The sequence below is a fragment of the Camellia sinensis genome, chromosome 8, assembly GCF_055761805.1.
Source record: "Camellia sinensis isolate YWXY chromosome 8, ASM5576180v1, whole genome shotgun sequence".
NCBI classification, from domain to species: domain Eukaryota; kingdom Viridiplantae; phylum Streptophyta; class Magnoliopsida; order Ericales; family Theaceae; genus Camellia; species Camellia sinensis.
In genome coordinates, this window is record NC_138968.1 from 85,138,740 (window position 1) to 85,210,828 (window position 72,089).

Genomic DNA, 72,089 nt, shown 5'->3' on the forward strand with positions numbered 1-72,089 from the left:
CTACACGTCTTGATGCTTTTGATGGCCGCCTTGATGAGCAGAGTGCCGTGCTTGCTCAGATTCTTTCTCTTCTTCAGTTGCAGCAGCCACCATCGTCTCCTTCTTAGCTTTTGGCATATGCTTCTATTGGATAGTTTTTGTTCTTACTCTGGATAGTTTTTTATGCTATATCTACCTGTTGTTGTTTTTGGGTCACTCCCGGACAAAAAGGGGGAGTAGTTATGATTTCTTTTTGCAGATGAGCATTTGGACGTTTATATGATGTGGCTATTATTGCTATGGATATTGGGGGCTATATGTTTTATCTATATGTTTTTGTGTTATATCTTGATGGTTTGTTTTGATATGTTACTTTTCAGGTTTGATGGAGTTAGCTTTGATTACAGGTTTTCCTCAAGTTTGGTTTATTGGTTCAAGATGTTAGTTCCAGTTTGTTTTGAGATTGGTTGCATAGTTGGTTTGCCTTGAGTTGTAATAGTTTTAGCTAGTTCGTTTGCTTTAAGTTGTAATCGTTTTAGCTAGTTTGTCTGTTTAGGAAATTGTGTTAGGAAGTTTTGTCCAGGTATTGACAAAGGGGGAGATTTTATTGTTAGGTCCCTAAGTCTTGTCAATTCCACGAACAAACTTGTGTAATAGAGTTGTAATTTCTGTGCTGTTTTGTGTTGCTTGCTCGAGCGAAGAAGGCCTCGCTCGAGCGAAGGACTGCGTCTGGCTGCAAACCTGAAAGAGGTCATTGTGCGCTCGAGCGAAGCATTGGAGGCTCGAGCGAAGAACTGCTTCTGCGTACAAACCTGAAAGAGTTTATTCCTCGCTCGAGCGAAGACTTTGTGGCTCGAGCGAAGGTACTTATGGAAATCACGCGAGATAAGCTTCTCGCTCGAGCGAGATAAGCTTCGCTCGAGCGAGCTTCCGAATCCGGAATTTTATAAGTAGTTGGTTTCTCCAAACTTTAGGATTACTTTTGAGATCTACTTTGAGATTTTCTGAGGTCTTCTTGTAGAGAGATTTTGGTGAGTTTTCCTTGTTGTCTTGAGAAGAGTTCTTCACTCATGATCTAAAATACATACATCAAGGAGTTGGTTTCTTTAAATTCAAGAGAGAGTTCTCTTCGGTGGATTCCGAAGATTCTAGCGTATAGTTTCAAAAGGTGTTTGATTCTATATGTGAGTGAGGTTGTGGAATCAACTTCAAGATTGATCAGTTCCGAGACGAAGTCGTGAAAAAGAGTTACAGAAGATTCGAAGAAAGATTGACTAAGTTGGGTAATCTTTGTATGATATCTTTGTAATCTTTTTACTTCAGTAGTGGATTGATTTGTGGCGTTTCGCCCGTGATTTTTTAATCATAGTTGGAGGTGTCCAATTGTGGTTTTTTCCACGTTAAAATCGTTTGTGTCGATTTTTTTATTTAATCTGAAAAACAAACAATCTAAATCACTTTCGTAAGTGCTTGTTGATTTAGATTGTGTGTTTTGGATGTTTGGGATTTGGAATATTTTAATCTTGATCTAATCACGAATCACTTAGATTTTCATAACTAATGTGGTATTTTGTCATGCAACTGAGGAAATACTGGAAACAACATAGGTTATGGTGTTTCAAAGGCACATCAATGCTTTATAAGCAAGTGCCCAATAATGTGAAGTCTTGAAAATATCAGTTAGTCAGTGTCTGGCTTGATCCTAGTTTGTCCGGGAACTTTACGAAATTTTGAAAAATATTTGTTAAAGTGATATATGTATCAATGGTTCGTTATAGAGTTGGATCTTTTATTTTTTTGTACTCAGAGTTGGTATTCTCTTGTATTGAATCAAAGTGTATTTTATATGATAAAAAGTTAGTGAAGTTTGGGATTTTTTGTATTCAAAATTTGTGGTCTCTTCGAGAATCTAATTGACTCTTTGAATATCATAGTGGATGTGTTAAATGTGTTTGTTAATGTATGTTAAAATATATATATATATATATATATATAATAAAATTTGGATCCAATTTTTGTCGAAGTGTTTCTTAAATTAGTGGGTGTATGAGTGTTCCAATGTTGATGTTAAAACTATGATTAATTACTAGGTGTATGTAATTGTGTCAATGCTCGACAATTATAATTTGGTTGTTGGCTTCTTTTTTGTTTTTTTGTGTGTGGTTGCTTTCTCACCAAAGGTTGGGTGTTTTCTTAGGTGTTTGCATATGATTTTGCTTCTGGTTTAATGTGTCAATCTAATTAGGATATGTTGCTATTAGCAAAATTTTAGTTTGGGACAAATCAATAGAAAAGATTCGATAGAGAAACCAAGGTAGCGTTTGGTAGAATTTTCTAAATATGATTTAAGAATAGGAATAGAGTTGTATTTTGAGTTTGTGAGTTTTGGAATTATGATCTGAGTATGGAAAATTTGTTTAGTGAATGAGTTTTGAATTGAGTGGGAAATTTTTGATGTGACATATGATATTTGATACAAAAACTTACAACTCATAACCAAACACACATCTCAAAATTCTATTCAAAATTCATAAAAAAAAATTAAAAAATTATGAATTTTTTTAAATTTAAAGTATAAAAAATAACAAGTGCCAATAGTTTAAAAAAAAAATAACACTTTTCGGTCAACTGGCCGAACGTCTGGGAGGACGACTGGTTAACCCAAATTTTCCCCTCTTGGAAAGAGTTTTCAAAAGTGGGTGTGGAATTAATTTTGAAAACTCTAAACAAACAAGACACTCAAAATAAGGGGTGAAAATGTGTTTGGAGAGCTTCTCCAAACACAGCCAAAATTTTATAATAAAAAAAAAAAACAAACAAACAAACAAATCAAGTAATTGTGGTTGGTATCCTATGCCTTAACAGATTCAGGAACTTCTTTGGAGGTAATCGACAAAGAGAAACAAATTAAAAAGTGATATCGTATTGCTGAAATTGTTACTTGTTACAAAAATTTGAATAAAAACAAAAACAAAAATACAAAAGAAACATAACAAAATATTTGCTGATTACAAGAACTAAAAAATCACAAAATCACTAAATTTAAACTACTCCTACAGAATTATTCTAAACTTAAATAATAATAATAATAATAATAATAATAATAATAATAATAATAATAATAATAACAACAACAACATAAAATATAAATATTTATTGTCTTAATTTTATGTTAAAAATAATTTATGGTCTAAATCGACAAATCAAAATCGACTAGTTACAAAAAATGAAATTAGATTTGGCCATAGTTGATAAGCCACAATCAATTAAACAAGACGTGGCCATAATCAACAAGCCATAATAGACAGAAAATTATTTTTTTGGTGTCAACAATGCCCCATCATTTAAGGTAAAAATGAATTTTGCCTTAAATGAAATAAAGGATAAAAAATTCGAGCCGACTAAAATGACATTTTTTAACCATTGTTGTTTTTAAAACCATATTACAAAGATTAACTTTTGATGTAATCCACGCATCCACAGTAGATGTTGGATTCCAAATAACTCAAATAATTGAATGTCATGAAAAATTCATAAATTTTGACACACTTTGAACAATGTCAAAAAATTTACATTCAACAAACGTGGATTGTTCATAATTTTTAGTCACTTTTGGCCTAAAATCGTGATTTTCATCATCTTTTACCAAAAGGGACTGTTTTTGCTTTTTTAGTCATTAATGGCTTGTCACTCTTTGCTATGTTTGGCAAAGAATCATGCCCCAAGTGTATTTTCACAATCATTTTGTAATGAATTTTTAACATCTTTTGAGAGAATAGACTGTTTTTCTATTTTAGCCGCTATTGGCCTATGAAAATTCTCCAAAATCATGTTATCTTCATGACTTGGTGTAATAACCCTTCGAGCCACACACCTTGGCTTTTCATGAATAATTGGCTCTTTAGGAATATTAGCCTCTCAAGTCACATTATTTTCATACCTTAATTTTTCCTTGGCCATTAAGCCTTCTAAATTATGCTCCCAACATTGAATTTCTTCATTAATTAAGTAAATTTGGTCTTCAATTTGATGAATTTTTTTATCAAAATAATTTAAATCTCCTTGCATCAAATAATATGGAGAAGATGAAATTATTTGAAATATTTGCCGATAAAGAGAATTAATTTCTCTTCTTGTGGCCAAATTTTCACTCTCACGCCAATAAATTTTGTCCTTACAATGCCAAATCAAATCATTTATTATGCCATTATGTTGGCAATAGGTGTTAAAATCCTTGTCAAAATATTGGCAATCTTTAGACATAAAAAATGAGACATTCCATTGATAATTTATACCCATGGGAATACTGTCACCCCATTGGCGATTTGTATACATGGGTGTATAAGACGTAGACATGTCACTTGAAGGAATGATTCCATAAGCATTAGTTTGCTTCTCATTGCCATAACTCCAAATTAGACAAGTCCCACGGAGCGTGCCAAAATATGTTAGCCAAAAAAACCTAAATTTTACACACAAAAAGAAGAAGAAGATCAACCAATTGTGATTGGTGCCTTATACTTTGACAGATTCAAGAACTTTTTGGGAGATTATCGACAGAGAGAAACAAACTAAAAATTAATATTGTATTACTAAAATTGTTGCTTGTTACGAAGACTCGAACAAGAACAAAAACAAAAATACAAAAGAACCAGAACAAAATGTTTATTGATTACAAGAACTAAAAAATCACATAATCACTAAATTTCTGTTCATTTCATTTAGCTTGGTCTTTCAAGGCTTGCATAGAAGCCTCTGTTGAGGTCGAGGGCATAGGAGGAGTCATGTGGTCAAAGTTCAAAGATCTTCGTGCTGGGGCATTCTCTGGGCCAAATATTATTCCAAATGGGGTGTTGTCTCCGTCAGTCAATGAATCTTGAAACTGGTCTGCCATGAATAAATATAAGCATTCCCACAGACAACGCCAATTGTGGTGAAATGAGTTTGAAAATACTTCTTCAATCCAGTCAGACCTTCAAGATCCTAGAGATAACACCTGAAATAGAAAAGAACGCTCCGGTCGGTAGCGCCGGAATTAGCACTCTGACGGTCAAATTAGTATCAGTGTTTGTAGGTCCCTTTTTGCTATATTTTTGTTTTTTGTATTTGATTACACATACCATTTGAACTCTTTTCATCTTTACACAACATAAAACATTTTACAAGATTAAAACCATAATGACGTGACGATACACAACATGCATACGACCCTCCATAACTTCATATTAATAAAAGGAGAGGTTAGTTTTCATTATAGGTTTAGCAATGGAACTGTACACATAGGCATTTATTTTTGCACAATGTGAATTTTCATATGTATGGATTATTGTATGTGTTGTTGTTCGTATGGTTGTAACATGGCTGTTGACTGTTGTATTGTTGTGTTTTTACAGGAGATAGATACCTTTATGATGTTGGTATGCACATATACAGTCCAACTGTAATAAATATGGTTCATGCATTGTGTTATTTGCATTTGGGGGAGTGTTTGTGTGAAAAATGGGGTGAGTTGTTTGCTTATTCTGTTTATTGTTTTGTCGGCTACCTGGGATTAATAGGTGTGATTTGGACAATGATGAAAACTTTCAAAACATGTTATTACTTTGCAAATCAATGGCGGTACAACATTTAGAGATTGTCGTTGATTTGAAAAGTGATATTAGTCAGTCGATGAGCTCTGGGTCGCTATGTGTGGGGAGTGGGGAAGAAATTGATGCACTCTAGAGATTTTGCCACCATAACGAGAAGATGTTGCTATCAACCCCTTTAGGCAAATGGTATTATGAATGTGGGACAGTGATTTGTAAGAGGTGCACAAGTATTTCGTGATGTTTTATGCAAGTATGCAATCCAATGCGGGTTCCAGTTTTGAGTATGTCAAGAACGAGACAACGAGGGTTACTGTGGTGTGTGCGATGCGCGAGGAAAAAGGTTTCTTGTGGGCTATACATTGTAGAGCACAACAAGCAAATAGATTTTTCTACATCAAGAGTTTCAGTGATGTGCATAGTTGTGGTACGGATGTCCAAATGTCGAAGAATCCAAGAGTTAGTTCTGATTTGGTGTCAAGTAATATATATATATATGAAATTGTGAGGGACAAACCGCTGACTCGCACATGTGAGGTGGTGACTATTTTGAAGCGGGATTATGGGTTGGATGTAAGTTACCACGTTGTATGGTTAGGCTTAAAGAAAGCAAATGTTGTCATTCATAGAGATCACTCATTGTCGTTTGACCAACTGCGGTGGTATATTTGGATACTATGATGCGTTACAATCCGGAGAGTTATGTCAATATTGACTACGACTCAAGTAGTCAATAGTTTTGTCTTTTTTTGTATCATTCATTGCGTGTATTTCTGGATACAATTTTCGTCGGTCTTTGTTATTCCTTGATGGAATGTTCATCAAAAGAAAATACAAAGGTCAGCTACTTGTGGCGATGGCAAAAGATGGAAACAATGGTTAGTATTTTTTTGTATCTGTGTGCGTCCATATAAATATTCACATTGAGCGGCGTAGTGTAGATATATGCCATACCATTACATAGTGTGAATATTCACAACCCCTGCTGGCTTTCTAGTGTTTTTGTGAACTACTTGTGTTAATATTCACATTGGAATATTGTGATCAGTTGTTTAATGTTGTTATGTTGTATTTGCGACTGTTGATTTAGAGACCACGGCCAATTGGTTGTGGTTCTTGCACGAACTTGGGAAGGTTGTTGATAGTAAGCGTCAGATTACTTTTATTTCTGACCGTTATCTTGGTCTGTTAGAAGCAATGCCGAAGGAGTTCCCATCAGCTCACCACGGTTATTGCTTACAACACTTGCAGAACAATTTAAGAGACCGGATGAAGGAGATTGATAATGGATTTAGGGACCACCTAGTTAGTAGTTTAGGTGACTGTGTTTACGAGCTAACTGTGGTGGTGTTCCATAAAAAGCTTGAGATATTAAAAGATGAGGGTAAGTAACAAGCACATAGTTTTTTCAAGGAGTTGGCACCTGAACACTGGGCAAATTCATGCTTCAGGTAATAGTAATTTCCTAATGTATTCCATTTGTCAAGTTTACAATGGTAGCTTGTAGGAATTTCAGTCATGTTTTGTGGCGATGTGAAATTTCATATTCAGTTTCAAAGAAATTAACTTCGGTGTTGTACAATGTTGTGATATTGTGCAGGGGCATGCGTTGTAGGGAGATGACATCCAATGCGGCGGAGTCATTTAAAAATTGGATTAAAGAAGCACGTAATCTTCCTATCACTCAGTTGGTGGACACAATTCATACTCAGTTGATGCGACAACTGTCGACGCGACGTGACCAAGCAAACAAGTGGAAGGAAACAATTTGTCCTACATTCGAAACCATGCTTCTTGATTCGTTCAACGACAGTAAGTCTTGACAAGTTAGCAAAGCCAATGAAGATGTATTTGAGGTTCATTCAATACCATCTGTTACAGTTGATATTGCAAGGCGTACGTGTTCTTGTTTCCAATGGTAGATCAACGGATTCTCATGTGACCATGCTGTTATTGCTATTCAGAAAAGCCGGTATAATCTCATTGCTTTCATGTAGAGATGTATCATGCAGCCAATTCGGGTACTTTACTCCCCATACCATCGATGGAAAAGTCGCATTTCGATCCCACGAACTTTGCCATATACCCACCAACTGTGAAAAGTCCACACGGCAGGCCGAAGAAGAATAGAATCCCATCAAGGTGTGAGAAGCTAAAACAAATAACGTGCGGTAGATGTGATAAGTTGGGAAGTCACAAACGAAAATCATGCAAAGAGCCAATATATGGTGTACAATTTTTATTTCAACATAGTGTTTTACGTAGGACTCTTTTATTGATGTTTGAAATAAAATTGCGTTGTGTTGACAAACATTGTGTTAAAATAAGATTATGTTGTGTTGGCAAACATAATAATGCGTTGGCAAACATAGTATTTAATTTGTGTTGATATTTTGTTTTCTTGTATGTTTTTGGAATAAGGGTGTAAACAAAGGGGGACATCGTTTTTCTTTTTTTTTTAGTAGCAAGCAAATATTTGTTGGTGTAATGTGAACATTTACACATGTGCAGAAGATTCACATTATGTGAATACTAGCATCTGGGTTAAGCTTTTCACATTATTGCGGTGAATGTTGGCATATGAATATAATCTAGGATGTGAACTTTCACATGCATACAGTTTGACATTATGTGAGCATTCACAACTGTTGAGAATAAGAACGGATGTGAATACTCACATTTGGGTTAAACTTCACATTATTGTTATGAATGTTGACATGAATATAATCTGGGATGTGAACTTTCACATGCATACAGTTTGACATGATGTGAACATTCACAACTGCTGTAAATAATAACAGATGTGAATATTCACACATGTCTGTCCTTCGTAATGATGTCATGTTGGCAATGTGAACATTCCTGCACATAATATGTGCATTATAGAACAATGTGATTTAAACAATCGCATAAATTAACAGAACAACACCAAATATAGATCAAAATGCAGAAGTGGCATATCAGAACGTTAATATATGTCATATCACTGATTTACAATCAAATTTTGTTTGTCAAAATGTCAAATCAATTGATATTAACATTTACATCGAGCGTTGGTTTATAGGTAGACACCCCCCACCTATAAATTTTCATGGCACATTTTTCTGTTATTCAAAAAACTGTGTACTAATAAGTCTTATACGTCACACCATTCGAAACGAGTGAGGCTGCTAACAATTTCTTCATGGTATATGTGTGCCCACATGATGTAACATACTACGAGCCCGCAATCCATCTTGTAAATCAAGTACTTGACATTTATGTTTTGCATAATGGTTGTGGAGGATTTGTATAAAATGTTGTGCGGCTTACAAGGTGTCAACCTGCTGAGGACAAACATCAACTGGTATGATTGTTGTGACGGATCTCGGCCTGCACACTTAGTCCATAGTGGTGATGCCTCACCAATAACGCACACAACATTCGCGATGTAGTCCCTTTGTGTAAGAAATTTCACGTTAGGCACCAACGAACATATGTGTTCGTACATGCATGTTGGAACTTAACATATCACAACAATTCATATTTGTGTATAGTCACTTACAACTTGGTGTGCTTGGTCGACATGCGGGTCATGTATGTCAAGCCTTGGTCACAATGAGTTATAATGCAACCACAGATTATCTTTGGCGTCGTACACAACGATCATCCAGTGGAAATCATGGTGTAATGAGAATAGTAGGTATCTCTCCTTGGTAGTCTTTCATACGTGCATCAATATGTTTTCTTCTTTTGCGAGGAGGGTACTCTCGCATCACTTTTTGCACACATTGGACATTCAATCATGTAACGGTCACATTAATGGACTGTGAAAATTCACATTCACATTATAAAACATAAAAATAGAATGTTAGAGTAAACACATACTCGTGAAGATGAATGAGGCTTCCTTTAAAGTTGGGTTGACCACCTCTTGTCGTTCATGTAGTAATTCGGCATATGCATCTATCACATGCACAAACATAGAGTCGTATTATATTATTTGTGGTGAATGAACAGTGTGTGTGTGTGTGTGTGTGTGTGTGTGAACAGTGAATAATGTTGGTACTGGCATACGTTATTCCGTATCGATTCCTCCTTGATAAGCAAACTGTGCATTTTTTAGTAAATAAATGTGAATATTAACATTGCACATAAGTAAACTAAACCAAATCAATAAGTACAGTTGTGAATATTCACATTTATGAAAAGTGAATGTTCAAATTAGGTGTTCGTACAGTCACTCATCGCCTCTACTCTTCTGTAAAGTATGGACCTTTTTTTTGTCATGCTTGGACATCATGCTCCAGACCTTGAACTTGTTGATCAATGCCAATAATTTTTTTTGGATGCTTCGCCGGTGGATGTTTATCAACATCTTGAACTATGTGTACTGTATGGAGCAGGTTTGAACCTCGATTATGCTCTTTTTTTTGGCCAGATAGATCTGGGTACTGGAAGTCAAGCAAGCGATATTATTTTCGATATTTCTCCTTGATATGCTTCACCCTAGAAGATGGGCTGAGATTGCGTTGCATTGGGACGGGGGGTTGCTTGCTGAAGCTATCATTATGCTTTTGCGCCTCGGCCTGTGTGACAATGCGAACAGACTGATCATCGAAAAGGTCCTAAAGAACTATTTTCTCGCATTCTAAGTCGACAACCAGCTGCATTAAGCGCACAATTTCTGCATCCTTCTGCTCCATGCACTTTTTTATTTCAGTGTTCATGTTGAGTGGGCTTTGATTGGTTGAATAGTTTATCTTCAAGATCAGCTATCACTCTTGCCCTTAACTCCCATGAGAATTCAACGTATTTGTATTTTGCTTCCCACTGCCTTATGATGCCCCAAGCCTTTCAATTTTCTTTGACAAGCATATCGATGATGTCAGGTTGACAATGACAAGGACATCAACATTCCCTTTAGCATCATCGACATCATCGATATGCTTGTCAAAGAAAATCGAAAGGCTTGGGCATCATAAGGCAATGGGAAGCAAATTACAAGCACCTTGAATTTTCATAGGAGTTAAGGACAAAAGTGATTGTTGATCTTGAAGATAAATTGTTCAATCAATCAAACCCACCCAACACGAACATTGAAATAAAAGAAGTGCATGGAGCAGAAGGATGCAGAAATTGTGCGCTTAACACAGCTAGTCATCGACTTAGAATGCGAGAAAACAGTTCTTCAAGACCTTTTCGATGATCAATTTATCCACGTTGTCACACAGGCCAAGGTGCAGAAGCATCATGACAGCCTCAGCAAGCAACCCCCCGCCCCAATACAACACAATCTTAGCCCACCTTCTAAAGTGAAGCGTATCAAGGAGAAAGATCAAAATTAGCACCGCTTGCTGGACTTCCAATACCCAGACCTACCTGGCCAAAATAAAAAAAAAAAAAAAAAAGCATAATCGAGATCCAAACCAACCCCATACAGTCATATAGTTCAAGATATGGATAAATATCCACCGGCAAAGCACCCAAAAAAATTATTGACATTGACCAACAAGTTCAAGGTCTGGAGCATGATGTCCAAACACAACAAGGAAAAGGTCCAGACTTTACAAAAGAGTGGAGGCGATGAGTAAGTAAATGTACAAACACCTAATGTGAATATTCACCTTTTATAACTGTGAATATTCATAACTGTACTTATTGATTTGGTTTAGTTTACTTATGTCCAATGTTAATATTCACATTGGTTTACTAAAAAATGTGCAGGTTGCTTGTGTAGAAAGGAGACTCGAAGTCTAGATACGTGTATTTTGATGACATCGTGTAACTTATCAAGGAGGAATCGATACACAACAATGTATGCCAGTACCAACATTATTCACTGTTCACACACAGACAACCACACACACACACACACACACACTATTTGCCCACCACAAATAATATAATACGACTTTATGTTTGTGCAGGTGATAGATGCATATGCCGAACTACTACATGAACAACAAGAGGTGGTCAACCCAACTTCCGAGGAAGCCTTCATCTTCACGAGCATGTGTTTGGTAACATCTCTATCGTTCTATTTTTTTGTATTTTTTTTTAAATGTGAATGTGAATCTTCACAGTCCATTAATGTGATCGTTACATGATTCAATGTCCAATGTGTGCAAAAAGTGATACGAGAGTACCCTCTTCGCAAAACAAGTAAACATATTAATGCACATATGAAAGACTACCAAGGAGAGAGATACCTATTATTCCATTGCACCATAACTTCCACTAGACGATCGTTGTGTACAACGCTAAAGACAATCTGTGCATGCATTATAACTCATTGCGACCAAGGCCCAGCATACACGACCTGCATGTTGACCAAGCACACCAAGTTGTAAGTGACTCTTACTGTACACAAATATGAATTGTTGTGATGTGTTAAATTTCAACATGAATGTATGCACACATATGTTTGTTAGTGCCTAACGTGAAATTCCTTACACAGAGGGACTACATCGAGAACGTTGTGTACGTTATTGGCAAGGCATCACCACTATGGACTAAGTTCGCAGGCCAAGATTCGTCATAACAAATCATACCAGTTGATGTATGTTCTCAATAGGCCGACACCTCATAAGCCTCACTTCATTTTGTACAAATCCTCCACAACCGTTATGCAAACATAAATGTCATGTGCTAATCATAACCATTTTACATTTATAGGATGGATTGCGGGCCCGCAGTCTGTTACTTCATGCGGACACACAAATACCATGAAGAAATTGTTGGTAGCCTCACTCGTTCTGAATGGTGTGGCGTACAACACTTATTAGTACATAGTTTTTTGAATCACAGAAAAACAGAGCGCCATGAAAACATATAGGTGGGGGGTGTCCACCTACAAACTAACCAACGCTCGATGTGAATGTTAATATCAATTGATTTAACATTTTGACAAACAAAATTTGATTGTAAATCAACGATATGACATCTATTAACATTCCGATATGCCACTTGTGCATTTTGATCTACATTTGGTGTTGTTCTGTTAATTTATGCAATTGTTTGAACCACATTGTTCTATAATACACATATTATGTGCAGGAATGTTCACATTGTCTACACGACATCATTACGAATGACAGACACAAGTGTGAATATTCACATATGTTTTTATTCACAACAGTTGTGAATGTTCACATCATGTCAAACTGTATGCATGTGAAAGTTCACATTCCAGATTATATTCATGTCAACATTCACAGCAATAATGTAAAAAGTTCAACCCAAATGCGAGTATTCACATCTGTTCTTATTCACAACAGTTGTAAATGTTCACATCATGTCAAACTATATGCATGTGAAAGTTCACATCCCAAATTATATTCATGTCAATATTCACAGCAATAATGTGAGAAGTTCTACCTAAATGCAAGTATTCACATAATGTGAATCTTCTGCACAAGTGCGAATGTTCACATTATGTAGTAATCATTAAAACACCAGCAAATGTCAGTTTCCCACCCAAAAAAAAAAAAAAACAATGTCCCCTTTTGTTTACACCCTCATTCCGAAAACATACAAGAAAACAAAATATAGACAACACAAATCAAATACTATGTTTGCCAATGCATTATTAGGTTTGCCAACACAACGCAATCTTATTTCAAACGTCAATAAAAGAATCTCACGTAAAACGCAATGTTAAAACGAAAATTATACACCCTATATCGGCTCTTTGCATGATTTCCGATTGTGACTTCCCAACTTATCACATCTCCCGCACCTTATTTGTTTCAGCTTCTCACCCCTTGATAGTATTCTATTCTTCTTCAACCTGCCGAGTGGTCTTTTCATAGTTGGTGGATATATGGTAAAGTCTGTGGGATCGAAAAGGCGGCTTTTCCATCGACGATATGGAAAATATGGTAACCGAATAGGCTACACGATACGTCTCTACATGAAAGTAATGTTCCACACAATCATTGAGATTGTATCGACTCTTCTGAATAACAATAATAGCATAGTCACATGAGAATCCGTTGATCTGCCATTGGAAACAAGAACACGTACGCCTTCCAATTCCAACTATAACAGATGGTATTGAATGAACCTCAAATACATCTTCACTGGCTTTGCTAACTTGCCAAGACCTGCTGTCGCTGAATGTATCAAGAAGCATGGTTTCAAATGTAGGACAAATTGTTTCCTTCCACTTGTTTGCTTGGTCATGCCACGCCGACAGTTGTCGCATCAATTGAGTACGAATTGTGTCCACCAATCGAGTGATAGGAAGATTACGTGCTTTTTTAATCCAATTATTAAATGACTCCACCACATTAGATGTCATCTCCCCATAACGCATGCCCCTGTACAATATCACAACGTTGTACAACACTGAAGTTAATTTCTTCGAAACTGAATATGAAATTTCACATCGTAACAAAACATGACTGAAATTCCTACAGGTCACCATTCTAAACTTGACAAATGGAATACATCAAGAAACTACTATTACCTGAAGTATGAATTTACCCAATGCTCAGGTGCCAACTCTTTGAAAAAACTATGTGCTCGTTGCTTATCCTCCTCTTTTAATTTCTCAAGCTTTTCATGGAACCCCACCATAGTTAGCTCGTAAGCACAGTCACCCAAACTACTAACCAGGTAGTCCCTAAATCCATTATCAATTCCCTTCATCCGGTCTCTTAAATTGTTCTTCAAGTGTTGTAAGTAATAACCGTGGTGAACTGATGGGAACACCTTCGGCATCGCTTCTAATAGACTAAGATTACGATCGGAAATAAAAGTAATCTGACGCTTACCATCAATAACCTTCCCAAGTTCGTGTAAGAACCACTTAATCAACAATCGCAAATGCAACAGGGAATAGACCTACGACATAACAACATTAAACAACTGATCACAATACTCCAATGTGAATATTAACACAAGTAGTTTACAAAAACACTAGAAAGCCAACAAGGGTCGTGAATATTCACACTGTGTATGGTAAGGAAGATATCCACACTACACCGCTCAATGTGAATATTTACATAGACACAGTTACAAAAAAAAAAAAAAAAAATACTAATCATTGTTCCTATCTTTTGGCGTTGTCGCAAGTAACTGACCTTTGTACTTTCTTTTGAGAAATGTTCCATCAAGGAATAACAAAGGCCGACAAAAATTGTACCCAGAAATACACGCAACGAATGATACAAAAAACGACAAAACTGTTGACTACTTGCGTCGTAGACAATATTGACATAACTCCCCGAATTATAAAGCATCACAATATCGAAATACCACCGTAGCTAGTCAAACGACAATGAGTGATCTCCATGAATGACAGCCTTTACTTTCTCCACGCCCAACCATACCACATGGTAACTTACATCCAGCCCATAATCCCGCTTCAAAATAGTCACCACCACCTCACACGGGCGAGTCAACGGCTTGTCCTTCACAATTTTAGATATAGTACTCGACACCAAATCGAACTAACTCTCAAATTCTTCGACGTCCGGACATCCATACCATAACTATGCACATCACTAAATCTCTTGACGTAGAAAAATCCATTTGCTCGTTGTGCTCTACAATGTATAACCCACAAGCAACCTCTTTCCTCCCGCATTACACACACCGCAGTAACCCACGTTGCCTCGGTCTTGACATACTCAAACTGGAACCGGCATTGGATTGCATACTTATATAAAATATCACGAAATTCTTGTGCACCTCCTACAAACATCTGTCCCACATTTGTAATATCATTTGCTCGAGGGGCTGACAACAACAACTTCTCCTTATGGTGGCAAAATCTCTAGAGTGCATCAATTTTTTCCCCACTCCACACACACAGCAACTTAAAGCTACACGACTGACCAATATCACTTTTCAAATCAACGACAACCTCTATAAGTTGTAACCCCATTGATTTGGCAAGCAATAACATGTTCTGAAATTCTTCGTCATTGTCCAAATCACACATATTAATCCTAGGTAGCCGACAGAACAATGAAACAGAACAAGCAGACAACTCACCTCATTTTTCACACAAGCACTCCAACAAGCTTGCAACCATATGTGCACACCAACATCATAAAGGTATCTATCTCTTGTAAAAACACAATAATATAATAGTCAACAACTATGTTACAACCATACAAACAACAACACATACAATAATTCATACTATATGAAAATTCATATTGTGCAAAAGTAAATACCTATGTGTACGTGTACAGTTCCACTGCTAAACCCATAATGAAAACTATCACCACCATCCTTACACAACATAAAACATTTTACAAAATCAAAATCACACCGCCAGAATGAGGTAACAGTACACAACATGCAAACAACTCTCCATAACTTCATATTAATAAGATGTGAACATTCACATTGTTTTAGATACTCTGAATTACCTCACCCACACAGATCCTCATTATGCAAACATCAAAAACTCATCAAACAAACACTTGCATTACCACATAACATAAAACAAACATACAAAATATATGCGTATATGTATATTTTACACTGCTAAAACCAAACTCAAAATATCACAACACTCATTACAACCAAGATGTGAACATCTACATTGTTCACATAATTTGAATAAACCACCCCCCCTCCCCCCACCACAAAGCCACGTAAAATGCATATAATTCAACAAATAGAGTATCCGATCCATACAAATCAAAAAGCAAGAAATAAAATCCATCACATAAATCAAAACATAAACTGAACATACATTCATAATCAAAATGATACTAACCTTAATTATGCAATCCTATACCTCGAAAACAACTGATTTCACCTAGTTATACTCCAAACAATGTCACAATCGAACACCATTCGAGTCGTCGTCTTCACTCCCAAATTACTGAACCCTACCATAACAATAACAATGAAACCCTAGCACATCGAAGCCTTCAAACGGGCAAGCAAAATTGAAATGTATCCAATTGAATTAGAATCATGATCAAAATCGTGAATACAGCAAACTACCAAAACAGAATGAACAAAAAATAAATAAAATTAAACGTCTATATCTGTATCAACACTATATATAAGGGCATAATAGTCCATTGAAAAATATAAAATTAGGAAAAAGGACCTCATGGAATAAAATAAATACATACATGAAACTAATCAGGCTATAATAATTCTTTGTAGACCTAATGGATTACAACTCCTCTAAAATGAATTTATCAATAAAAATCCCTTCAAAAATAATTACACATTTATAAAGATGCAAGTAAAAGAGTAATGATACATAGCTCTAATTTTGAAACTCTAATTGAGCTCTAATGATGTGGCAAGAAATTAAAAAAAAAAGGTCAAAACACCACATCAATGGGTGGATTTCACCCCCTAGAGCTCTTTTAGAGCTCTCAAACATTTTTACCAGTAAAAACTGTAAGATAAAACATAAATCTTGAAGATAAAACACAAATCTTCCTTCATAAAAATATAATTATTGTCCCTTAAACACAATTTTTTTTTTTTCTTCAATTCTTTATGAAGACCACTATTTGTTTCACACCAAATCTCTTACAGAAAGACCAATAAGCAAGCAGGCCCTTTGGTAAAAAAAGAAAAAACACTCTTTAATGTTATTAACTAGTGTAATAAATTTAAGTACATAGAAGTCAAACAAGAACAAAATATAAATATTTCATAAGAAGTACAACCCACATGAAGTGAGACGGACATGTAAGACTTATCCCTTATGAAACATTTGTAGTCGCATTCTATGTTTAATTTTTTAGCAATGCTACGTACCTCGAATTTGATCTTGCCTCAAATGGCTCGAATTTTGTTTTGTCGATCGTCCAGCCGGTTGTCTGGTAAAAAGGCTAACAGCCGCAGTCGATAAGATGACCACCACGGTAGACAAGTGCATCACCCGGTCGTCCAACCGGTTGACCGGTGAACACAAATTCAAGCCATTCGAGGCACTAAAGATTTCCCTTAATTTTTTGTGTTCCTAATATTATTGTAACCAGTGTCAAGCCAGTGGTAAAGTCTTGGGAAAAAGAAAGGCTTTGTGGGGAGGTGGGACCATGAATTTTGTGTTGGATTGAACTCTTAAGAAGTTCAAGGTTTAGGGAGGCTCTAAGTGCATCCTAACACACAGACACTATCCTAAGGGCTCTCAAAGTAAGATTGGCGTTGAATTCTTTCATGCCCATGTCCACAACCATGAAGAGCGAAAGAGGGAACCATGTATCAAAGACACCTTGAGTGATTCCAGCCTTTTTCGAACTCCTCAGTGACGGGCTCTTCTACTCCACTAATTAATTGTTTGTGTTGTTGCTTTTTTTATTTTGGTTTCTATACAGGAGTTTGATGCTTTTCAGGTGGCAGTTCTGGAGGTCCTTCATTTATGGTTTGCTTAGGACTTGGTTCCTTGTCTTTTTGTTTGGTTGTCATAACCCTCTGTTTCTTTTTAGAGTTTGCTAACTGTTTGTATGTTGGAACCTTTGTTTCTTATTGCCTTATCAATGCAGTTTATCATTCCTCAAAAAGGTTGTGTCTTTGGCTAGCTAAATAACATTTGATAAATAGGATTAGAAATGAGTCGAGTCGAGTCGAGTTTTAATATATTTGAACTTATTTATTATTAAAATTTAATGAGTTCGAACTCGAATTTAATAAAAATTTTAATAAAACAAGCTCGAGTCGAGTTGGCTTAGTCTTGACTCAAGCTCAAGCCTGTTCACGAGCCTTAACAAGCCAAAAAAATTATAAATTTATACTTGTGTATACGACTAAAGTAATTATATATACAATATATATAAATATACTACAAAAAATCAATATCTTGTCAAAATAATAATATCTACCACAACTATTATATAAATGTATTATCTATAGTTAGCTATCATTTACATTTACACACAAATAAATTTAGTTACTATTTACATTATTTAAATATATAAATAACATATTTATCCTAGTTTTTTTTACATATTTTTATATTATTCAATACATAAATAATATATTTATTATATTATTTAAATAAATATTAAATAAATCGAGTTAGCGAGCCGAATTTTAGTATTTTTAGACTTATTAGAATTTTAACGAGTTTAAATTTGAATTTATTAAAAATTTAACGACCCAAGTTAAAGTAAATTTTTACAAATCAAAATTCAAACTTATTCACGAACAACTCTGCCCCTTTCCAGCTCTAATTTAAGCAATACAAATACCCCTACCAACCACTAGCAAGAAATAATATTTAACTTTTCAGTTTCAAATTTATCCTCCAAGTCCCTCTGCTAATTAAAACTGCCTAGTTTGAACAATATGATTTTTTTTAATAACAAATATATATATATATATATATTTGGATAAATTACACTTTGCCCCCTTTATGGTTGGCCACTTTCCCACTTTGACCCTTTATCCACTTTGACCCTTTATATTTCAAATTTTTCCCACTTTACTCCTAAAATTAATTTATGTTCAAAATTAGAAAAGAAAAAAAAAATTTATATTAATTGTCACATAATGTAAGAAATATATTATTATATTGAAGTTTAAGCTCATATCAAAAGTATGAATCATATATAATAAAATATTTTATACCATGTAACTATCAATGTGTTATTTTCTGTCTATTTTTTAACAAAAATTAACTTTAGGATTAAAATGAGAAACTTAAAACATGAAAGACTAAAGTGGAAAAGAGCAAACTTTAAGAGCCAAAGTAAAAAGGTGAACAAGTATAAAGGGAGCAAGGTTTAATTTAGGGGATTTTTTTGATTTGGGTCCTTGATATTAAGATTTTATAGCATAAAAGACATCTAATATTTTCATAATGTCTAAGGTCCCTCAACATCGATCCAAAAAAAATTCAATCTACAGAAATTCTCAATTTCTCTAAACTTCCCAAAGAATCTCTCCAAAGAAATTTTGAGAATTTTCTCTGAATACATACATATACATAAATGTGTGTGGTTTGTTGTGGGTGATACTCACAAATACAAGGAGGGCACGGAAAGGAGTTCCACAACGAGTCCAGAGAAGGACATCGCAGCCGGTGTTCTAGGAAGCTTGGTGGAGGAGAGGAACGTTCTTGGAGAGAAAGGCTTTGATTTGATGGATGACAAGACTCGATTGTACGCAAGATCTGAATCCAGAAAGAAAATCTCAACCCCCACACGCCAGCGTACGCCGTCGAGACTAACTTCTTCGTCATGGCTTCACTTCCCACTAACCTCCACAAACACACCGTTGGACTTCTCTCTCTCTCTCTCTCTCTCTTTCTCTATCTGTGTATGGTTTGTGTGTGTGTGTGTGAAAGTGAGTGAATGGTTTTGAGCTGAAGTGTGTGTGTGTGTGGTTTTGAGCTAAAGTGTGTGTATGTGTGGATTAGATGAGGGGGAAGTGAGAGAGAAACGAGGTTTGATTTGAGAGAGTCAAATCACTCTGTAATATATGAATGTAGGGTTGAGAAACCTTAGACATTATAAAATAATATTGTGAATCTCTTCCATTACTAAAAATGGAAGAAGGACATTAGACTAATTTACCCTTCATTTTATTTTCTATTTTTTTAATTTTTTTCCCCCCTCAACAAATCCATTCACATATCCACGATCCATAGACATGGTATTATAATTGATAGAGGTGATGTATTATGATTTTGTATTGGATGATTGAGGAATATAAAAAAGACATAATGAACGATAATTTGTAAAATATCTAATAATTTTCCTTATAACTCTCATGCAAATTGACATAAAATAATTTTTTAAAAAAAAATAAGTAAAAAGCAATGGTATATGTTCACTCGCACATTGGTTAGTAAGAGCATATGTAACGGTAAAATCAAAATAACTTTGCCAAAAGCAATTTTTTGGTTTGCTGTAGTACAAAATACAAAAAAATAAATAAATAAATAAATAAAGGTCATTTTTTTTATTGTATCACTCCAATGGTGGCTTGTTATTTTGACACAACCAAATGCCAAATTTAACCGACTTTTAAATTGTCCAACAACTTGTTTTCTCCCACATTTTCAAACTCTTCAACTACCATTCCCCAACCAACTTTTGTCAACAATCTTGGGCCATGTTTGGTTTATTTTTCTGAAACTACTTTCAGAATTTTTTTTTTTTTTAAAAAAAAATCAAAACTAGTTTGACAAAAATAAAAATTATTTGAGATAGTGTCAACACTCATAAGAGACAATGCCGACACGATGTAATGAAAAGAGTGATTCTAACTGAAACATTGTCAACACTAGTGACGACACTAGAGAGTAATTCTAATTGAGACTGTTAATACTAGCAGTGCCATAGGATTATTTCGGTAAAATTTTTGTGGTACTTCGTTTGATTTATACGTTTGTTGGATTCTTTGTCGTTCATTGTTTATTGTTTGATTGTTTGATAATTTGATTGATTCCACCAATGGTTTATTACTTATTTGATTTGATTCTTTTAAGTTCCATTCAATAAAACTGTTTATTTATTTATTTGATAAATATTTATTGTTCATTGCTAATAAGGAGAAATTTTTATTATTGTTGAGGTTTTGGGATTTCAAAAATTTTAGAAAGTTTAGGAATATGGTACAACAGATAGCTTTGCCAAACTTTAAGCCAAATTTGGCTCTTGGTTTGGCTTTGTCATTTTTTGGCATGGCATTTCTCCCACCATTGGAGGCATAATTTTGTGAACTCAAGATATTTTTTGGCTTTGGCAAGGCACTTGGCATAACCATTGGAATCGCTCTAAGCACATTGTGACTGCCAAAAAGAAGACCATGAAATTTAAGCACAAAAAAAAAAAAAAAAAAAAAAAAAAAAAGAGTAATTTAGATATTATTATGTAAAGAATATTATCCTGTTAATTTTTACTTCAGTCCAAACTATAGAGACGTGATTATATATAAATACTCCTAAAGTAACCACTATAATATAAAGTTAAAAATAAAGTGCATAATTCACACCCTAAAAAGAATTTATTCAAATGGATCTGTGACCATTCCAAAAATTTCCTGTTGGCCACCCTTTTTGCACATTTTATATGGGCTGCTGGCTTTCTCCCCTGTTGGCATGGCACTTCATAGATTTGTTCATTCCATGAGTCGTAAAACAAGCTTCCAATATTATCCTAACTTTCATATCTTTTTTATTTTTCTCAATAGCATGTAAATTTTTGTTCTACACGTAGCCCACTCCCAATAACCTAATCAAACAAATATCATTGAAAATTCTCAATGGAGAGAGGCCATTAGCAACTATCCTATCTTGAACACCATATGATTGTGTTACCAATGTTAATGGTTTTAATAAGCCCCTTCTTTCATGTTTTATACCCCCAATGTATTGATGAAACACATTAGACTAGATGGTATCTAAAATTTAAAACCTAAATTTGAACACAGTAGAGCATTATTGATGCACAAATATATATATATATATATATATATATATATATCATCTGGAGATAGTGTTCTATTACTAGGCAGGGACAACTCAATCCATCTGGGAAGTTTCACATATGAATGCACTAAATATAAACCTTCCTAATCAACCACATAATAACTTACATTACCCTCACAAGCAAATTGAATTTAATATACAAAAAATAACAAAACAAAACTTACTAGTATGTGTCAACCAAAGTTGTAGGCACGCTTGGCGGAGTCTAGAGTGTTGGAGAGGAGCATAGCAATTGTCATAGGTCCCACTCCTCCAGGCACAGGGGTGATTGCCGATGCCACCATTACTGCTTCTTCATAACAAACATCTCCCAAAAGACGATAACCTTGCTCGAAACTGGGATCCTGCCCATCAATAGTTTAAACAAAGAAAAAATAAATAAAGGCCTTACAAATGCTTTTTTAACACATTGATGAATGCATATTCTGCCGAGTGGTTCTTACTGGTACAATAGAATGCCTTTTGACATTTAATTCTAGTTGTCTAAGCAGTATTATCTATTTTTACAAAACCTGCGGCTAACCTAATGCACACAAGAATGAACCTACTGGTACCTCGATAGGATAGGTTCCGACGTCAATAACAACTGCACCAGGCTTAAGCCAATTGCCACGGACTAGATTGGGTACTCCTGCTGCTGTGACCACGATGTCAGCTTCGGAGGTGATGTGTTCTGGGTTCTTTGTGAATGCATGCACAGTGCTCACCGTCGCATGGTGCCTCTGCCCAACATTTCAACAATGCTACTTAATCTAATAACAAAAAAATGAGCTACCGCTGAACATTTCCAAAGAAAGAAGAAGAGGAAACATGGTGTCACCTGCAAGAGCAAAGATGCAGGCAATCCTACAATGTTACTCCTCCCAATCACCACAGCATTCTTACCCATGATTTCCACATCAGACCTTACCAATAACTCAATGCAACCTTTTGGAGTGCAGGGAATAAACAATGGCTCCCTTCCGCTCATGGCTAGATTCCCCATGTGTACTGGATGAAAGCCATCCACATCTTTTTCCAGGTTCAACACATTGAGAATCTTCTCCTCGTCCAAATGCTGTTCCAAACATTTAGTTACTCATCCACACAATGCCAACAACTTTCTTACATCAATCAAAACGTCAACAAAAACATTATTACACAAGAGATATATCCATTATAACTTGGGAGTCCTGGATTCCATCTAAATTTGTGAATCAACCTTGTTGCACACTTGATTCAACCGTTGAGTAAGGGTATGATATATGTGGTCAACATGTTTAGTTGGACACAAACCAGCAAGTATGTATAAATAGTCAAGTTTATTATATAACTATGCATAAAACTTGAATTTCCATGTTTTGTATTAGTTTGTAAACACCATTTAGTCCTAAAATTTAGAAAAATGAAATCTACCCATGTCTTTGTGTCTTTGGACATGAGAACTAAATGAATATGTTGATTAGATACATACCTACAATCTACCCCGCACCCAAACCCATGTAACGTAGTGCCATATATCACAATATACCACAAAAGATGCCTTAAGTGTCCTTGAACAAAAGAAATAGATCATTCTGACATTTAGACACATACCCACATCCAACACCTGTACCCAAGTCCATGAAATATAGTGTGATATATCACAATAGACCACAAAATGGCTGTTTTCGAGTGAATCTTCCATAACATATTAAGTCAGGCCATTATACTGGTCCTATAAATTTGCTTTCATCCCCTCATATGATTATAAAATTCTACTAAATAGTCCAGCAAAATTGGGTTTCAGACCATATAACACATCTAGATGGTGCAAGAAGTCCATGCAAATAACAACTGGCAGCTATTCATAGGGCAGAATTTCCACTCACTTGGATCTAGTTGAGGGTAGATCCCAACATTCTAGTATACAGAAAAATTAGGAAGAGGAAGCAGAAATTTAGCTAGAGCCTATGTTACATGGACTCGGGTACGGGTGTCGGGTGTGGGTATGTATCTAGAGGTTGGACTCATCAAATCATAAATTTAAGGATACGCGGACTCGGCAAAAAAATGTCATATTTTTATATTTTTAATCTAATATGTGAGATAAAATGGTATTATATTTAACTTATAGTGTCAAAATGACATTTATAGCAATTATATAACAATATATACATATAATAATAGTGTTATATACAATTATATAAGAAGTATCCGTTGAAAAGTATCCGACACATATCCCATACCCTTGTCCGAGTGTCGGGTGTCCGACACGGGTATTTAATTTAATTTGAAGAGTCCATGTAACATAGGCTAGAGCCACCAAGACCGCTATGCAATTTGATGACAATTGATACGAACAAAAGAAAAACCCCAGGCCATAATATGCCCACATTGCAAAATGTCTAGGCTACAATTTGAGAGAGAGAGAGAGAGAGAGAGAGAACTTTGACTATAAGTTTAGGGTAACCACATAGAATGTACAAACTTTAACTAGAAAGACAATAGAATGAGTAGATGTCATGATTATGAGGAGAGTTAGTATAGCTTGCGTACAAGAAACTATAGTAGACGGGTGAGAAAATTAGGGAAATAGAGGATACCGGTTTTAAACTATATTATAGTGGCAAGAATAGACACAAGATTGGGGTAAGAATAATAGTTGCCAAGAGTCTTATAGAAAAAGTAGTTGCGGTAAGTAGGAAAGGTAATAGAATTATGTTAGTTAAACTAATTATTAGAGGGAATATAGTGAAAGTTAGGCCTAGTTTGGGAAGACTAAATAAGTGCACTTTTTAACTTTTTATGAAATATGGGTTGGGATTGGGTTGGGTTTGAAGTGATGTGTTAGAGGGGCGATGTGACTTAAATAAGATGATGTGACTTAAATAGGATAGTGACTTTTTGACTTTTTGTCTTTTTTCAATCATGCCAAACTTGGCCTTATTAGTGCATACGCCCCCCAAGTAGGATTAGATGATCAGACTAAGAGAGATTTTTTGGAACAAATGGATGAGGTATTACAGGAGATACCCATAGCAGAAAACCTAGTTATAGGTAGAGACTTCAACGGCCATGTAGGAATAGATAAACTAGGTCATGAGAGGGTGCATGGTGGGTATAATTTTGGTGATAGAAATGAGGCTGCAGAGAGTATTTTAGATTTTGCGTTGGCTTCTAACCTGGTGGTGGCCAATACTATTTATAAAAAGAGAAGAGCATTTGATAACCTTTAAGAGTGGATCAAACAGGAGTCAAATAGATTACTTTCTAGTAAGAAAATTGGACCATTTAAAATGCAGAGGCAGTAAGGTGATTCCTGAAGAGAGCCTGACGTCTCAACATAGGATTTTAGTACTAGTTTATGCTTTAAAGGGCAACACCAAGCTAGAAAGGATAGTTGGCGTCATAGGACGAGATATTGGGACGTAAAAGGAAATAAATTAGAAATATTTAATAATAGAATGGATAAAGAAGGTACTTTGGACTTGGAAGATGATGCTAACACTATGTGGAACTCGATGGCCAATTGTATGAGAAGAATCTCAAGGGAAGTTCTTGGAGAATCGAAACGAAAGAGACCCAACTCTAAGGAAACTTAGTGGTGGAGGGAGGTGGTGTAATAAAGACGAAAAGAGAGTGCTTTGAAAAGTGACAGATACAGATTGGCTAATAAGGAGGTCAAAAAAGTAGTGAGAGAGGCTCAGTTGAAAGCCTATGATGACCTATACACTAGACTAGATAGTAACTAGAGAGATAAGAGAATATACAAACTTTCTAAGATAAGAGAAAAAAATAAGAGATTTTAATCAAGTTAAGTGCATCAATAATGAGGATTCTAAGATACCGGTGAAGGATGAAGAGATTAAAAAAAGGTAAAAGAACAATTTTGAGAAATAGTTAAGTGAGGAACATGGAGGGAGGTCAAAAGAGGAGGAAGTAGCTAATAATAAGGAAAACTAAGGCCACAAGTTCTATCGCAGGATTAGGAACTTTGAAGTAGAGATTGCACTTAAGAAAATGAATCGAATAAGGCTTTAGGACCCGATTGAAGCTTGAAAATGTTTGGGTAAGAAGGGGTTTGCTTGGTTGAATAGGTTATTTAGTAAGATTTTGTAGACTAGGAAAATGCCAGAAGAGTAGAAGAAGAGTATTTTAGTGCCAATCTATAAGAATAAAGGAGATGTACAGAATTGCAATATCTATAGAGGAATCAAGCTAATGTGTCATATAATGAAAGTGTGAGAGAGAGTGATGGAACGTCGATTACGAGATATAACAGAGGTGTCGGAAAATCAATTTGGATTTATGCCTGATAAGTCAACAATGAAAGCAACCTATCTGTTGAGGAGAATAATAGAAAAGTATAAAGAAAAAAAAAAAGGAGACATTTATATGGTTTTTATAGATCTTGAGAAAGCATACGATAGAGTGCCTCAAGATATAATTTGGTGGGTGTTAGAGAAGAAATGGATGACAAAAGATTACATTGTTTTGATTAGAGATATGTATGAAGGTGTGGTGACTACTATCAGATCGTTTGCTGGAGAGACAAATGAATTTCCAATTACTATAGGGTTACACGAAGGATCAACATTAAGTACTTATCTTTTTACTTTAGTTATGGATGAGTTGATGAGAAATATTTAGGATGATGTGCCATGGTTTATGTGTTTTGCAGATGATATAGTGTTAAAGAATGAGACTAGATAAGGAGTGAACACTAAATTAGAGACTTAGAGAGAACTAATTGAATCTAAGGATTCAGGTAAACAGAACTAACACAGAGTACATGGAGTATAATTTTAGTAGCAATAACAATGGAAGTAGAGGAGAAGTAAAGATTGAGAACCAAGAATTACTTGAGAGTGAACATTTTCGTTATTTAAGATCGATTATCACAACGGCTAGGGAGATTGGAGCGAATGTAGTCTGTAGAATTAAGACGAGGTGGCTTAAGTGAAGAAGTGTATCTGGGATACTATGCGATAAACGAGTACCCACTAGACTGAAAGGAAATTTCTATAAAATAGCTATTAGATCAGCGACGTTATATAGGACGGAATGTTGGGCAATTAAGAAACAACATATAGATAACATAAGTGTTGTTAAGATAAGGATGCTAAGGTAAATGTGTGGCAAGACTAAAATAAACAGAGTTAGGAAGGAGTATCTTCAAGAATGGGTAGTAGTGCCGATAGAAAATAAGTTGAGAAAGAATAAATTGAGATGATTTGGTCATATACAACGGAGACCAACAGAGGCAGTAGTGAAGAGATGCAATGCAGTGACGGTAGATGGAAGTGTTAGAGGAAGAGACAGACCTAAATTGAAGTGGACTAGTGTAATAAATAGAGATATGAATCTCCTTAATTTGACTAACACAATGGCCTTTGATAGAGTTGAGTGGAGAAGAAGGATTCATGTAACCGATCCCATTTGATAGGACTTAAGGATTTGTTCGGTTTGGTTTGGTTTGTAAAGTACAATTCTACTTTTTGTAGATTTTATCAAATTAACGCATCCACTGAAAAAGTAAATGGACTATTGGCTCTTAAACTAATATCCATATTTCCCAAAGAATGATTTATCACTATTAGTGAACTTCTGTGTAATATAAGGGTCGTGGTAATGATAGCCCTAAGGGATGTTAAAAGGATTTTTTATTGATAAACCCCATTTAAAGATGTTCTAACCCAATAAGTCCATCAAGGAAAATTATAACCTAGTTAATTCTTGTAGGTTTAAAGAAAAGAAAAAGTTAGGGAATGAGGTAGACTTCATTCTCTTTTATATTGATAATACTGAGTAATTACAGGAGTGCCATAGGCATACTATAAGGAAACACAATCACACAATCACGTTTTTCCTATTTAAACTTAATTCCTATTCTAACACTCCCCCTCAAGCTGGCGCGAAAATATCTCATTCCCAGCTTGTTAAAAATGCCATGAAATGGTTTGCTCCCTAGCCTCTTGGTGAGAATATCGGTCAGTTGGTCTCCAGTCTTCACAAATGGAATATATATGATACAACTAGTGAGTTTTTCCTTGATGAAGTGCCTAGCAATTTCCACATGCTTAGTTCTATCATGTTGAACTGGATTATGAGCTATGTTAATTGTGGCCTTGTTGTCACAGTATAGTCGCATGGAGTCATTCTGATGGATTCCTAAGTCTTCCAACAATAGTTCAATCCATAGTAATTCACATACACCCTGAGTCATAGCCCTGAATTCTGCCTCAACACTAGATCTAGCAACCACATTTTGTTTCTTACTTCGCCATGTGACTAAATTGCCACCAACAAATGTGCAATATCTGGAAGTTGATCGTCTGTCGGTGACGGATCCAGCCCAATCTGCATCAGTAAACGTCTCCACACTGAGATGGCCATATTTTGAAAAATAGAGACCCTTTTCAGGAGAAGCTTTCACGTATCGCAAGATTCTCATAACTACCTTTAAGTGGGAAGTTCTCGAAGCATGCATAAACTGACTCACAATATTCACGACAATGACAATGTCTGGACGTGAGTGGGATAAGTATATGAGCTTTCTCACTAGTCTCTGGTATCTCCCCCTGTCCACTGGATCTTCCTCTTGATCCTCACTCAGTTTCTGGCCCGGTTCTAGAGGTGTATCACATGGTCTACCTCCAAACATTCCAGTTTTCTTTAGTAGGTCAAGTACATACTTCCTCTGGCATATGAAGATGCCACCCTTGAACCGTGCTACTACAATGCCCAAAAAATACTTGAAATAGCCTAAGTCTTTGATTTCAAACTCCTTGGCTAAGTAGTCTTTCAAACGAGGAATCTCCTCCACATCATCTCCTGTCAGAACAATATCATCAACATAGACAATAAGAGCTGTGGTCTTACCATGTGAGGAGTACTTCACAAACAAGGTGTGATTAGCTTGACTTTGCTTGAACCCATATTTCAGCATAGCTTGAGTAAACCTTTCGAACCAAGCCCTAGGAGACTGCTATAGTCCATAAAGTGACTTTCGGAGCCTACATACTTACCGTTGGACTTAGCATCCGCCAAACCAAGAGGGATATCCATATAGACCTCTTCTGCTAGATCTCCATGAAGGAAGGCATTCTTCACATCAAACTGATGAAGTGTCCAAACCAAATTTGCAGCAAGAGAGTAAGATTCTCACAGAATTCATCTTAGAAACCGGTGCGAATGTCTCCTGGTAATCCACTCCATAAATCTAAGTGAAGCCCTTAGCAACCAGTCTTTACTTTGTACCGTTCTATGGAACCATCTTCTTTGTGTTTTATTGTGTACACCCACTTACACCCAACTGGACTTTTGCCTCTAGGTAACTCCACTAACTCCCAAGTGCCACTCTTGCTGAGAGCTCTCATCTCTTCCATCATGGCATGCTTCCATTCAGGAATAGAGGGAGCATCCTGAAAATTGGTAGGTAGACTCACAGAAGACACTTTAGAGAGAAAAGCTTTATATGACAAAGACAGATTAGAATAAAGACATGATTAGTAATAGGATGCTGAGCACGTGACCTAACCCCTTTCCTATTAGCAATGAGAACATCAAGATCTGAAACATCAGGAATAGGAGCACTAGAATCAGAATTACCTGAATTCTCAATAGAGGGGTTTGACTCTGGACACTCATCTAGAGAAGAAGTTGGCAGTAGAGGAAGGAAAGTAGTCTCTTACATCCAGGTGACTTATTGTCTGGCCTTGTCCCTGATATAACCTTTGTCTGCTTCCTTTTCCTCAATAGCTGCTGGCTCATCATCCTCCATCTACAGAAGTGGAACAGGAATCTCTTCACGCCAAAGCTCCCCCTGAAGGGATGACTGTGATACCGGGGAGGTCGGAAAGTAAGGCAGAGACTCAAAGAAAATGACATCCATGGAGACAAACCATTTGCGAGTGGGAAGATGATAACACTTATAACTCCTTTTGGTGGCAGACTAACCTAAAAAAACACACTTAAGGGACCTAGGATCTAATTTACCACGAGTGGGCGAATGATTATAGACAACACAGCCAAAAGTCTTAAGAGAAATGTAAAACCCGGAAGAGGTCGACTCAAACAGAACTTGAAGAGGTGTTTGTTTCTGAAGGACTTTGGTAGGAAGACGATTAATCAAATACGCGGCAATGAGAACTGCTTCCCCCCAATAGGATTGAGGAACCCGCATCTCAAAGGATAGACAACGGGCAACATCAAGGAGATGGCGGTTTTTGCGTTCTGCAACACCATTTTGTTGAGGGGTATTAGTGCATGAAGTCTTGTGAATAATGCCATGAGTGGCAAAGTAAGTGGCAAGACTAGAGTCAATATATTCCCCCCCATTATCAGAACATAAAATTTTAACAACCGCCCCAAACTGAGTACAAACCATTTTATGAAATTTTTGAAACACAAAAAATACCTCACTCTTAGCTTTCATCAAATAGACCCAAGTGGCCCGGGAACAATCATCTATAAAGGTAACAAACCATTTTTGACCAGTTAAAGCCAAAACGGGATGGACCCCATACATCAGAATGAATTGAAGAAAATGGACCGAAACTTTTATTAATAGAAGGAGCAAAAGAAGCTCTGTGTTGTTTTCCAAGTTGACAAGACTCACATTGAAAATTTGACACTTTTTTTCTCAAAAACAGAAGGAAATAAATGCTTAAGTAATAAAAAACAAGGATGTCCTAAGCGACGGTGCCACAGCCAAATGTCTGCCTTGGTGGATGGTAACTAAATAGATGAATGAGCCAGCTTGTCGGTCTAATCTAGAATATAGAGACCATGTTCCTCTCTACCACTGCCAATCCTCTTCCTCGTGATGAGGTCCTGAAAAAGACAATGATCAGAAAAAAAATGTCACGCTACAATTTAAGTCACGGGTAATACGACTCAAAGATAAAATATTAACACCAAAATTTGGAAGATGGAGGACAGAGGACAAAGAAAGGGAAGAGATAACATGAATTAAACCTTTCCCGAACAAAGAAAACATAATACCATCAGCAATACGCACTTTTTCATGACCTGGGGAGGGGTAATACTCTGAAAATAAATTAGAGGAGCCAGACATATGGTCGGAAGCACCAGAATCAATAATCCATAATACAGTCGTATGAGAGAGCAATGCATATGGGAAGGAAGCCAAGTTACCTGCATTGGCAAAAAAAGAGAAGGATGCACCTGTAGTAGAAGTGGAGCCTCGACGATCTAGCAAGTGGCGAAGAGCAATCTCAAAATCCGAGGTAGATAACCCCGAAACATCAGCAGCAGGGGAGACAACTGGAGAAGAAGATGGTGGCTCAACAGTGTCTGAAAGATGTGCCCGAACATTAGCCCCTCGGCCTCAAGACTAACTAGACCTACCCTCACGAGTACCAGGACGGTCTCCTCGGCCACCAGAAGGAGTCCCATGTAGCTTCCAACAGATCTCTCGTGGGTGGCGAGGTCGACGACAGTAGTCACAAAAAAGATTATCCTTCTCAGAGGAAGGACTAGAACCACGGGTCACACGGTTGCCATCGCGAGGGGGTGCAGAAACCAAGGCCAAGCGATCAATAGTGGCAGAAGGAAGCATCACAGAGCAGCAACTCTCTTCATTCTGCACAAAAGCAAAGGCTTCCTAGAGAGAAGGAAGCACATCCATGCCAAGTACTCTGCTCCACACTGGATCATACTTCACATTTAGGCCTTCCAAGAACTTAAAGACCTGCTCTTGTGACACAAACTTCTGGTAACCAATAGAACCAGTGGGACAGACAGGTTTGTAATCCTGAAGGTGATCAAGTCACTTCCATCCATTGCTAAGGAAGATAAAATACTGAAAGATAGTCATCTTACCTTGTACAAACCTTTTAATGGAGAGACGTAACTCAAAAGCCTAGGAGAAGTTCCCCTTCTGGGAGTAAGTTGTAGTCACTGCCTCCCAAATATCCTGTACAATATCCATAGAGAGATAGCCCTCTCCGATCTCCGAGACCATAGAATGTATCAACCAACCCATAATGAGGGAATTGGTGATCTCCCACTGATCAAAACTTGGGTCCGTAGTGTTGGGTGCCTGTATCCTAGCTCCTACCATCAACATACCCCATCTTCCCTCTGCTCTTCAAGAAAATAGTCAGACTCTACGACCACGCTAGAAAGTTCTGACCATTGAATAAAGAGGTGGTGATTTTAAGGCCAGAGTTGAGATTATTTATCATAGTAGAAGAGATAACGGAACTCTCGCTCTTAAGCGGCTGAGAAGTTGTTGACTCACTAGTGAAATCTGCCATGAAAATTCTACGAAGCAACCCTCAAACCTAGGACCAATCACAAACTCGGAAGATGGTGGAAGAACAAGCACAACAGTAACTAGAGAAGCATAAAGACTTAAGAATCCAATATTTTTTTTTTTAACATCACTAGAGTTTTTTTAAACTATGACCTTTTAAATGAAGAACATTACAGACTCAGAGAGAGACGACAGAAGACTCAGGGAGAGACGAACAGTCGACCGCAACGAGAGCCCACAAGCCCAGAGGGGCTGCCGACAAGGGCTAATAAGGCCAGACGAGCTGCCAACAGACCCCTAGGAGGCCAGAGGAACTGCCGACAGACCCCTAGACAACCAGAGGGGCTGCCGACTAAGTCCAAGAGGCAGTCGGAGAGTCCAGGAGGACTACCGACAACTGAGATAAGTGTGTTGGAGGTGTAGGTGGCCTATAGGTGGGCTAAGTTAAGGTCAACAGTGGCTGGGTGATAGTCTACAGTGACTGGGCTGTTAAAAGGGATTGTCGGCAACGGAAGAGAAGAAAGAGAGAGAGGGGCTAAGGCTTTGGCTCTGATACCATGTAGGTTTAGAGAAAAGAAAGAGTTAGGAAATGAGGTAGACTTCATTTCCTTTTATATTGATAATACTGATAAAGGAGTGCCATAGACATAATATAAATAATATAAGGAAACACAATCACATAATCACGTTTTTCCTATTTTAACTTAATTCCTATTCTAACAATCTCATGTATTTATATTTTTATTCCTTGAGGTCCTTTTTTCCTGATTTATATTGTTTGTTGGACTATTATACCCTTATGTCTATTGCTGATATATATTACATAGATAAAGGATATACACGTTTCTTTTTTGTTGCTCTTTCTATTTTGGTAGTTACCATTATTCACGTTTTTCCTCTTGATCAGTTTCATTCACGTTTGTGATATTGTTTCATTGTGCTAGGGTTTTTAAACTATCTGTTTGGTAGGGTTTTGAAGCTCTAGTTTACACATGGTGGTGAGACAATATTAGGGCTGAGCAAGGAATCCGTGAAATCCGTAATCCGATCCAGTCCAGTCCAATCCGATAGGTTTGGATTGGTTTTTTGAATCCGTGGTTCGGTTCCGGATTGAATAATTAAAAATCCGTAGTTCACGGATTGGTTCCGGATTGAATCCCACGGTTCCGGATTGGAACCGATCCGGACCGTATACAAATAGTCTATATTTTTATTATACATCCTCCCCCATAGTATCTTTTCTTATTCTATGTAAAATCTAAACTCAAACCTAAAATCGTATAATATCTTCTTTTATTACTTTTGTTTGTTAGTTTTAAGTTTTAATTTGCAATGGTCTAAATACTTATGGTGAAACCAGTTTTCTTATGGTTGTTTAAATTCTAGAACAGTATGTCGTTATTATAGAAAAACATGTTGCTATTATGAAACTAATATAGCGCTATGTTTATATTTTTATGAAATTCAAGTGTTATATATATATTTTTGTTATTTAATTATGTGAATCCGTGGTCCTAAACCGATCCAATCCGTATTTAAATGGATTGGTTCGGATTGGTTCCATGATTTAAACGGATTGGATTGGTTCCAATTTTTTAGGAACCGTAAATAACGGATTGGTCCTGGTTTTATCCCAATCCGGTCCAATCCGGACCATGCTCACCCCTAGACAATATTATGTTCCTCCATTGTTGCGGTAAAACTTTGCGTTCCTCCATTGTCACTTTGTGTTCGAAACTCTGTGTTCGTCCATTGTTTGCTTTGTGTTCGAAACTCTACGTTTCTCTATTGTTGTAAGTCGAAGCTCTGTTTATATCTAGCTAATTTTGTTACAAACATATTCTTCAAATGTGGGTCTAGTTTGATTTAGATTAGTGGAATGGTGAAATTGCATGGATTATTAATGATAGTGATAATGATGAAGATGAGGATGTGGATGATAATTTTTTGTTTTTAGCGATTGAGATTTTCTTTGGATTTCTAGTTCTATTGCTGCCATTGTTTCTATTTTTTTGTCAATCCGTGTGAATGTTCACATTTCACATTGTTTGGACGTCTGAGAAATAAGTGTTGGAATATAGATATGGACATATTTATATATTTTGCAAAGATGTGAATGTTCACATATTATTGGTTATTTGTTATTTGTTATCATACTTGTTGTTTGAACAATTATTTTTTATTGCTATTAAACAATTGGAATAGTTTTTTTTTTTTTTTTCTCTTTCAGTTTTGTTTCATGTTTTCATGTTGCAGTGTGAATATCCACATTGGTATGAATTTAGTTTTTCTAAGTTTAGTAGTATGTTAATTGTAAATTGTTAACATTCACATTGTATTTTGGTATGAATTTTTTTTTAAAACCTTTTCGAAAGTTAGTTGTATGTTTGTTGTTTTTGTTACTATGTTTGTTGGTTAAACAATCATTTTTGTTACCATTGAACAATCAAAATTGTCGATTTTCACCTTTTTCAATTTTATTTTATATTTTCATGTTGCGGTGTGAATGTTCACACAAGTATGAGTTTATTTTTAAAAAAAACTAGTTGTATATTAATTGTAAATTGTGAACATTCACATAGTATTTTGGTACAAGTTTTATTTTTTTTGAAAGTGTGAATGTTCACACAAGTATGAGTTTATTTTTTAAAAAAACTAGTTGTATATTAATTGTAAATTGTGAACATTCACATAGTATTTTGATACAAGTTTTATTTTTTTTGAAAGTTAATTGTATGTTTATTGTTTTTGTTACTATGCTTGTTAGTTGAATAATCATTTTTGTTACCACTAAACAATTGAAATAATCGATTTTCACTTTTTTTTTCAATTTTTTTATGTTTCCACGTTGCAGTGTAAATGTTCATATTGGTATGAGTTTATTTTTTTTAAGGCTAGTTGTATGTTAATTTTAAACTGTGAACATTCACATTGTATTTTGGTATGAGTTTTGTTTTTTCAAAAGTTAGTTGTATATTTGTTGTTTATTGTGAACATTCACATTATACTTTAGTATGTGCTTTGTTTTTTCAAAAGTTAGTTGTATATTTGTTATTTACTGTGAACATTCACATTATATTTTGATTTTCATTCAGCTGTTTTGCTGCCCTATTTTTAAAATTTTCACATTATAAAAAGGTTCAAAGTTTATAATTTAAGATTTTCTCCATAGAATGAGAGAGCGATTCTCCTTACAATGAGGGATAGATTTTTTACATGGAATGAGGGAAAGATTTTTTCTTTAGAAGGAATGAGAGATTTTTTTCCATAAAATAAGGGACTGCTGTTTCTTTTTATTGTGTATTAGTTTCAAAATAGAAACATGTGCAAAAAATTAAAAAGGGTGATTTGGTCCTATTACATTAAACAGGACTTGACGGAATACTAAAAAAGAATATGGGTTAGATGGAATAAAACACTTAGAAAGAGAATTTATCAAAAAATGACCCATGCTAAAAAGAAACACAAAATGTCAAAATATTTATAATCTTAATACACTTCTCACATATCCTAAAACACTTGCACATTTTAATATACTTTTTACACATTTTTCAACACTACAACCCTAAGAGTTGTTTTTAGCATTTCCCATAATATAATACTACAAGGGAGAAATTACAAAAAAATAAAATAAATAAACACTTAGGATTTGACCCTTATAACATATTAAACCCTGAGTTTTTTATTTTGTCAAATTAAACCCTAAACTTTTGATTTGTTTTCAATCTAAACTATTTGCCTATTTCCATCAAGCAAAATCAACCAAAAAAAAAAAAAATTAGTCATTAAACTCCATAAAAAATGATATTTTAGATATTTTATATATCCCTACGTTGAGTTTAATGACTCAAATACTTTTTTTCCTTTCAATTTTACTTAACAAAAATAGGCGAATGGTTTAAATTGAAAACAAATCAAAAGATTGGGGTTTATATTGACAAAATTTAAAACTCAAGCTTTATTTTGTTACAAGACTCAAACCCTAGGGCTTTTTTTGTAATTATCCCTATTAAAAATTATATATATATTCAACATATCCTAAACATACCTGTATCCTTTTTTCTTTTTTTTTTTTGGGGGGGGGGGGGGGGGAGGGTAAATTATAAATACACCTCCTGAGATTTACTTATAATACGGATTGCCCCTATAGTCCCTTGTTAGAATTTTTTATTTAACAGAATTATAACAAAGAAAATAAAATTCCTAACTACTCTCCTATACAACAATAAAATTGCATAAATTGTTAATTGAAATATATTTCCAATATTATTAAAGACTATTAATTGAATTGATGATTTATTAATAAAATGAGTCATTTGTTATGCAATTAGAGACTTGAAGAGACGAGATTAATTTCCAAAGCTACATGGGGCAATCCGTATATTAAGGGATCGTTTGGGAAGTGCGTTGACTTTTTAGCTTTTTGGCTATTTTAGCCTAGGGCTAAAAAGCCTCGTTTGGGAAGGGCTTTTGGCTTTTTTGTGAGAAAAAATGTAATGATTATGGATTGGATGTGATATTTTGTCTTATTGGGCTAAAAAGCCTATTTTGTTTTTTTGTGGCTATTTTAGCCAAAAAAGCCCAAACCCTCCGTTCCCAAACGAGCCCTAAATAAATCTCAGGAAGTGTATTTGTAATTTGCCCTTTTTTTAGATTTGTTATATTGTTGTATTCATATCATATCTGTATCCATACTTCATATACCAGCACGCATAAAGCATTGAACAAACACTTTTTAATGCAAGAGATGAATAATATTGTAAAGACAAAATGACAATAAGAGAGCTATAGTAATATACATAATATAACAATCCAGTAACACACGATTGCCTAGTCATAAAGTAATTGTTTAAGAAAATTTACATGTTTGGGTTGTATTTGTATGTCAAGCAAAGGTATATTTACACATACATAATGTTATATGTATCGGACTAAGTCCTTACCATGCCCATGTCCTAATAGTTTTGGAATTTGACATAATTCTTGTTTTCATGTTGTGTCGTGGTTGTGTACCATGCCTGTGTAAGTTACGATAATTTGATTCAACAGCTTTTTATAATAAAAGAATTTCCAAAGGTTCAGAAAACTCACATTCTTCAGTTTCAGATAAGTAGAGAGTTAAAAGTTGAATTATAAAAAGTTTGAGAAATTACATGTGGCAGAGGAAGCTGCACGAGAATACCATGAACTGAGGGATTCTCGTTATACCTCAACAAAGCCTCACAAACTTCATCTTCTGTACAATTATTGAGCAGTTTGGTCATCACAAAGTTGATTCCAGCTTCTTCGCAAGCTTTTCTTTTGTTACGGACATAGGTTTCAGAGTCCTTCCTTTCACCCACCAAAATTACAGCCAGGCCAGGCACTTTCCCAATGGACTCCTGCATTCTGATTACTTCACCACCTATTCCTGCTATAATTTTCGCAGCCATCGACTTCCCATCAATTACTCTAGCTCTTCGTTCATTGTCTGTGTTGAACCCAAAAGAAAAAAAAATAAAAAAATCAACCACAATGGAGAATAACAAAGTGGTGGGATGGAACCAGAAACAACAGAAAATTCAAAACAAACATATGCAGAATTAGAAATGGAAGAAAATCAATACTTCAGCAACATGTGAACATGGCCAAGGTCATATCTCAAAAACAAAAAGTTATTTAGTAATAAAAGTCCAAGTTGGCAAGGTTCCTTGTGAGAATAATTAAGCATTGTGGCAGTGTAATCTAAAGTACAACAAAGCTTTGCATCAAGTTAGGGAAGGTAGATCTTATAACCACATGCAAGCTGGGTTGCTCAATGTTGATAAAATCATTGACCACCATCTCATCTAAAGCTTAAGTTGTTAGAGAAAGTAGTAATTTTATTATTTATGTCCTCAACAAGGGTAACTCTATTATTTATATCCTCAGCACACCCTTTCACATGTGACTAAACTCTTCTCCATAAATGGGTCAAACACAAGAAAGTATAATAATTATTGGGAAGGCAATGAGGTTCAAACAAAGGATTTACTATATGCTCCAATACCATGATAAATTGTTGACCACCATCTCTTAGTGTGGTTGTTAGAATCGTACAATTCACGATCGATTCATATGATTCGATATGAGTGTCAACCTATGAAGCACGGGTGCGGGTACAAGTACGATACGGGTATGCCGATACAGCAACCAAAAAAAAAATAGGATATAGGTACAGGTATGACTGGAGTACATCAATAAATTTTTTATTTTTTATAATTTATAGTTTGAGATTCAATCTACAAATCAAAATTCAATACCAAAACTAAACGGAAAAATTACAAAACCAAATGAGAAACCATAGTTCAATAATACCTATACCAAAGCAAAGTCTATAAGCTATTTTAATGCCATTAAATAGGAGAACTTACAAAACAAAGTTTCATTCCAAAAGCAAGCTAAGCAAAATTTAAAAACTTGAAATTTTTGTTTTCACTTCCATCAACTTCATCATTGAATAATACATCTTTCATCTCTGGCAAATCAAATAAAAGATTTGCAATTTCAAGTAAATAAGAACTCTCTAATAAATTAAACGTATCCCTACCAATGTCCCATAGCTTGATGTACCCATGAAGTACCCATGTCAAAGAATGTATAAAATCTACAAGTTACGTATTTTGAATACCTGGTACACATGCAGTCCTATCGGTAGTACCAGTACCTAGTAAGTACCCGGTACGAGTACGGCAATATTTTCGAAGTACCGATGCTTCATAGTTTGTGGGTAATTAAGAAAAAGTTATAAATTTAGGGATTATTTTGTAATAATAAAACATAAACAAATTTTTTTTATGTTACACTTTTATGCAACTAGCAGCAGACGACTCTCTCAAGGCTCTGGTTCGATTTTTCGCAGCAAGCAGGCTATTATTCGCAGCAAGCTAAGGTAGGCACTCAATATATTTTTCTTCGATTCTCCGTTTTCTTCTTCGTCGATTCTCCCTCTTCTTTCCTTCTCTCTCTTTTTCGATCTATTCTTCCTCGATTCTTCCTCTTCTTCTTCGATTGTCCTTCTTCTTTCCTTCTCCCTCTTTTTCGATCTTTTTTTTATATATTTTATTTTACATATGTATTTTTTTTTGGCAACTGCTAGAATTAGTTTCAGCCTTTATTATTCTTCCTTCAACTTCGAAAATCATTAGGTAATTTGTTTCCAACACCCTTTACCCATGACTCATGGTATTGCTCTCTTTTGCATCCAATTTTAGACAATAAAAAAAAAATTAGATATCATATTATTGTTCAAAAATTAGATATCAGATATTTAGCTATAAATTATAAAAAATTGACGTACCCCAGCCGTACCCGTACCTGTACTTGTACCTTTCTTTTTTAAGAATTTGCCGTATCGGCACACCCCGTACCTCGTATCCGCACCCGCACCAGCACCCACACCCGCACCCGTGCTTCCTAACCCACAAGAAATCTGCTCCAGTACCTTTAATATTGTTAAAAATGCAATTTTTCACCCGACGTACCCAAAACGTACCAAGAACGTACCCACGGCATACCAAAGGCGTACCCACGACATACGCAAACATATCTGCCGTACTCAATATGTATTCAGCGTACCCAATACATATGCAGCCATATCAGTACGCGTACCCGCACTTAGGCCTAGTTTGGGAAGACTAAATAAGTGCACTTTTTGACTTTTCATGAAATATGGGTTGGGTTTGGGTTGGGTTTGAAGTGATGTGTTAGAGAGGTGATGTGACTTAATAAGATGATGTGACTTAAATAGGATAGTGACTTTTTGACTTTTTATCTTTTTTCAATCATGCCAAACTTGGCCTTAGTACCTGGTACTCATACAAAACTATTTTTGGAGTACCTGTGCTTCATAAGTGATAGGTTCCCTTAAAAGAATTGTGTGGGTACAAAAGATGCTCATACGATGACTTTTTTTGCTCAAGTCATTGCATTATGTAAAATTATAACAAAACAAATTTTGGTAAAACAGTTGCGCAATTCTTGTCCATGCATAAAAGAGCATACAAACTATAGAGCAACTCCTCCCACACTCCCCTATAACATAGTACCTACAATATATGGTTCATTAGTTTATACCTTGATTATTTGTTAGCTAAGGAAATGCTAGCAACAAGTCAATCCAAGAAGGTCAACTGGGGTTGAGTGGAGGATCACCTTGATTTTCATTATCTTCACAGTATTTAGAAAAGAATAGGCAATCATTTGAGGATGATGAACATCTGCCCTTAAGTTCCTTGTCTGATTTCCAAGTGGAATTCAAGGGGTCATTCGCATCTACTTCGCCATTTTTGGAATTTTCAAATAAAGTTATCATAAGCCCATAATACAAAGAGAATTTTAGTTCCCAGGCCAAAATGAACAGCCAGTACCACCATCATACGAACAGTGGTTTTTGATAGCATATAATGTCATGGTATATCCGTCAAAGAACCAATGAAAGTCAGTACTATACCTATCACATTTAAAATTGTGGAGTTGGTGATTGTTTGTGCCTACTCTATATGGCATAGGTGAATATAGACAAAACCTAAAATTCCAATCACCAAAAAATTAGCATAATTATAAAGCCAATTTTAACCAATCAGAAATGATTTTGATCATACGATCCACACACGTATGCAAAAGATGGAGACAGAGAATTTACATGGAAACCTCGAGAACTCTACCCAATGTCAAAAACCACGACCACAAAATCCACCATAGGAACATAAATTACAAAATATATAACGGTTGCAGTTATATAACGGTTTTAAATAATGGTTGCGGTTGCGGTTATCATAATGGTAACAGTAACGTTGACGCGATTGCAGGATGTAACAGTCGTAGCGTAATGATAGCGGCAACCAGAACCGTGAATTTTTTAATTCTTTGCACAACTTTAGGAAAACATACCGATACACATATTTTTATTTCAAAATCATATTTAGTGAGATTCAAAATGATTTTCAGTATTTTTGTTTCTTTAAAACATGATCCAGTATATATATATACTAATTTTTATACTAGTTTTAAGTCGCTATGAAGAATTTTCCTTTTGGTGAATTTATTTAATTTTTTTTGCTTTACTAATTATATTTATGGATAACTTCTGATTTGCTAAGAAAATAAATGTAGTACGTTTACAACCCTTAACCTGGTTCACTTAACTCAAAAGTCTTTCACAAACGCTCCTCCACTTCATCTTCACCACAAGTGACCCAGACATAATCAACCACCTCTGATCCTATAGTGCTCTACCAAGCTCCTTGCTCCAATCTCTGCACTCTGACCTTTCCATTACCAGCAGACAATGATTGAAGGATAACAATATGATGTGAGAGTCTTTATGCATAAACACTCAACCTTGAACAAACCTTGATCGAGCTAATGATGGGATTCACTCAAAACACTGACAAACTAGGTTTTCAAACTCTCAAGAGTGCAAAATTCGTTGCATCTCATGTGTCTCTCACCGTAATCACACAAAAGAATGTTCTTATATCCATGTGTGTTCTTATATGCATGAGAGTCCAAGCCAAATCAAGAAACAGAGTGATCAAATTTCAGCATACGTGCTCGAGTGGCCTTTCTAGTGGAACCCTCTATATTTTGCCGAGTTTCCCACTCGCTTCCTGAGCAAGTGCATAAAGGGCAAGCTAGCATGCTCAAGCTCTCTGTCGAGCACATACTAGGGGCGCAATTATCTGAATCTTTGCAAACAATACCCTGGTCGAGCGCATCAGGGTAAAAATGAGTGGAACTCGTGGATCCATGCATGTCTCCAGCATGCCCGAGCTCTTTATTAGGAGAGGTGTCAAGCAGGCTCCTATTTTTTGATTTTCCAAATTTTTTTTATCAATTTAAAAACATCAAAAAAGTCACAAATTCAAAAACAACAGAGTGAAGACTTTGCATCAATCACAAACTAGTCTCCAATCAATACAAACACACTTACAAACACTCCTATAAGCTAATACAAGACACGACCAGTTCTGTCCTAAGGAAATCCCCATCCTAACATATATTCTAACAACATTAAATTCACTTGCTTCTACTTCCCTTTCCCTTTTTTTTACATGAAATTTTTAAAAAATTTCCTACGATTCTTCACGTAAAAAATAAAAAATAAACAAAAAATAAAATAAATTTGAAAAAAAAAATACATTTTATCATTCTAACTGTTCTTCCCCATAGCAACATCCTTCCAAATACAAGCTAAGTGGTGTTCCATTCAAGGAAGTATCAAATAGTTGATGGAAACAAGTGGCAACACCTCTTGAAGAGTACAAGCATAAGCCTTTTCCTTTATTTCTTATACCCTAGTGTGCATCTAAACAACCCAAACTAGCAAAAGCATTGTTCTAGAGTACCGTTCACGGCACCCATAACAACCCAAAAATTGTCCATCTCTCCTATTTAAAGAACCCCCAACGCCCTTCCATACACCATTATAATCCCTAAATATCCCAGCCATGAAAAATAGCGAAAGCCAGTAAGTTAAAAATAAATAAATAAAGCAAATAGGCAAACATACTTACAGCATTCTCCTATAGATGGAGGATCACAATGCATGGAGTTTGAAGTCCATACATCAGGTACGTCATGGGAAAGAAGAGGAGGAGACTTTATGATTTGTTGACTGGGGTTACTCTTCAAGGTACTGAATGCCCTTGAGCTAAATGGTGATAGGATGCTCTTCCTTAACCATTTATGCCATACAACTGCCATGCTTTGTGCTGTTCTGTTCACCACCGTCACTTTTTTCCTCTTCTTCTTTCTTTCCTCCTCCAGCCACTATATTGCTTTCATTCTCTTTTTCTATCTTTTTCCAACTCTATCTCCCACTCACGTATCTTCAGTAATAAAAATGGAGCCATAATGATGCATCAGTGTATCATAAATTTTGCACTCAAACAGAAATCAAACTAGAAAATTTTCACAGAGGAAAATGAAACAGATTTATAGAAACAAAATGCTATCAAGCAACAGTAATGACCAAAATATCATAATAAAAACAACCTCCACTATTAAAATCAAAATATCAAACCTGAGCACCATTCTTTCCACAATCCTGGTGTTTATCTTATCATGCAGGAATTGCAAGTCAACATGAAAAATGAATGAGAATCCAGCCAGAAATCAGGCAAAGTTACAAATGATGAACAATACTTATCACAAAAAGCAGGGTGATTATACCAATAAGCTCCAAATCATATTTCTCCTAAAAGTGACCAAATTCAGTTAAGCCCCTAGAACAATTAGAATGTCTTCAAAGGAACAATGAGAAAAATGACTAAAAGGGGCAAATCAATTTAGTGTTAATCAATCCACAACCATAGTAGATTATACCAACAAGCACCAAATCATATTTCTCCTAAAAATGACCAAATTCAGTTAAGCCCCTAGAACAATTAGAAAGTCTTCAAAGGAACAACGAAAAAAATGACTAAAAGGGGCAAAGCAATTTGGTGTTAATCATCCACAATGGTAGTATACGATTGCAATGCCCTACTATAAGCCAGAGATAAATGTTTGAGCAAGACCAAGACCACCCAAGCCAAGGCCATCTAATTGGGGAGAAAAACAACATGCAACCAGGGTAATTATTTTTTATTTTTTTCCTTGGGGTATTACATGAATATGAATGAGACTATAACCTACTAGCTCCCACATCGAAAATTATGTGATGTACAACGCTTCAGAGAAAGAAGAAGAGAAACGGAGACAAGAGGGAGAAGAGGGCCACAGCCCTAACATAATAGGCCATAGCCTAATTCTCAATATTCTTTAATTCAAAACTAACTGTTACAATGCAAAATCCTAATATATAGGCTAAAAACCCTAACCCAAAATAGGAAATTAGATCCAATAATTATTTGGAAACTTAGTCTAATAAGGAACTAAATATACTAAGATCATAATTACTACCAACAAATATTATATACTGATTAAACTATCAATAGAATTAAATAAACATAAATAAAAAATTATAAATAAAATTTTTATGCCATGTTTCGCATCGTTCTCCTCAATTGAGAAAAAGAATCACCCTCGAGTTCTCCTTCAGACCTCATCACTCCACTGGTTATCTTGTTTTGTTAGATTGTGTTATATATTTCGTTTTTATTTTTTTGCAGCTTAAGCATGTAACTCAAACATAATTTGGTAAGCAAAAGAACAAAAAGTATGTTTTTTTTTTGGCTAGCCTATATTTATGTAAATATGATGTTCAGTTATTAAAAATTTACTCTTGTTTTGGGCATTATGTTAAATGATTTTTCGCATTAAATTATGGTCAAATCAAATGTAATCCTTTAAGAAAGAATTAAAGCATTCACTAAGTTGTGTGCTACTCATGCCCGCATCCCACGGCTAAGAAGCACAGACACAAACACGACATGGATATGTTGACACGACAATTTTCAAAAAATACAGAACACGACACGTAAGGGACACACACAAAATATATAATTTTATATATTTATTATATGTCATATATATGAATATATCACTTGTCATATATAAGAATATATCCCTCCAAGACAATATATAAATGCAATATAACATTAATTTCTACAAATTGACATTATTTTTCTTTTATCATCGTATTCTAAGTTATTTTATTCGTACTTATAATTAGTTTTGTGTGTCTAATCAATAGACACGTGTGTTTAAACAATGGACGCGTGTGTCCTCCAAGTGTCCAAAAAGTGTCCGCGTCTAAATTCTATTTAAAAAAATAGGACACATTTGGATGATTGTCGAACACGTGTCGGGAAAGTGTTCGACGAGTGTCGGTGTTTGACACCAACACGACATCGACAAACCACCTTTTTAGAAGTCCGTGCTTCTTAGCCCCATGGTGACCTAACATATGGCCAACCCCATTTTCTTTTACCCCAAATGTCAACTTCAACCAATGATTATCACACATTTCATACTTGTCAAGCATTTCCTCCCACGCTAACATAAACTCATCTTCATCCTAAATGTCATACATAAATTTTGAAAAAACATCATTGATTCCCTTAACCTTGAAGATGCAATTTATGTGCCTTAATGCATTTTGCATAAAATGCCACATGCAATACGGTGGATTGTGCCAGGTTTCACAATGGGTATGGCCTTGGCCATTGTACCATCTTGATCGGTAAAAATTGTCTTTGGAACCTTGTTTGACATTGCCTCCAAGAATGTTCTAAAAAGCCATATAAAATAATTGGCGGTCTCATCATACATTAAAGTTGCGACAAATACAAGTGCTTCTCAGTGATGGTTAAATCCAACGAAAGAAGCAAATGGTCTATGCTCACTATTTAACTTGTAAGTGGTGTCAAAAGTAATTGCATCACCAAATTGTTTGTAATCCATGATCATCTCAGTATCGACCCAAAATATGTTAGTAATTTGCTCCTCATTATCTAATTGGACAGAGTAAAACAAAGACGGATTCTCTAATATTTTTTCAAGAAAGATTTGTAACACGCTATCTGCCTCCTCATATGCTGAACTTTTTTTGCCTCCTGGTTCTGAAACAGTTTTGTGAACCCAAACGACTCCCTTCCACCAGCTTCCCTACCTATGAGCTCAAATGACGCGCTAAGACAGATTCTAGATTGTTCGGCTAGTTCTACTTCAGCTGCATGTGAAGTAGATATCTTCCTTTTAGATGGTAACATATGGGCACATTTTGGTGGTACAAGGGGATGGTTGTGTTTCTCAACAAAATTGCTAACAATATATCTTCTCATATGCTTATCCCACTTAATGTTAAGTCGGGCTTCACAGCCAATCCTCACTTCTTGCCTAGGATTTTTAATTAACGGATCTCGCTTGTTTCAATAGTCAGAAACCCCTCATTATTGCAAACAAATACCCTGAACTAATATGCCCCTCCTTTCACTTGCTAAGATAGCCCCTTCTAATGTTAAAGCCTACCCATCCCTTATTTTGCATCAAATGTCATGTCAACTCTAGGCTTCCAACCACAATCGCCCAAGTCCTCAACATTGTTAAGTTCCATTTAAATCCTTAGCACACTAAATAATTTTTCTTGTTTCCATATATATAAACAGTGAGATTTTTAGAATTATTATTTATTTATATTTAAACAGAATTATAGACTTTTAGTATTCCTTTCTTATATCTAATTATATTATATATATATATATATATATATTATTAATTATATCGAGTCGGGTTTGGATCGGGGGAAGCGATACCCGCCCCCGCCCCCGCCCCCGCCTCCACCCCGCCCTGCCCCGCCCCCATTATGGGTGATCAAAATATAATCTAGCCCTGCCCTTCATAAGTGTCAGATCGGGTAAAATTCATGCCATTTGGGCGGGTATGGACAAGCCCCGCAGATTCAATTAAATGGCCATCCCTAATCGTGGACCACTTATGCAAAAATAAGGGCCATGTTTGGTTTGTATTTGTAAAATAATTTTATGAAAAGAGTTTACAAAATTTGAAAAATTGTTTGATTGTATATTTTTAAAATAGTTTTGGAGTTTAGGATGATCTTTTTTTTTTTTTATTGCAGTTGAATAAATGGGTGTGAGAGAAAAAGTGATTGATTGATGTGTAGGATGTGAGAGGTGAGAGGAGAGAAGAAAGAAAAAGTAATTGATTGATGTATAATAAAGAGGAAAGTGATTTTGAATTTTTTTTTCAAAAATTTTCAACCAAACAAATTTTTGAAAGAGAAACATTTGATCCATACAAAATAGACTGTCCGAATCAGCCCGAATTACGTGGCAACTCTAAACCGAAAAAAAGTTCCACGCGTTTGTCTTCCCTCTCTTTGCTTCAAACGATCCTCTCTCCTCTCTTTCTCAAATGGCAACGCGAACCCTCTCTCTTTCTTAGGTAGCAATTTCTCTCTCAAACAAATTGGTAGCTTCGTCAAAGCAAAACCTCTCTCCTCAGCCATCCTCTCTCTCCCAAACAAAACCAGGAAATTTAAAATAAAAAATAAAAAATAAAAAAAAGCAAAGCAAATAAGTGAGAATCGACCAACTCCAGCAAAATCCAGCGAACCCTACAACACTCCCGAACAACCCCCCACCTGACCCACCACGACTTTCTCCACCCTCCGCTTCCCTCCACCCACCGGCACAAAAAAATAAAATAAAATAAAATAAAATAAATAATAAAAAATTCTAAGTTGGACGTGGTGAAGAGGAGGAAGAAGATAGGGAAGAAGAAGAAAGAAGACGTGGTGGGCTAGGAAACAAGCGGCAAAAAGCAACCAACTACAGTGACCTCTGGTGACCCTTATCCAAACACCAGCAAAAAATAAAAAAAATAAAATAAAATAAAATAAAATAAAATAAAATAAAAAGATAAAAAACCAGATCTGAAATCCATGAAGTGCGTGAATATGAAGATGATGAAGAAAATGATCTCCCACTCTTGGGTCTTTTAGATTGCAAAAAAGAAATGAGTATTTGTGCAAACAAAGCCAATGGGCTGTGCTCTTTGGAGTAAAAAAACAAGAAAGTATCAGAGAGATTGGAATTGAAGTGAGTGTTAATTTCATATCCAATCCCTTAATTTTTCAAGAAAATACACCCAAATTCCAAATTCTCTCTTCTTCATTTTTTTTCCAATGGATAATTGAAGTGTTTTGGGCTCTTGATAAAGGGGTTGATGAACCTGTAATTTGGCAGTGTACAACTCGAAAAAATGATCTTGGTTGTGTTTTGCATTGGCGAGGAGAGAGAGAGAAAGAGAGGACTGCATGACAGAGAAAAGGGCAGAGAAAGAAGAGTACAAACCCACTTCAAAGAGGAGAGGGCAGAGAGGAGTGGTTGGGTTTTTGGCTTGCACGTGAAACAAACCCACTTTTGGGGCAAGTGGGACTCAGCTTGGCACAACCCCAGCCACCTAATTCAGGCAATTTGGGCGTACTCATATTCAATGGATGTAGCACGATTGTTTTTGAAATTTTTTCTCAAAAATTGTCTCTCAAGAGACAAACCAAACAAGGCCAAGGTATGTCTGATATTTTTTTGTTTTTCTTCCTAAATTATAAAAATAAAAAAATAAAATAGAAAAAAAATTACTTTAGTCACTAGACAAGAAAGAAAATTCACCCTATATAAGAAGTAGAAAGCAAAGATATCACCCCACCAACAATGTACTTAAAAAATATTACTTCTGCCCTTTTAACAAAGAATATCTCAATACATCACATGTAAATGCAACAAAAAATGCTATGAACTTCACACAAATGAATAGTTATTCGTTGGATTTTTTTGTTTTATTTTTTTCTAGTTTTGTTTCAAACTAAGATTTAATTCAATTTTTTTTTTCAGTACCATTTGAAACTAAGCTGCATCGGACATGCCTAGTAGCAAAAAGGGCTGTTAAAAGTGTCTTGATTTAAGCATCTACATATAAATGATCAAATACTCCATCTCTACAAAATTGCAATCATATAATGGAACCATAAAATAAATTTATCAACAACAATATGAAACTAAATCCATCAGCAACAAAGCTTTTTTTTTTTTTTTGGTAACAGATAAATCCATCAACAATAAGAAGCTAAACCCTAATCCAACCCATCCCTATTCTTTGCTGCCAACTATTAGGCCCCATTTGTTTTCAGAGGTAGAATAGATGGGATTTATAGTGAGAGAATTGATAGTGAGGGAATTAAGTAAAATTGTGTTTGTTTTGATAATAGTTGTTAGTGTAGGTATTGTTAAATTATTTTTATATAAAATAATAAGACAAATAAAAAATTAAACATTAATATTTTTAAAAAATCCCAATATAAAAAAATAAAAAAAATTATAATCCCCTCACTATTTTTCTAATATCATCTCCACCTCCTCCATCTCAATACCCCTTCCAACCTCCATCTATATCACCTCTTGCATCCTAATCCCCTCTCCAACTCTACAAACAAACACAATACTAAATAACCTCACCTCCATCCTAATCCCCTCCCATATATTTAACCCCAAAACAAACGGGGCCTTAAAGCCATTTATATCTTCAATGGAGAACCACTAACATGCACAACGAAAACCTTTAATTTTTTAAAGCCCCAAACCAAAGCCCTAGTTTTTCAATTTAAAATCTAGCTTCTCAATCAAAACCCTAACTTTTCAATCTAAAATTCAAATTCTCAACCTGCTTTCGTTCTTTCAATACAAAGTTTGGAGAACAAACCTGGTTCAATCGAGGGCGTGCATGAGCTCCGGCCGATGGCTATGGCCGTCTCTCTCTTCGCCTTGTTCCTCTTTCGTCTTCTCTCTCTTCGGCAACGCCGGTGAAGGACGGCGTCAGAGGGCGGAGGACGCCAGTGGTCGTTCCTCTCTCTTCGTTAGTTCTGCCGTCTCTCTTTTTTGGTTCTGCTGTTCATCTATTTTTTTTTGAACAACTGCTGTTCATCCATTCGCCAACGTTTTATTTATTTATTTATTTATGCACATAAATTATTATTTTAACTCATAAATTATAAAAGTATATAAATAAATTTTAAAATTGTTAACAATTATTATTTTACTCTCGCAAATTATAAAAATATACTAATAGATTTCTAAATTTTTAGTTGTGTTTTATTTTGACTATTTTCGTTAACAGTCCAATTTGTATGTGTTTTATAATTTACGTGCATTTATATGTTTTTATAATTTAAAGGACAAACTATTATTTCTTAATAGTTTAAGAATTTATTTTTATACTTTTATAATTTAAGAAATTTTCGTGTAAATAATATTTTTTTAATCTTTTTCATTATCCAAAACCATGTCGTTTTAAATAACTCTACGAAAACTCCTATGTTTAAATTGAGAGTAAATATTACGTAGCTGTATTATTATCCAATACGCAATCTTTATTTGTGGTACAGACCACAACAATTTAGTTTAGTGAGAGACAAGATTTGTTCATTAAGTCTTTTGCAGTTTTATTGGTTGGTGACACCAAGAAAGATGGCGTCACCGTCACATTCAATATTATTTTAAGATTTGGACGGTAAAGGATCCGAACATTGACTCGGACTTTGGCCATGTTTGTTTTGAGATATAGATGGTTATATGGGCACGAAGTATTCGTCATACATACTCATTATGATCAAACTTGAATGTCATTCTTTCTGTAAAACAACATCGGTGAGCCATCTAAGCAGATGTGTGCCAAAAAACCCCTTTGATGCTTAAGTCAATTCTTAAAACCAATATGGAAAAGCTCTCAAGTATTCTGTGAATAAAATTGCATTACCTCCTTAGGGTTTGCCTCTAAACTTTTATATATTCCACAAAGTAGACTCCTAATAGGATTCTAATTCCACTTTGTAAAATCCTATTAGGAGTCCATCTCTTAAAGAATAATACTTATCATTTAACAATTTTATCTCCAAAGTTCAAATAAAATAACGCAACTCTTAGCCTGGTAATTAGGCTAAGAATATCATTCTGATTAATCAAAGATCGAGTAACCATATTGAATGAACTTGCTTCTCTTTAAGACTGCCAAGATCATGTAATGTCGTGCTAACCTTAGATCCAAGATCCAACTCAATTGTTCGGCTTGGTCATGTGGCCAATGCCTCGTCATAATTGGCCAACCGTTGTCCAATCCTCCAAAGATAGTCAATCGTGTGATCTGAGTATAAAAATTGCACATTCAACAAACAAAGCATATCTAGGCCCAAACCCAACCAGGCTCATTAGATTATAGAAGTTCAAATGCTGAGCATCTTGTTTGCCGATCAAATTATATGCCGAATAAGTGACACTGGCAAGAGCGGCAAACATCCATATCCAGTAAAAGAATGGGCCCAGGTTGCCCCTTTCCAAGGGGTTTATAGGAGCATAGGCCTTGACTTTGTGATGATGATAAAGGAAAGATCAAATCACATAGGAAACATTTACACCAAACCTCTACTTAAAGAAGGTAAATAGAAGAAGAGAGGTATGTACTATCAACCAACAAAACTTTATTCCTGACATATCTTACTCATTCCCTCTTATACAAAACTTGACTTAACTGTCAAAGTGCTAATTCTGGCACTCCCGATTAAAGTGTTTCTTGTTTCAAGCATCGAAGCGAAAATCAAATAAAAGGTCTGTTTGCGACGAAGGAATATTATAGAACCACCCCTCGCACATTGCAATATTTTCCCTCATAAATAGATTGAGGAGGTTGTTAGATTAAATTCTAGCTAATATTCACCCTTTAAGGAGGTTATTAGATTAGATTCTAGCTAATATTCACCCTTTATTGCTTCAGTAAATGTGTTAAACAGCCAGTTCAAAAAAAAAAAAAAGTGTTAAATAGTTTGTTAAATTTGTTAGTTTCGAGTAGTATATTAATTGTGGCCAACACGCATTCAAATAGTTCTTTTTTGCTTGTACCAATTTGTTGTCCCGACTTTCTGTCTCGTGCGTCTCCACTCACCACGTGGCCTAATATTCAAACAAAACTTAACTCTGTTAACTTGACAAAAACTTTTTTATATATTTTATAATTAAAATAAAATAAAAATCTAACAAACCCTAGTGGGCCTATTCTTTTACCTACCCTCTCTGCTACACCTTTTAGATTTCCAAGAACAATACTCCACATATTCGACAAAATATATATATATATATATAGAGAGAGAGAGAGAGAGAGAGAGAGAGAGAGAGAACGTTGCCCATTCAGCACCACATTCGCAAGTTGTGGAGGTGAACTCGTGTTGAGAGGCACTGTATTGGGTTTGTGACACAAGCTGCAAATGATTCCGCAAGCATGGATTTCTTTATCCTTCTTCCTCAAGTTCTGCCCAATTCCTCAACTTCTTTGTCAAGTTCCGCAAACATGGAATTCAAAGTATCATGTTTTGAGCCATAGTACATGTTTGATACAATTAGTTTCTTGAAATTTTTTATGTGAGCTGTTTTGTTTGCAATTTTAGATTTTCATATATTCCAATCCCTATTTAGTCATGGTCTCAAAAAATAGGCAATTGATTTCCCATATTGTGTTGTTTGATTTTTTATTGTAACTTTTTTTTTATTTGTTTTGATAATGAAAAACCCCAACCTCACCTTTTATGATCGAAAGACCCAACCAGTATTATTTGTAATCTATTTCGTTAATTGGAATGAGTATGAATTGTAATGGGTGATCATACTTTTAGTCTAAGCATCTCTAATCCTTCACATTTTCTATTAGTAAATTTAAATTTAAATTAAAGATGTTCAAAAAATTATCTCAAATTCTTTCAGAAAATGTTCATCAAATTGAAGAAGAGTAATTTTTTTTTTTTTTATCAAATTGACAACTTATCAAATTTGAATTTCGTCGCAGACATGTTCTATTGCTAAACTCTTATGATCAGCTCTGCGTAGTAGTATGAACACGAACATGAGTTATTGAACTAGATATTTTCATTTTTTTTTTCTCCTTCGTCCTTCTTGTAATATCTTTTGTATGTTTCGTGTAATCTTTTTTGTTGGATGGGCTTTGCAAGTGCCATTTGGCTTTCTTTAAATGATTTTTTACTGATAAAAAAAATTGAATTTTATGAAAATTTAAAAAGATGAAACATTAGAATTTTTTTTTTTTGGGGGAGGGGTCAAAATTTGAAGAAAAGAGAAATTTTAGATAAGATGGAATTAAAAAGATTTTGATGAAAATTTGATAAAAAATTGAATTACTCATATCAAATTAAGTTTTTTTATGAATTTAAAATCAAAATAGATAAAAAAAAATTATGAAACGTTGGAGATGGCCTTATGAAATTCTCATTCCCTTAACCTAGTTACAATGTGTTTTCCATATTCTTCTTAGTAAATCAAAGGTAGAAATTTTATTCCAATGCAACAAACATAATAAAATATTTTTGTTTGACTATATGTCTAGGTGGTTGCATTTTGTCAGAATACATCCTCAAGTAATCATATGGGTTGGCTTGTCACATTTTTAATCAGAATCATAATTTGTTCGGGAAAATCAAATCTTAGCTCAAATTGGGTTCAACAAAGGAGCCTTTGCAACATGATTTGTGTGAGTGATCAAGAATCACAATAAGATAATAGCTTTCAATGAGAAATTAAATAAAAAACTAGAGATAATTTTATGTTGCTTAAACTCTTTCAAAAACAAAGTGTTACTAATCAATTGTCTTGCGACCAATTCATAATAACCAGAAAAATAACAACAACAAATGTTGTCAATCTTTACATAAAAATTTAGTCACATGCGTAAACCAAAAGGAAATTTGTAAAACTATTTGAAACTTTAGCATCCCCATATAAAAACCAACTTCTGAATATTGCTAAATAAAGCTATTGTGACGCTCTAAAGAATACCACGTGCCATCACCATATTCATAATCATCTTTGAACATCTCAAGTCAAACTAACCATTTTAGTATGTAGAATATTTAAAATAAAAAATATATATATAGAAATAAATAGTTAGAAAGCTTTGAGGAAAAAATATTCAAGAAGAAAGAATTTTGGAATATTTAAAAAATTTATTAATTGAGATTATTGTTAATTAAGCAACCTTAATTGGGATTAATTAGGCTAAGTAGGATGAAGTACAAATCTCAATTAGTTAGTCCTAACCTAGATTAGTTAAACTACGTAATCAAGATTAGTGAATTAATGAACCTAATAACCTTGTGCAGCTTGTGCCCTACCACACCGGATAAAATCTCTTGTTCTAATCAAACAAATAGAAGAAGAACTTGGAGAAAAGGGAACCGATAGAGAGAAAGAGAGAACCGAGAGAGAAAAGGAAGAAAGAAGAAAGAAAAGGAGGAGGGCTCAAGAATTTCAACAAATTCATCCTAAAAAGTGTTCCAAGGTAAGATTTCATCCCTAAACTTTGTAATTACTACTCCTAACATCAATTCTTGTTTAATTTCAAAAGTTTGATTCTTGATTCTTGAATTAAACCAAGTTTTGATGTTTTTGATTTGGAAAACAATCTTATTCCCATGTTTATCAATGAATTTATGAAGTTTATGTTGAGTTTCAATGAGCCTTAGCCCAAGAACATGCAAAGAAACCATTTCAGAACAAGCAAAGTTTCAGATCTGTTGCTGGAAGCCTTGAATCGCACATGCAGTTTGGATTTCTGCATGTGTAGATTACCTTATTTCAGCCAACTTCAAATAGGCATATCTCTCTTATCCAGACTCGGTTTTAAGTGATTCTTAAGCCTAAGTTCAAGCCCTGGATGTAACGCCCCAAATTTCATGCCCAAATGATAATACAACAATCATGGCTCTTTAAAAGAAAACCGAATATAAATCTTCAAACTTACATTACATGATACAATCGTTCTTCATGCAACAATATATTAATCCAACAACAAGTAAATAAACAAATAAATACCCCCAAGGGTTTACAAGTTTCTAAGGCCTATGCCTGGTTACACAAAATGATTATTCAAACCCACACAAACACAAGCCTTGGCTTACACACAGAGTTACCGCAAAATGAGAGCATTGTATTCCCAACACACATACTTCCACGCCTCTAGTTGGGTGGGATCACCACATCTTTTCCTGCACAAAAATCCCATAGGGTGAGCGTAAAGCCTAATAGGAAATTCTTAACAAAATATATACATTTTGTATAAGTCTCAAGAGATGAAATGCACATGCCATGCCATGCCCTTTTTGAAGATAAATCACATTTTCATCTTTTGAAAACCATCATGCTTAATGATATCATGCAATTTCAATTGTTCAAAACTTAACAATTTATTTCAAGGGCGATAAGTACTTGTATAGTCTGCAAGTAGACTATACAAGTACTACCAAATTGTCATTTTTACCAATATTAACTGGAAGGCTCAACACCTATCCGCATGAGTTTTTGGTCTTTCACCTCGGACTCTCAGGCCAACTTATTCAATATCATCTACATCACCTATTAAGACTTGCTAACGTATTTACTCCAAAACCATTCCATGAAAACTTGTTTCTCAACATTCTTTTCTCAATGCAAGTTTTCAAATCAACTTTCAAAATTTAATGTAATCAAATGAATTGATATGCCAATTTCACAAGATGAATATAAATACTTTTATTCCAATTCATCATCCAAGGAATAACACAATTCTCTCTTCTCAAGTATCCTCAACAATTAGTTATTTTAAGACTATTTCAACGTTTTGAACAATAATTTCCAAAATGAACAACAATCCTCATATTCCCTGAAATTCATCATTTATATAAATATAAATAAGAAATTTTCTAAACATCCATTTATTTTGACACACCAAATAAATATAACAATATCATTCATGGATTTTCAGTCTCTTTTAAAAAATCCCCAAATTCTAGATTTTCTCACCAAAACTATACGGCTCAAATCTTTTGAAAGAAAACTTTCCAAAATCATCTTTTCTTCAATCAACAAAGATCAAAACCCATAAGATCATTTTAAAAGAACAAGAGACAAACCCACTTTCAAAATCGCTCAACTTCTCGAATCAACAATCAATTTTCAAAGCTATCGAAAGATGATTTCGAATATAGCGATCCCGGGTTTACCCTTGTTGTACAGTGATCCGGACATGTGTCTGTGGATGTTGGTAGTTGTTTCTTATCTTGTTTGCATCCTTTTTACTTTGTATATTGAGTTATAGGATGTGTTGGGCAGGTTTGTTACAGGTTGGTTGTGTTTGGGAGCCTAATGCTGCTGCCCAAATTTTTGGACCTTCGCTCGAGCGAGAGTTGAGTTCGTGTCTGGTGGATCGAGCCAGAGTGGCTTCGCTCGAGCGAGCGATTGCGTCTGGTTCTGGACCTGAGAGTTGCATTTCTTGGCTCGAGCGAGTTTTCTTCGCTCGAGCGGTCTGGTTGTTCTTCGCTCGAGCGAGAAGTCTGTCGCTCGAGCGTGCTTCTGGTTGCAGACCTGAGGGTTTGAGTTGTTAGCTCGAGCGAGCATTCTTTCGCTCGAGCGCACTTCTGAGTTTTTGGCTCGAGCGAGAGTTTTCTGTGTCTGGTCGCTCGAGCGACAAAGTCTTCGCTCGAGCGAGCGTGTTTTATATCAGCGGACAGTAGCGTTTTTGAACATCAGTTTTTCACTTCCTTTTCTTTCAAACCCTAGATCCGAGACTCTCTCTCTCTAAACGTACACTCTCTCTAAGATTTGATCTCCTTAGAGTGTGAATCTAGCCTAGGGCCTTTGTTAAAAAGATAGAGGGCGTTGAGAGCTTCGACTTAATCTGAAAAAGTTTGGATTTGGAGCACGTTGATCTTCGAGTCTTCATCTCCTTTTTGGCTCAAACTTCGAGGTAGGGATATCCTACTCCTCTCTATGGATTTTGTCTTTAAATTTTAGTATTTTGAGACGTTGGGGTTGGTTTGGTAATTTTGTGAAAGTTTAGGGCTTTTGTGCTATTTTACAAAAGTTGGGGTTTTATTTATAATAAACCTAGATGCATGTTTGGTATAGAGAAATGGAATAAATGTTGAGTCATTGATGAAAAAGGGACCTAAGGGTTGTAATGTTAATTATGGAAAATGACCTAATTACATTGGTTGATTAATTGAGATAATTAATTGCGAGAAATGAGGAAATGAAATGTTGATTGAATATCCATTGTGCATTTATTTTCTGTTTAGAGATAACTGCTTTGGGCTATCAGTGGAGGATAGTCGTGATTGTTGTAGACAATGCATGATGATTAGGCAAACGGAAACTAATCAATGGAATGTGTCATGGAATTTGACGGTTGATAGAATACATTAACTGTACGTATTGAGTGATTGTATATAGAATCAATGTGTTTGTATACGTTATGTGTAGAGGAGGAGATGGGGGATGTACTCCGCGGTTTAGGGGAAGATGGGGGATGTACTGTCACGACCCAAACCCGGCCCTATGGGTTTAGCACCGTAACCGGCCAGTAATCCGAGATTACCGAAGGCCTGCAGGACAGTAATACAGTAAAACAGAGTACAGGGCCTGGCGGAAGCCAAAACAGTAAATAAACAATGCCCAATGAGCTGCGACAGTCTATATGAAAAGATTTTTCATACATTTATACGTAAACAGTACAGAACGGTATGCACAATATTTACAATCATTCAGACTAGGGACTCAACCCTAGATAACAGTACGGTAAACATTCAGTCTATACAGAACAGTGAAACAGTACAAAATGGGGGAATTGTAAAACACCCCTAAGCCCTAATACGTTAGGCTCGGAACCTCGCAGTGAGGCACAAAGGTTGGCTTGACAAAACTGGAGTCTAACCCACGTTCCTAGCTCCGGTCTGGTGGCTGAGCACCTACATATATATATAAACAGTGAGCGAAAGCCCAGTGAATAACATAATGCGTAAAGGAGTTATGAATGAAATGTCCTTACAGTAATGAAAACAGTCCATTAAATTAGTATTTCAGTCAGAACAGTTATTCAATCATATGTGGTACATCCATTAGCATAGCAGTAAACAGTAGGTCTTAAAGACCGAACAGTAATGATGGCCATCAGTCAGTAAACAGTAGTGGTTCCACGAGGGAACCGACAGAGATCTCTGTAACAGTAACAGTAAACAGTAAGTGCTAAGGATGCCACAATACAGTTCAGAAGATAGGACATACATTCATTCAGTAAACAATATCAGTTCAGGAAACAGTTCAGTTCAGTATTCAGAAGATAATCACTTGAACATATCTTTACACAATTGTTACTCACAGAGTTCGGGCTACAGTAAGCTAGAGCGTGTCTCCCCAGTCGCCAACCCTACACAGTTAACAGATTGAACACACTAAGCTACGCAGTTGGGAAATATAACAACTTAATCCCTAATGCCTCGGTGTGTTCTACCTCTATATCCTCAATAAGATGTCTACAACTAGGCCTAGGAATGCCTAGAATGAGATGAGGATGCAAAGATGCACATTTAAAAGCATTTTCAGAAAAACAGAGTTCCGCTCGAGCGCAGGTTTCCCCGCTCGAGCGGTAATGCAACAAAGGTACACGCTCGAGCGTAAACTTTCCCGCTCGAGCGTACTGTAAAAGTACTGGATGGGTGAAATCTCCGCTCGACGCCCGCTCGAGCTTGAGACATGACTCCGCTCGAGCGCCCAATCCTCCGCTCGAGCGGACTGTAAAACAGTGCAGAGAGATGCTGGTTGCTCGGATTCTACGCTCGAGCGTAACTTCCCCGCTCGAGCGGAAGTGCGAAATCTGGAAAACCCAGATTGCACCTCCAAGCTCAAACTCAAGTTTAAATACATCAAAACCGATCCTCTTGGGCTGAATTTCCAGAAAACATTTATCAACACATAGAATAACATGGTTCAAAGCTCAATTTGAGAAATCAAAGCCCAAGGGTGTTTAATTCAAATCCAATTTCAAACCATTTTCCAAGAACATGGAGAACATCCAAACATGCATGATCTTAAATCATTTTCAAAGCTTTAATGCTGTTTCAAAAGAGCTCAAACCTTCAAAAACAAGATGAACTCATGGAGTATGACCAAAAGATGGACATGCATGTGAGGAAACATGGACTACAACCTCAAAACTTCAATATATGTACATGCATGCAACAATTAAGCCACAATTCAACATCTAAACCATGTTTTGGCTCTACACTCCATCAATATGACATGAACCATGCAAGAATCAACTTAAAACATGAACAAGAAGACAATGGAGCTACCTTTAGTCTTGTAGTTCAAGAAGGGATCTCAAATATGCAATCTACCCTTCAACAATTCTTCAATTTCCAAGCAATATTGAGATGAACTCAACTCCTCAAGTCTCTCTCTCTCTACGGTCGGCTAAGGGTCTCACAAATAGGCCAAAGAAATGTTTGATTCAATGTATAAGGCTCAAGTGTGTGTGCGAGATAGTGGTCCACTAGGGGTAGTTCGGTAAATAAGGCCAACTCTGCAATTGATCAATATTTAATCTAATTTAATCGTACCTAATCAGTTTTCAGATAATTATACCATAAAATCATATTAAATATGACGATCATAATACACTAACCCATTCCCGGTTCGGCCGCCGATAAGGCCTTCAATTAATAGTTTAAACATAAAACACGAACAGATCAAACAAACAGTCAACAGATAAAATGCAATTCAAACAGATGTATTCACTCAATTCAGTTTCAATTTCGGTCAATCAGTTCAGTACTTTTAATCAGTTCAATTATCAGTCATGATCAATTCAGTTTCACGGTAATCAGCGTTTATCGGTAACTAATCAGTCATTAATCGGTAAACAGTATGAGGGTTGTTACAGTCTCCCCTCCTTATAAAGAGTTTAGTCCTCTAAACTCGAGTTACCTTCATTCTGGAAGAAAACGGGGTTCAGTGGAAATAGTTCAGGATATCGTTTAGCCATGTCATCTTCCCTTTCCCAAGTGGCATACACGCCACCATGGTTCTGCCAGTCGACTTTCACTAGCGGGATCTCTTTGTTCTGCAGTTTCTTGATCCGTCGGTTTACAATCTGTATAGGCCGTTCCTCGTAAGTGTAGTCATCACTCAACACTATCCGAGTAGGCTCAATCACATGGAAGGGATCCCGGAGGTAGTCTCTCAACATCGAAATATGGAAAACATTATGCATATGCTCCATTTCAGGAGGGAGCGCAACTTGATACGCCACCGGATTGATTTTCTCAATAATCTCATACGGTCCGACGTATCTTGGCGCTAACTTGCCTTTGACTCCAAAACGAGTCTGGCCCTTCATTGGTGTCACTTTCACGAAAACGTGATCACCCACTTCATACTCTCTGTCTCGTCTTCTGACATCTGCATAACTTTTCTGTCTACTCTGTGCAGTTTTCAGTCTTTGCTGTATCAGTTTCACTTTCTCAGTGGTTTCATAAACAATCTCGAGCCCAAGCAAAGGCTCATCTCCAACTTCTGCCCAGCAAATTGGAGATCTACATTTTCTGCCATACAATGCCTCGAAGGGCGCCATACCAATACTCGAATGGTAGCTGTTGTTGTAGGCGAATTCAGCCAAGGGTAAATGGCTTTCCCAGTCTCCCTGAAAATCAAGGACGCACATTCTCAGTAAATCCTCCAGAGTTTGGATGGTTCTTTCTGACTGGCCATCTGTCTGAGGATGATAGGCGCTACTCAGTCTCAGTTCAGTACCCAGTGCAGTCTGTAGGCTTTGCCAAAACCTCGATGTAAACTTCGAATCCCTGTCAGAAACAATAGACACAGGCACTCCATGCAGTCTTACAATCTCATCAATATAGATAACAGCCAATTTGTCCGCATTATAGATTGTTTTGACAGGTAAGAAGTGAGCAGATTTGGTTAGTCTATCAACAATAACCCAAATTGAATCCATACCTTTTCTGGAGCGAGGCAATCCCACAATGAAGTCCATCGTGATATGCTCCCATTTCCACTCTGGTATGGGTAGGGGTTGCAATAATCCGGCAGGTCGTTGATGTTCAGCTTTGACCTGTTGGCAATGAAGACATTTGGACACAAAGTCAGCAATTTCTTTCTTCATTCCTGGCCACCAGAAATTCTGTTTCAGATCTTGGTACATTTTCGTATTCCCCGGGTGGATAGATAATTTCGAATTGTGGCCTTCTTGCAGGACTCTTCTTTTCAGTTCAGTATCATTCGGTACACACAGTCTTTCATGAAATTTCAGTACATTGTTCTCAATTTTGAATCTCGGTCTCGGTTTAGATTCTCTTTCTTCGATGATCTTCTTCAAGAAGTCATCCAGTTGCTGTTTCTCTTTAATTTCTTCAATCAGTGCCGGTTGAGCAGAAATAGCAGCTAAGGTTCCACCTTGTTCTCGTAAAACAATTTCAATTTCAGATTTTTCAAGGTCACAAAGCAACTCTTTCTGTCCGGTAAGCAAACAAGCTAAGTTTCCAATTGACTTTCGGCTCAATGCATCGGCAACAGTATTGGCTTTTCCCGGATGGTACAGTATCTGTAGGTCATAATCTTTAATCAGTTCTAGCCATCTCCGCTGTCTCATGTTCAGTTCTTTCTGTGTGAAGAAATATTTTAAACTCTTGTGGTCGGTATATACTTCACATATTACCCCGTACAGGTAGTGACGCCAGATTTTCAGTGCAAATACTACTGCAGCAAGTTCCAGGTCATGGGTCGGGTAGTTCTTTTCATGTGGTCTCAACTGTCGGGAAGCATAAGCAATAACTTTCCCATTCTGCATTAATACACACCCCAAACCCTTATGCGAAGCATCACTAAATACAGTATAACCATCCGTACCTGAAGGTAAAGTCAAAACCAGTGCAGTCACAAGTCGAGTTTTCAACTCTTGGAATGCTGATTCCCTTTGGTCAGTCCAATCAAATGATGTCCCCTTTTGTGTCAGTTGAGTCAACGGTAAAGCAATCTTGGAGAAATCTTTGACAAATCTTCTGTAATATCCAGACTAAAGGTAGCTCCATTGTCTTAATCTGAAAAAGTTTGGATTTGGAGCACGTTGATCTTCGAGTCTTCATCTCCTTTTTGGCTCAAACTTCGAGGTAGGGATATCCTACTCCTCTCTATGGATTTTGTCTTTAAATTTTAGTATTTTGAGACGTTGGGGTTGGTTTGGTAATTTTGTGAAAGTTTAGGGCTTTTGTGCTATTTTACAAAAGTTGGGGTTTTATTTATAATAAACCTAGATGCATGTTTGGTATAGAGAAATGGAATAAATGTTGAGTCATTGATGAAAAAGGGACCTAAGGGTTGTAATGTTAATTATGGAAAATGACCTAATTACATTGGTTGATTAATTGAGATAATTAATTGTGAGAAATGAGGAAATGAAATGTTGATTGAATATCCATTGTGCATTTATTTTCTGTTTAGAGATAACTGCTTTGGGCTATCGGTGGAGGATAGTCGTGATTGTTGTAGACAATGCATGATGATTAGGCAAACGGAAACTAATCAATGGAATGTGTCATGGAATTTGACGGTTGATAGAATACATTAATTGTACGTATTGAGTGATTGTATATAGAACCAATGTGTTTGTATACGTTATGTGTAGAGGAGGAGATGGGGGATGTACTCCGCGGTTTAGGGGAAGATGGGGGATGTACCTCTAAACCGGATAGTGTTGGGAGAAGATAGGGGATGAACTTCGTAGATACAGCTCATATGCTTGTCTAGAGAAGTGAAGATAGAGCTCATATGCTTATCTTTGTGAAGTGTGGATACAGCTTATATGCTTATCTGTGAATGTGGGATATTGTCGTTATACATATCTGTTGAGAATGTGGATATAGCTTATATGCTTATCTGTGAATGTGGGATATAGTTTTTATACATATCTGTTGAAATAATGATAGAGCTAACATGCTTATCTGTTGAAAAAGGGCAAAATGAAAAGTAACTTGGACTCATAAGTCGGATGACATAAATATGAGATTTATGTGAATGCATCAGTGTTGGCCATCTATCAATTGCTAATATTTTAGTCATTGTTCATGGTTGGTTTAGTGTATTTCTACTGGGCTGTGGCTCACCCTATATGGGAATATCATTTTCAGGTACAGGTAACATTCCACCTCCAAGAACATAGCTTGGGAGGCTAGAGGCGGACATACTTTTGTCGTTTTACTTTTTGATGTATTACATGTAAATTCAAGCCAAGGGCTTAATGTGTAAATGAGTTAGTACTCTTTTGTTGTAACCAAGTGTTAACTTGGAAAGCTGTAAGCCCATAGGGCATTTGCTTTTGTTGTTAACATGTAATACTTATGTAATGAAATTCTGATAAATGGAAGAATGTGGAACTTTTACATATCAATGCATGTCTTATTTGATGGGTTTAATGTTATTATTTTGAGGGCGTTACAACTTGGTATCAGAGCGTACCGAGTTCGAATACTTTGGGTACGTGGGAAGTGATTAGTATCACAATGGGTTTGTCTCGCTTGATAGAGACTTAGATGTAGTGTTATATGCTACGTGCTTAATTGATAACATGCTTATGTGACTATGTGGGTATGGGATTTAGTTTCTAGGATGTTGATTGGATCCTTGGGTTTCTGGGAGTCTTGTTGGAAAAGCACTTGATCAATGCTATTTCTAACCGGAACTCTGGTAACGCCTCGGGACTATCATTATCCGGAAATGAAATTCGTAAGTGCTTATGTGTTTATGTGCTTACGTGGAGTGAATTACAGTTGTCCATGCATTAGGACGTGAGTGTTTAGTTTCGGCACATTTGTGAATGTGCTAATGTTTTGTGTTACCTTTATTAGGATGTCAGGGCGAGGAAGAGGTGCTAGGCGTGGTAGACCTGCGAGGCAGGAAGTACCGTTACTAGGTGAGATTCCGGCAGTGCAGGAGGGAGTTGGCCAGGCCAATGTGGCCGAGCCAGTGGGTCAGCAGGCCATGGGTGCCTTGGCCAGAGAGATAGCAGGAGCTTTGGGTATTCTTAGAGCTGGGAATCAGGCAGCTGAGGCAGGGCCTTCTTTCTTGAAGAGGGAGTTTTTCTGGTCTAATCCGGATGAGTTTATTGGGGATCCGAAGGAGCCACTGAAGGCTGATGAGTGGCTAGAGCAAATGAGTAAGACATTCGAGATGCTTGGCATCGAGGACGAAGCACTGAAAGTGACCTTGGCATCCTTCCAGCTGAAGGGAGATGCGGGTCAATGGTGGAAATACGAGAAGGCTCGTGTTGGTGGTAAATGTATGGACCCCCGCAAGCTAACCAGGCAACTCGATCCCCGACATACACAGCGAAGTGGCAAAACTGGGATCGCTACACCGGAAGTCTAGTTTCCAATGGTGGTAGTCTCACATCTAAATTTTAAGTACACAGATAGATATGTTCAAATTAGTGAAGGCTACTCATTTTCTCTCTAACCATTTCAAGTTAATTCCTCTCCTAACTTAGTTTCCTTTCATTTCTTGCTATTTCCTTAAACCTTAAATATGTAAACATGATATTTTCAATGGAAAACATATGAAATTGTTGTAGGATACCTAAGCCTTTTCAATATGCATATATTTAGCACACGATTAATACTTGAATTGAGCTTAGAAAGATTAGGAAACATTAATATAAGTCATGAACATTTAGGGCAATCCAAAGTATGTTTTTGGTACATGCTTTGAGCGTGATTCACATGTAGAAAAGATTAGCATTAAACACTTATGTCACGCCCCAAATTTTATTACTTGGATAACATTATCAATATTCATTAATTAAGTTTATTTACAAATGACAATTCATCCTTTGATGAAATGATAAATAATTAAATATACATGTTCCCTCTCGTGATACAATAAAAACATTTACATATGAATAAAAGGAATGCCCTTAGGCTTGTAATAAAATAGAGGACACTACTCTTTACAAAAAAAAAATAACACTCAGCCAAACAAACAAATGAAGTAGTACAATCCATTGTTACATCACACTTATGAAATGGTAAAACCCATTGTTTGATCTTCAAATCCGAAAAGCATTCCCTGTACACGTGTACAGGCAGGGGGTGAGCAACCACTAGCTCACCAAACAATCTCATATTAAAATATTAGAAGATATGCGGGTACCAAAATAGTCATACATATACGTGAAATCATATCATGTCAAAACCATATGATTCTATTACATAATCTCTTGAACCTAATTTATTTTAATTAACCACAACTAGTTAATTTAAATAAATAAACATGCTTCAATAGCAGCATGACATCCTTTTCAATTCATTCAATTACCCATTTGTCAATTGAATCAAATGGTTAAACAATTCATAATGACATTTAACAAAGTATCAATACATTTTATACAGTCATATGAGATGAATGCATATGTCATGTCATGCTTAAAATATTTTTCTCATCTTTTGAAAATCTTATGCACAATGCCAATTTAAAAACATATTAATCCAACAATTTCAATAAAATTCCAAGGTGGTAAATATGACTCAGGTAATCCCTAGGTTGGTGTCTGCAAGTAGACTATACAAGTACTACCAAATTGTCATTTTTGTTGGTATTAACCGGAAAGCTTGACACCTATCGGCGCGGGTTTCTGGTTTTTCACCATGGACACTCAGGCCAACTTAACCAATACCAACTACACCCCCTATCTGGACTTACCAACTTATTTACTAAAAACAAAACAATAGATCTTGTTTCACAAAACAATTTCTTTTTTAAAACCATAACCTTCCAATGCAAGATTAAAAATCAATTTCAATAGTAGTTTGATAAAATGATAATGCAAAATTTACAATCATTCATATGATTCCATTTCCAATTTCCTTCATACAATTTCCATTGTGATCAATTTCTATATCCCTATCAATGTAATATCATGATACAATCCCAAGAGATAATCCAACGATATCCACATTCATATAGTCTCCACAAGTTAATCAACATTCTCAATTTAGTCATTTCAAGACAATTCTATAACATACTATATATCAAACTTCCAAAGTTCCAACATTTCTCATCCTTCCAAGAAATCCCTCATTAAATGCAACATGATAAATTTCCACTGATAGCCAAAATTGTTACCTCTCTAATGTATTAATTAAAAGATAACAACATGTATATACAATTCAACATATAACCATAACTTGGAATCTCTCACGATTCTCAACATTTAGAAACAATCCATATTCCACATTTTAAAGACAAATTTTCAAAACTTATATAACTTTCCATTAAATTCAACATTTTAAAGAAGTAACTAATACTCGATAATCCAAAAAATTCACAAGTGTTTTCTGAATCAAATCCTCAATTTTGAAACCAAACAAAATCCTTTCTCAATAATCCGACAACTCCCAAAACATTACCATTTAGAATTTTTCACAAATTGGGACTTTTCTCACTTTTGAATATTCATATGTAATTTTATATACAAAAATGCATTAAATAACAAGATTATAAGTAATCAAATCTTAATTTAACCAAACCCTCAATTTACAATTCAAATGTCTCATATAAAAATTTGATATTCAAAAGCAACATATTAGCATACTCCAACTATTAAAACTAATAATCAATTTCTCAATTATCTTAACTCATACAAAACGTTCAATCAATTTTGTTTCACCTCAACCAAGCTAACCAATATAATTCTCACCAAATCCCGTGCTTATTAAATATTACCATTTTCATCTTACTATATCAAAAGTTACGTATAATCTCAATAACACACTTCTAACCAAACTAATTTAATCCACTAAATTAGTAATTTTATTAAATTAAAAAATTTCCAAATTTATATTACCAAACCTAACTTCACATGCCTCATCCCTCAAACATAACCATATTTCAACATAACAATTTTTCATGCCAAGCTACTTAAAAAGATAATATTTTCCCCAAATTCTCTACAAATAACAATTTTATAACTTTTTCTAAAATTACTTAACCAACATGATATTTACATAAAAAATTATGAATATGTCAAAGAGTAACATTTTCAAGGTTGTAAGTTCAAAAGTTCACATTTCACATTTTTTATTTTCACAAAAATGAACACAACTTAATCATCAAGATATCACTTTCGATAAAGTTTCATGAATGTGACACTTTTAAAGTTTTTAATTCCAAAACAACTCTATAATCCCAACTTAACAATTTACACAATTTTCCTTAATATCAATATATTTTTCTCAAAAATAAATTTCAAAATCAAAGAAAAAAAAATATTTCAACTTTATATTTCTCAAAATAAGTCATCTAATTATAATATGATGTAAATACAATCATACAACCTTTAAATTTTATTTTCGGATTTTTTTATACAAAATTAATAACACAAAATGATTTTTCCAAAATCAATCTCAAAATGCCAACATTCTTAACATTTCAACATAATTTTTCTTCCAAAAATTACCAAACAAAATCTGAAAATTATATAGATATATATATGCAATACCTCTTAAAATGATATATTTTGTCAAAATAACCCTAACATAGTTTTAATGTAAAAATATGAAGAAAGTCCCTACCTCAAATATGAAGAAAAGCAAATTTAAAAATGCAAATATCACCCAATCATGAATCCGAGAACACCATTGTGAAGATCACGACGAGCTCTCTAACTTTCGTTTACAACACTTTTGCAAAATCTCACTCTAAGGACTCACATTTGAAGCTCAAAGATTGAGCAACAATTGAGGAAAAGAAAAAAAGAAGAGAGAAAGAGAGACACACACAAGCTGATATAAAGAGAGAGCTGAGCTCTATGTTAATCAAAAGAAGAGCAAAAATGAGGAGGAAGGGATGGGGGACAACCCCACGTGAGTTGTCTTCCCAAGAATGGGTTCTTTTCAAAAAATAATTTAATTTTTGTAATAATACCTCAGAATTTTATTGTATAAATTATAAAATGACATAATTTTTTTCATCACAAAATATAATATTTTTGTATACTACAAAATATAAAATTTTACTCACTGTGAAATATACACATTTTCATTCTTTATAAAATATATAATTTTCACCATATGGTACACACCATAAAATCAACTATCAAATATTTATTATAATCCTACATAATAAATAATAACAACTCCCAATGTGGTTACTACCAATCACCTAATTAAAAAAGACTAAACAGTTAAACACGAGTCATAAACAAGTTCAAATTAAATTAAATCTAAGTCATGGGCCTCACCCATAAGTCAAACATAGTCCAATTATATACCAAAATAAACCCAACAAATTTATCTCAAATCCTAGTCCGAACAACCAAAACTAAATTTCAAATTCTGTTATAAATTAAACTGAACACTAACCAGTCCATGAATTTTCATAAAATAAATACTCATAATTTAATTCTGAAATTTTTATCCAACGTGTTAGACTGATATGGGAACAACATATGAAAATTTCATAATTTTTTGAGATCGGGAACTATTTTTAAAAAATATAAAACCAAACTGTTTTTGCACAGAGCTTACATAGCATTCAAATTCAAAAATTTGCTCAATTAAATTATGCACCGGCCATTTAAAAAAAAATATAGATCATTACAACTTAAGAAAAATTAGGGAAACATCTAACCAAGTTTAGGCACTCAATTTGTTATGTTTATACAAATAATCTAGGTAATTTAATACCACAATCAACACTTGAGTTTAAGGGATTAATCAGTGTGAATAAGAACAAAGAAGTCATTGAGTCACTTAGAACACTTTCACTAATCTAGAGGCATACAAATTAAGTCATGCCCTAAAATCATTTATTTATTTTTATTTTTTTACAACACCTGACTTTTCTTTCTTTCTTGAACATGATTTCAGCCACTGAACTTCTAAAAATCTATGAAGTAAATAAAGATATGGATCAAAATAGGGTAAGAATATCATAAACTATCTTAAACAATGATGAATTCCTACCATTTTCTTTTAATTCTTCACCTAGCTTAACTTCTCTTATTCTTCTTCATATTTCTTCATTTTTTAGCCTAATTAACCCTAGTTTCTTGCTATTCTTAGATGTTAGGATAGTAATTAGGGTGAAGCACCAATAAATCCCAAAATTTAGTATTGTGAACTGATTAGTCCTCAAAATTTTCAGATGAACCTAAAAGTCCTGTTTTAAATGAAATTACTGAAAACGATGTTGTAAACACACGCGTGTAAGTAAAACAAGGGGTAAATGTGGGATTTAACGTAAGGGGAAATTACACATTTGCACCAAGCTCACTATAGACTTATTGTGTTTTCCCTCATTCGTGATCGAATTCCACATATCAGGGATGGAAAGATTTCGTATTCGAATGTTGATTTCGTTTGTTATCGATATGTAATTGTGTGCCAATGTTCGTGGTTGTGTTTCGCTGAAAGCGTAGTATTTACTTTGTTTTGAAAGCAGAAATCGTTCATTGTGCGATCGAGGATTTGGGTTTTGTTCCAGAAATCATTGAATTCGTTTTGGGAAATTTGTTGCACAAGAAATGACGACGGCACAGCAAGGTTAGTAATGGTTGTGTGATTTGCAATGGAATTTGGGAATCATCATATTAGGGTTTGGTACTGTGTAGGTAGGGGTTCTATAATAATGGGGTTTAATACTGATGTTTGCTGCAATGTTTGTTTGTTATGTGGTTGTGGTTTTCGTATAACATTGTCGTACTGTTTAGTTTAGGTCGGTGTTTGTTTGTTTGACAATGCTGTATAGTATCGAATCATGTATCCCCGTTTGATGTGTTTTGACGGTTAGGTGCTTATTTACCATTGTTGTTTGGGGTTTTTCGTTCGGTGTTAGATTCTTTGACAGGGTTGTATATTGTCGAAGCATGTGGTCCCGTTTGGTGTTTTTTTTTTGGTTCGGTGTTTATTTACCATTGTACACTTTGAAATATTCACATTGATGCAGTGGATTTTCTGTTCACCCAACCAAAAAAAGACACTGTATGAAGTCCACTGCATGGTATAAATATTTACATTGAAAAATACACCATGTTTCTTTTTCCATTGTACACTAAGAAATATTCACATTGTTGCGGTGGATTTTCTGTTTACACTAAGAAATATTTACATTTCAATGCAATGGATTTCTCTGTTAAGTGTTAGTTTGTTCGACATGGTTGTATAGTGTCGAACCATGTGTTTTCGTGTGATGGGTGTTTGTTTGTTATAGTTAAGTGATTGGTTGGGCTATTGTTTTGTCATGGTTGAATGGTAGGTGTTGATGTTAGTTTTTAAAATAGTAGAGAAACACATGTAATGTAGAACACTTGAAGTCAATGTGAGAATAAGGATTGTGGGGTTGATGTGCATGAAGTTTGTTGTTTCGATATGTACTAGTTGCGTTTGCATTGTTAGTGTGTTCTTGTTTTGGTGCATGACTGACGTGTTGTATTGTGGATGTGGTGAAAATGTGTGAAGTGTTAGATTTGTCTATAGTTGGTTCTATGTTACAATGTTAATATGAAAAGGATGTAGTAGTTCACGTGGTAGTCTGCCCATGTTTGATGTGGTAATTGGCAAAATTTGGCAGTGTGGTGGTAAATGTTTTTGTTGTTTGCGAGGTAACATTGATTGTTGTGTGTGATGGTTAACACATTGTGTTAATTGTTTGCAGTAATTATGCGCTAGGTTGGTAAGATGTTTGATGTCATATAGTAATGTGGTTTTGAATTATAGTCATTGTGGTGCTCATGGCTTACGGTTGTTGCAGGAATTTTGCGGCGAGACACAGCACGATGTAACGCAAGAGGAAGAATGACTGATTCAACCAAGGGGAAATCATCATCGACGAGATTAGCGGTGAGAAGACAAAGTAAATTGTCGTTCAAGAATAAGAAACCACGTTCTGTTGGTGTGAAAAGCGAAGTGAGAAGGGCAGTAGTTGACCCATCAAAGCTAATGTATCTATCAAATATGGCTGGGATTAAAACTATTTCTGAAGTTGTGCTGGGTGAAGCTCACATACTCCACGTACAAAAAACCCCATTTTGGCTAATGATTGACGCGATACGGACAAACAATTTGATGAAAAAAACTTTCAAAAAATGTGACGGAACAGTGTGCCGCATTATTCAGACGTACAACCCAGCGGATGAAAAGTTTTACATTGGTGGTAAAGGTATACCACTACGCAATAGTGATGTAAGACTTATATTTGGGATACAATGTGGCCGGGATAAATTGGACTTGACATACGGAACGAAACCTCCCTCTGATTTCATCCAACGACGTTGTCCGAACATTGGACGGATATCTTCTAAAGCCATCAAGGAGCTTCTGCTTGAAGCATTGCAAGGGACCACCCCACATGATGAGGAAGACGTTGTGAAGCTATTATGTTTGTACATTTGTGCGAAGTTGTTTTTCGCAACTACCGAGGAGGCTATTGGGTGGGCTTATGTTTGAACCATTGACAAACTAGAGACACTAGGGCTGTATGACTGGATAGTGGCAATCCATAATACGCTGATTGGGTCGTTGAATGATTTCTACAACAAACCAGCAAAAGTGACTGGTTGCATTGTCGCATTGTTGGTAAGTCCTACTTCATGACTCCATGGTCATTTGTCATTTCAGTAGTTATTTGATGCTGCAAGTAACGCTGATGGCTTATGTTTGAATTGCAGTTTCTACTTTGTGAGGACACCAACCTAATCGAGCCCGAGCTGCCTAAATTGTTTCCATGATTTTGTAACTGGAATATTGGCAACCTAATCAGCATGATTAAGTTGATGAATTTAACATCTGAAGGTATTTTTGAGGTATGTACTAACCTGCATTTAAAGTTGCGTCCATTCATATCTGTAAAGTTTGTGGTTGTATGACATTTAATGGCTTGCAGGTGAATTGTGAGAAATTGTCCGGGTCAATACTTAAGCATTATTAGCTGAACGCCAATGTCAGTGACATAGAAGGACGACGAAGTGGTGACCTAAATGTTGGTGTGAACCATGTTCTGAAAGTGGCCTCGGAATCGGTGTGGGACGGTAATGTAGAAGGTGGTACCAATGTGGCTACTGTAGATGCAAGTCTTGAATGTTGGAAATCATGTTCTCCAACTGATGGACACATTGAGATAGAGTCAAAATTGAAAGATACAAGCACGAATACCGAGTCTGCACGACGATCTAAGAAGACTTTAGGTGACATTCTTGTAACGGGGGAAAGGGGGCCAAACTTATTCCCGGACCTACTTGAGCTATCCAGCACACCTGTCATGAACGCTGACAGGGAGAAAACAGAAAATGTGGAGTAGGCACTGGTAAAAGCATTGGTCAAAATTAAGGAGTTGGAAAATGAGTTTGTTAAGAAGGCCGAACGTATAAAGGAGTTAGAAGGGAGGGTGAGTACAATGGAACGGATGATTGGTGAGCAATGTACCAATATGTTCATGGGGTTTGACGGTGTTGTTCGTGCAAAGGACATTGAAATAGAACGTTTATCAGGGCTCGTTATTGATTTGCAAGCAAGAATCGT

At 35.6% G+C, this 72,089-nt stretch overlaps 2 protein-coding genes across 10 annotated transcripts; both read right to left on the reverse strand.

The window, feature by feature from the left end:
* Positions 1-4,538: 4,538 nt before the first annotated feature.
* Positions 4,539-49,636, reverse strand: LOC114292544 (bifunctional protein FolD 1, mitochondrial-like). Of its 9 annotated transcripts, none has more exons than XR_003639747.2 (8): positions 49,403-49,636; positions 42,754-43,068; positions 37,372-37,688; positions 22,796-23,032; positions 22,530-22,697; positions 22,140-22,319; positions 16,288-16,402; positions 4,539-4,975 (listed from the first exon to the last, which is right to left on the reverse strand). XR_003639747.2 is itself a non-coding variant. In XM_028236525.2 (7 exons), the coding sequence occupies exons 2-6, from the start codon at positions 42,941-42,943 to the stop codon at positions 22,149-22,151; spliced, it is 1,083 nt and encodes a 360-aa protein (XP_028092326.1). In that variant the 5' UTR covers positions 42,944-43,068; positions 49,403-49,636; the 3' UTR covers positions 4,539-4,975; positions 22,140-22,148. The 9 variants fall into 9 exon arrangements, 5 of the variants coding, with proteins under 5 accessions (XP_028092326.1, XP_082739085.1, XP_028092325.1 ...); XR_003639749.2 differs by lacking the exon at positions 4,539-4,975 and adding an exon at positions 11,772-11,868; XR_014337898.1 differs by lacking the exon at positions 4,539-4,975 and adding an exon at positions 14,110-14,396.
* On the reverse strand, positions 13,094-14,273 carry LOC114292530 (uncharacterized). The gene is made up of 2 exons (XM_028236514.2): positions 14,020-14,273; positions 13,094-13,870 (listed from the first exon to the last, which is right to left on the reverse strand). Exons 1-2 carry the CDS (start codon positions 14,271-14,273, stop codon positions 13,324-13,326), a joined length of 801 nt encoding a protein of 266 aa, XP_028092315.2. The 3' UTR covers positions 13,094-13,323.
* Positions 49,637-72,089: the final 22,453 nt, after the last annotated feature.

Coding starts and splice junctions, on each gene's coding strand:
- LOC114292530 (XM_028236514.2), bottom strand. CDS start 14,273: ATGCCGAAGGTGTTCCCATCAGTTCACCACGGTTATTACTTACAACAC. Junction 13,871..14,019: donor TGGGTAAATTCATACTTCAG/GTAATAGTAGTT, acceptor GATATTGTACAG/GGGCATGCGTTATGGGGAGA.
- LOC114292544 (XM_028236525.2), bottom strand. CDS start 42,943: ATGGCAGTTGTATGGCATAAATGGTTAAGGAAGAGCATCCTATCACCA. Junction 37,689..42,753: donor TCCATCTATAGGAGAATGCT/GTAAGTATGTTT, acceptor GGTTCAACACAG/ACAATGAACGAAGAGCTAGA. Junction 22,320..22,529: donor TCGGAACCTATCCTATCGAG/GTACCAGTAGGT, acceptor ATTGATGGGCAG/GATCCCAGTTTCGAGCAAGG.